Here is a 72,089-nt window from a genome sequence, read left to right as displayed (position 1 = left end):
AAGCAGTTTCTCCTCATCTCAGTCCTAAATGGCTTACCCCTCATCCGTAGACTGTGACCCCTGGTTCTGGACTTCCCCAACATTGGGAACATTCTTCCTGCATCAAACCTGTCTAAACCCATCAAAATTTTAAACGTTTCTATGAGATCCCCCCTCATTCTTCTGAACTCCAGTGAATACAAGTCCAGTTGATCCAGTCTTTCTTGATATGTCAGTCCCGCCATCCCGGGAATCAGAAAATATGCCGTTGACCACAGAGCCAAATGGTATAACGCCAAAAGTTTTAGCCAACGTCGCAGATGCAGATGCATATGGGCACGCTAATTTATGAAGGTGATGAAACCACACGTCTGCAGATTGCAGCGACCAAACTAATTGTAGTTACACATCTCCAACATTCAACTCGTAGAGATGTGAATATGTGTGAAAAATGAGACAGAGGTCTCTGCAAGCGCCCTCCTGTCGCAGATTGTCACATATTTGTTTCATAAATAATAGCAGATGTGATGTGTATATTTTTGAAAAACAGAGATACAAATGTTGTTTCTGTTTTAAGCTTCCCTGAGCAACTATTTGATATACCATAACACCCTATTCAGCAACACAGTGCATGCATCAGAGATAGAAACATAGAAACATAGAAAAATAGATTCAGGAATAGGACATTCGGCCTTCGAGCCTGCAGCGCCATTCAATGAGATCATGGCTGATCATTCACTCAATACCCCTTTCCTGCTTTCTCTCCATACTCCTTGATCTCCTTAGATGTAGGGGCCATATCTAACTCCCTCTTGAATATATCCAATGAACTGGCATCGAGAACTCTCTGCAGCAGGGAATTCCATAGGTTAACAACTCTCTGAATGAAAAAGTTTCTCCTCATCTCATTCCTAAATGGCCTACCCCTTATCCTAAGACTATGTCTCCTGCTTCTGGACTTCCCCAACATCGGGAACATTCTTCCCGCATCTAAGCTGTCCAGTCCCGTCAGAATCTTATATATTTCGATGAGATCCCCTCTCATCCTTCTAAACTCCCAGATGGCCCAGTTGATCCAGTCTCTCCTCATATGACAGTCCAGCCATCCCTGGAATCAGTCTGGTGAACCTTCACTGCACGCCCTCAATAGCAAGGACGTCCTTCCTCAGATTAGGAGACCAAACCTGAACACAATATTCCAGGTGAGGCCTCACTAAGGCCCTGTACAACTGCAATAAGACTTCCCTGCTCCTATACTCAAATCCCATAGCTACGAAGGCCAACATACAATTTGCCTCCTTCAACGCCTGCTGAACGTGCATGCCCACTTTCAGTAACGGATGAACCATGACACCCAGATCTCGTTGCACCTCCCCTTTTCCTAATCTTCCGCCATTCAGATAATATCCTGCCTTCGTGTTTTTGCCACAAAAATGGATAACCTCACATTTATCAACATTATACTGCATCTGCCATGCATTTGCCCACTCACCTAACCTGTACAAGTCACCCTGCAGTATCTTAGCATCCTCCTCACATTTCATACCACCACCCAGTTGAGTGTTATCCGCAAACTTGGAGATATTACACTCAATTCCTTCATCCAAATCGTTAATGTATATTGAAAAGATCTGGGGTCCCAGCACTGAGCCTTGCGGCACTACACTAGTGACTGCCTGGCAATTTGAAAAGGACCCGTTTATCCCGATTCTCTGCTGCTGTGTGCCAACCAGTTCTCTATCCACATCAGTACATTATCCCCAATACCATGCGCTGTGATTTTGCACACCCATCTCTTGTACGGGACCTTGTCAAAAGCCTTTTGAAAGTCAAAATACTCCACATCCACTGGTTCTCCCTTGTCCACTCTGCTAGTTACATCCTCAAAAAATCCCAGAAATTCATCAAGCATCATTTCTCTTTCATAAACCCAACTGACTTGGTCCGATCCTGTCTCTGCTTTCCAAATGCGCTGCTATTTTATCATTAATGATTGATTCCAACATTTTACATACTACTGATGTCAGGCTAACCGGTCTATAATTACCCGTTTTCTCTCTCCCTCCCTTTTTAAAAAGTGGTGTTACATTAGCTACCCTCCAGTCAATAGGAACTGATCCAGAGTCGAAAGTCTGTTGGAAAATGATCACCAATACAACCACTATTTCTAGGGCCACTTCCTTAAGTACTCTGGGATGCAGACTGTCAGGCCCCGGGGATTTATCGGCCTTCAATCCCATCAATTTCTCTAACACAACTTTCTGCATAAAAAGGATATCCTTCAGTTCCTCCTTCTCACTAGACCCACTGTCCCCTAGTACATTCGGAAGGTTATTTGTGTCTTCCTTCATGAAGACAGAACCAAAGTATTTGTTCAATTTGTCTGCCATTTCTTTGTTCCCCATTATCCCTTCACCTGAATCCGAATGCAAGGGACCTACGTTTTTCTTCACTAATCTTTTTCTCTTTACATATTTAAAGAAGCTTTTGCAATCAGTTTTTATGTTCCCTGCAAGCTTCCTCTCATACTCAACTTCCCCCTCTTAAGTAAACCCTTAGTCCTCTTCTATTGAATTCTATATTTCTCCCAGTCCTCAGGTTTGTTGCTTTTTCTAGTCAATTTATATGCCTCTTCCGTCGCTTTAACACCATCCTTAATTTCCCTTGTTAGCCATTTTTCAGCCACCTTCCCCGTTTTATTTTTACTCCAGACAGGGATGTACTATTGCTGAAGTTCATCCATGTGATCTATAAATGTTTGCCATCGCTTATCCACCGTCAATCATTTAAGTATGCTTTGACAGTCTATTCTAGCCAATTGACGCCTCACACTGTTGAAGTTACCTTTCCTTAAGTTCAGGACCCGAGTTTCCGAATTAACTGTGTCACTCTTCATCTTAATAAAGAATTATACAGTATTATGTTCATTCTTCCCAGAGGGGCCTGGCACAATAAGATTGTGAATTAGTCCCTTCTCATTACACATCACCCAGTCTAGGATGGCCAGCTCTCTCGATGCGCGCATTTACCTCACCAACGGTGCTGAGTGAGCAAGCACTATTCTACAGGTCGGGATGTAACGAGTACATATTTCGCAGATCGTCTGATGATGATTAGCAAAGAAATTCGAGATGCGACCGGCATGAATAATGCATAAATTGAATGGTCTGAATTGTGAAATACCTTCGTCATTTTGACAGAAAAATCGGCAGCATATTCCAGCCATGAGGAGTTGCATGTTCGTTTATCTCATGACATTGACCGAAGGTACATTTCTTACAATTTTATTCATTTATGCAGCAGTTAATTTATATCTTGTGGGAAAGAAACAGAACAATAGCTAACTGCATTTCTGTTGCAACTGATTTGAACAGTGGTGAGTTGGTATTCCATGTAACTCATGCATTACAGATGTTATATGGGATTTTTGCCGGTTCATATTTAAGTAAAGGGAGTTATATTTACAGATTGTAGTAATGCACAGTTAGTAACATGCTGTTTCATATTTATTGAGTAATCCAAGGGAGAATCAATAGAAGTATGATGCTAATTCTAATTCATTTTAATAGTTATGAATATTACATGTAAATTTCATTGGGCATTCACTTGCTTCTTCATGGATATATTTTCGGTTTTGAGATGAGTATGAAAGAAATACGTTATTAGTTCATAAAAACTGTATCAGATATAGAATCCAATAAACATTGCCATAGGTGTTGCGATTGAAATATGGTTTGTAATTGATTTCTATGTGAAAAGTTTTTCAATGATATTTCAATTTCTATTGAGATAGCGATTGTTAGTCAATGAACAAACACGTTGATGTTTATTCATGATATTGTAATGCATTTTGAATGGTTATTAAAAGGGTTCTCATGTTTTTTCTCTCTCACTCATTCGTTTTCAGTGCTCAGTGCTCTGTGGTGATGCCACACATTATGTCGGCAGTTTTCAAAGAATGTGCAGAGATGTCATGTACGTTTGGCTATATAACCCTCTTCAAAAACCTGAAGGGGTGGTGGATAAAAAGGGATTCTGGTCCTGGTGATCAGAATGATTCCATTATCTATGATTCGAATGATTCATACAGGCAGCATAATAATTATCGTGGCAGAGCTGAGTTCAAGGGCAACATGCAAAGGGACAGTGTTCACTCCTGATAAAAGATATCAGGAAGAGTGATGAAGGCATACATCGTTACATCATGAAAATCATGCGGGTCTGGAATTATAAGAACTATATTAAAATGGAGGACCTCAAAAGTAGTAATCTCAGGATTGCTACCAGTGCCTCGTGCTAATCAGAGTAGGAATCGCAGGATAGCTCAGATGAATACGTGGCTTGAGCAGTGGTGCAGCAGGGAGGGATTCAAATTCCTGGGACATTGGAACCGGTTCTGGTGGAGGTGGAACCAGTACAAAGTGGACGGTCTGCACCAGGGAAGCACCGGAACCAATGTCCCAGGGGGAGTGTTTGCGAGTGCTGTTTAGGGAGGAGTTAAACTAATGTAGCAGGGGGATGGGAACCAATGCAGGGAGACAGAGGGAAACAAAAAGGAGACAAAAGCAAAAGACAGAAAGAAGATGAGCAAAAGTGGAGGGCAGAGAAACCCAAGGCAAAAAACAAAAAGGGCCACTGAATGAAAAGGGACTGCAAGAGGGGTCAAAACTAAAAATCATGGATTAAAAACTGGTATTAAAACACTCTACCTGAACGCACGCAGCATTCGAAATAAAGTAAATGAGTTGACGGCACAAATCATTACAAATGGGTATGATTTGGTGGCCATTACAGAAACGTGGTTGCAGGGTGGCCAAGACTGGGAATTAAACATACAGGGATATCTGACGATTCAGAAAGATAGACAAAAAGGGAAAGGAGATGGGGTAGCTCTGTTAATAAAGGATGATATCAGGGCAGTTGTGAGAGACGATATTGGCTCTAATGAACAAAATGTTGAATCATTGTGGATGGAGATTAGAGATAGTAAGGGGAAAAAGTCACTGCTGGGCGTAGTTTATAGGCCCCCAAATAATAACTTCATGGTGGGGCGGGCAATAATCAAGGAAATAATGGAGGTATGTGAAAAAGGAACAGCAGTAATCATGGGGCATTTTAACCTACATATCGATTGGTCAACTCAAATTACACGGGGTAGCCTGGAGGAGGAATTCATAGAATGCATACGGGATTGTTTCTTAGAACAGTATGTTACAGAACCTACAAGAGAGCAGGCTATCTTAGATCTGGTCCTGTGTAATGAGACAGGAATAATAAACGATCTCCGAGTATAAGATCCTCTCGGAATGAGTGATCACAGTATGGTTGAATTTGTAATACAGATTGAGGGTGAGGAAGTAGCGTCTCAAACGAGCATACTATGCTTAAACAAAGGGGACTACAGTGGGATGAGGGAAGAGTTGGCTTAAGTAGACTGGAAATGCAGACTAAACGGTGGCACAATTGAGGAACAGTGGAGGACGTTTTAGGAGCTCTTTCATAGAGCTCAACAAAAATATATTCCAATGAAAAAGAAGGGCGGTAATAGAAGGGATTACCAGCCGTGGATAACCAGGGAAATAAAGGAGAGTATCAAATTAAAAACCAATGCGTATAAGCTGGCCAAGGTTAGTGGGAACCTAGAAGATTGGGAAATTTTAAACAACAGCAAAGAATGATTAAGAAAGCAATAAAGAAAGGAAAGATAGATTATGAAGGTAAACTTGCGCAAAACATAAAAACGGATAGTAAAAGCATTTACAGATATATAAAACAGAAAAGAGTGACTAAAGTAAATGTTGCTCCCTTAGAAGATGAGAAGGGGGATTTAATAATGGGAAATGCGGAAATGGCTGAGACCTTAAACAATTATTTTGCTTCAGTCTTCACAGTGGAAGACACAGAAACCATGCCAGAAATTGCTGGTCACGGGAATGTGGGAAGGGAGGACCTGGAGACAATCACTATCACTAGGGGAGTAGTGCTGGACAGGCTAATGGGACTCAAGATAGACAAGTCCCCTGGTCCTGATGAAATGTATCCCAGGGTATTAAAAGAGATGGCGGAAGTTATAGCAAATGCATTCATTATAATCTACCAAAATTCTCTGGACTCTGGGGAGGTACCAGCGGATTGGAAAGCAGCTAATGAAACGCCTCTGTTTAAAAAAAGGGGGCAGACAAAAGGCAGGTAAATATAGGCTGGTTAGTTTTACATCTGTAGTGGGGAAAATGCTTGAAACTATTATTAAGGAAGAAATAGCGGGACATCTAGATAGGAATAGTGCAATCAAGCAGACGCAACATGGATTCATGAAGGGGAAATCATATTTAACTAATTTACTGGAATTCTTTGAGGATATACCGAGCATGGTGGAAAGAGGTGTACCGATGGATGTGGTGTATTCAGATTTTCAAAAGGCATTCGATAAGGTGCCACACAAAAGGTTACTGCAGAAGATAAAGGTACGCGGGGTCAGTGGAAAGGTATTAGCATGGATAGAGTATTGGCTCGCTAACAGAAAGCAGAGAGTCGGGATAATTGGGTCCTTTTCGGGTTGGAAATCGGTGGTTAGTGGTGTGCCACAGGGATCGGTGCTGGGACCACAACTGTTTACAATATACATAGATGACCTGGAAGAGGGGACAGAGTGTAGTGTAACACAATTTGCAGATGATACAAAGATTAGTGGGAAAGTGGGTTGTGTCGAGGACACAGAGAGGCAGCAAAAATATTTAGGTATGTTAATCGAATGGGCTAAGGTTTGGAAGATGGAATACAATGTCGGAAAGTGTGAGGTCATACACCTTGGGAAAAAAGCCAAAAAAGGGAATACTATTTGAATTGGGAGAAATTACAACATGCTGCGGTGCAGAGGGACCTGAGGGTCCTTATGCATGAATCCCAAAAAGTTAGTTTGCAGGTGCAGCAGGTAATCAGGAAGGCGAATGGAATTTTGGCCTTCATTGCAAGAGGAATGGAGTACAAAAGCAGGGAGGTCCTTCTGCAAATGTATAGGGTATTGGTGAGGCCGCACCTGGAGTACTGCATGCAGTTTTGGTCGCCTTACTTAAGGAGGGATACACTGGCTTTGGAGGGGGTACAGAGACGATTCACTAGGTTGATTCCGGAGATGAGGGTGTTACCTTATGATGATAGATTGAGTAGACTGGGTCTTTACTCGTTGGAGTTGAGAAGGATGAGGGGTGATCTTATAGAAACATTTAAAATAATGAAAGGGATAGACAAGATCGAGGCAGAAAGGTTGTTTCCACTGGTTGGGGAGACTAGAACTAGGGGGCACAGCCTCAAAATAAGGGGGAGCCAATTTAAAACCGAGTTGAGAAGGAATCTCTTCTCCCAGATGGTTGTGAATCTGTGGAATTCTCTGCCCAAGGAAGCAGTTGAGGCTAGCTCATTGAATGTATTCAAGTTACAGATTGATAGATTTTTAACTAATAAGGGAATTAAGGGTTATGGGGAGCGGGCGGGTAAGTGGAGCTGAGTCCTCGGCCAGATCAGCCATGATCTTGTTGAATGGCGGAGCAGGCTCGAGGGACTAGATGGCCTACTCATGTTCCTGATTCTTATGTTCTTATGTTCTTATTATATTACACATCGGACTGACCGTTCTAAAATCTTTCTTTCTATTTCAGGTGAGTTTTCCCTTTGTTTTTTTATATTTTTATTCCAGTTGTTCAGTCTGAGTTCACCTATGTTGTACCTGACCGATCTCAAATTATAGTGAAACCTTATTGTGCAGGTTTACTGATTAGACACGCATTAGTTCATATCCTAAAGGCAGAAATATATAGAAATTACAGCAGTAAAACATGCCGTTCAGCCCAGAAATTCTGTGTTGCTTTTTATCCTTCACTTGAGCAACACTCTGAATGGCCTGTGTCGACTCAATCCTCATATCCCTTTATTGAAATTCCCTTCAACATCTTTATCACCCATTCTGAAATGTTCACACGAGGATAGATCTGCAACTTTTTGAAGGGACATAATATTGACGTTGCTGGTTATACCTCCAATAAACAAACCAACAGCTCATTATTTCAAATGAAATGGAAGGTAATGAAACTCGGGCGGCTGTTCGAATGGGTGCCTTCTCCCGAATGCCAGTTTTGACCAGGGCGGCAAGTTCGAGTCGTGCCTCAGTCTGCTTCTGTCTCATCTTTCCCATTGCTGGATAAATTAAGGCACATCAGTTAAATCATTCAAAAATCTGTTCCACACAAATAGGATCAGCCCCAATTTTTGAGACGTTATTGATATGTGTTCTTCCTTCTACCAGCTAGAATGCAGAAGAATTCGCCCTGGAGACATCCTATAGAATTGAGCCCAAAATCCGTCTTCTTAATCCAACTGTGTATTAATGGCTGTTCTCTTTGGAATCTTGACTTTTATGTTGAAAATCTCTTCCCATTAAACGCAGGACTCGATTGACTTTATCTGGCACGTTACAACTGGACTTTCTGCTTTCATTCTCTTCTGAGTGAACCTTTAACAACATGTTCTCGCTGTCTTCCACATCACGCAGCGTTTCACCGGTCAAGCTAAATCTATCATCTCGTTTGTTATTCAATGGCAGGGCAAGCTCGAGTGTCCGAGTGGTCTATTCCTGCTTCTAATTATTATGATTTTTCCTAAGTTATTATGTTCATATTGACAGACACTGAGTTGTATCGATCTCATAATTCCTCATTCTACTATCTCTCCATTATTCATTGCAACTGCTTTTCGTTCTCAGAGTTAATTACTGGGAGGCACACTTTCAACTTAGGAATAGATTTCAACGTGGCAATTTTGGACGAGCCAATCATTATACACGCCCAAGTTTCCTTTCTATGGCATGCAATGGAAAGTAAGATCAGCCGTGTTTGGATAATCGGTGGACAATCAGATACTGCCAGTTTTATACCATTTTCATCTGTTAACATTTACCCCACACATCGACTATTAAGCAGTGTCGGGTGATTGGGTCATCACTATCCAGCGTTATATCCAAATAATCCATGCAAACCATGAGGGAAGTTCTGGTCGCCTTATTTTAAAAAGAATATAGGGGCACTGGAGAGGATGCAAAGAAGATTTATATGGTGAGCTCTTAAAGGCGACTCACTGAATTGTCCCGTCTATCAGTTTTATTGGAATTTCTACTTCACTCTTAAATCCAAATTTCTTGATATTCGTTTTCCTATTATCCGCTGTGTTTACCGTCGGCAATGTTTTGCTGGTTACATCTCTGTTTACTTTTGTCTGAAGCGTTTTTGGACGTCGCAAAGTCTTGAAAGGCATGGTAATAATACAGCCTTTTTGCATGCCATCTTTATTTAAAGGTAGCATACCCCGCTTTCATTTAGAGCTAAATTGAGAGGTAGATTTTAGAGTTATGCAAAAGTGAGTTAAAATGTTGATTTATTTGTTGATTACAATTCCACGTCAACAACATGTTATTACATCTGAAGGATTGTTGAGCTTAAAAAATTAGGAACCTGCTGTGTTTCTTCAGCGCATGCCTGTGTTACTTCTTCATTAGCTGCTCATTCCTTTTCTTTGTACCATCATTTTGGAACTCTCGGAGTCTGCATTGTTCACAATCACACTTTGAATTGCTTGCGGAAAGCAAGGCATATAACAGAATTAATATTTGCGATACTTGTAGAGTTGACTTGATTCTAATTCCTGCGTGAGAAACGGGTCTATCAGTATCAGATCCATTAAACAAATGATGTAGGTGATAAAGCGATTAAAGATAAATTACTGAATGCCATGTATTGCCCGGCGAGGCAATTAACTACTTTATTACTCCAAGGCATGTTTCAGAATAGCGAACTCACTTGCAGTACGTAGGATGTGGAAAAAATACCTAAATGTGTTCATTTTTATTTATTTTTCAGATTGAATTAGTGCAGTTGAATTGATCGTTTTAATATTGAAATTTTAATATTGAATTTAAACTAGCACGCCTGTTTGCTACTGCTCATGTGTCAGATGTGAATAACTGGGTAGGACACTCACCTGAGTCAGAAGGTTGTGGGTTCAAGTATCACTTCTGGGACTTGAGCACATAAATCTATGCTGAAAATAAACCTATGCTATAAGGGCAGTACTGAAGGAGTGCGGCACTGTCGGAGATGCTATCCTTCAGATGAGAAGTTAAACCAAGGCCTCACTGGCTCTCTCAGGTGGACGGAAAAGGTACCATGGCACTATTTCTAAAAAGAGCAGGGGAGTTAGCCTCTGTATAGTGGTCAATACTTAGCACACAATCAACATAACAGGAACAGTTTATTGATCATCGCCACATTGCTCTTTGTGGGAGCTTGATGTGCGCAAATTGGTTGCTGTGTTTCCAACATTAAATAATGATAACACTCCAAAATTACTTCCTTAGCTTTAAAGCGTTTACAGATGTCCGATGGTCATGAAAAGCATTCTGGAGAAGTAATTCATTATGCTATTTTCCTTTAGAAAAGCCAGTGATTTTTAGTCATGGGGAGCTGACTTATGGACAAACTGCCCGATAAACCTGTTCCATCAACAACAACTGCCCAGATGGCAACCTGCAAGTGAAGTGGATTAACTACAATGTGCCACTCCCTCGCCTATGGAATACACACGATGGAGCATGAATTACCATTGAACGGTCAGTTTCTCGGGCACTATCATCCGTGATCATCTTCACTCCTTCATCAGCTTATCACGGAGCTATTCTGGAATGCAGAATTCTGATCGATGGCTTCAAAACCTCTTTTCCAGAAACTCTTACCTTGGAGGATAAATGTTAGTGCTTACTCTAAAGTTAATGGACATCAGCCATCGAGTTTGATTATTTGTCCTTCCATCACCAACAATTTAATCACAGTTTAGGACCATATCAAGAAACGTCTTGAGCAAAGATGTGCGTCCCTAAATCTATTTTATGAAGATTCAGAACCATAAACCAAGGCTGGGAGCTCCCAGGATTAGGTTAGTGAGACCGTTCACTTTTATTCTAATGTTGCCCAGTGATGTTTTGAAATTAGTCAATCTTAAATGGATATCAAAAGCCAAGCAAAATAAGTGTCCAAATCTGAACGCTGCTATGGTGGCAGATCCCAGCTCCAGTTGGACTTCAGAATTGGCCCAAATGAGGAATCAGTATTAATGTGCTTACGCCATCAGACAGACAAAAGTCTTAGAGGCAGATAACTGTTCGAAGAATGACAATTCTCTTGTAAATTTAAACTGCGAGGCAGTAAAAAATAGAGTTTGCAATTCAGATCCGAACTCTTATGCAAGTTAGTGCGATAGTTAAGATTTAAATGAAGCTTACTCGATATTCAAGTTTTGCATTAAAGACTGTTTCAGTTGGACTGGATAACCCAACCATCTATTCCTCCATAGTAGCGGTGGAAGGCAGCACAGTATTATTATATTGCATGGCCTGGACGAAACAACCGATCAGTTTAAGGTGGGTCAAACATGGTGAACAGATCAGCGCCACATCCAGTAGTGAAAAAAAGCAGTTATTCCACAACATTAGTTCGGAGGATGACGGTGAATATTGGTGCATGGCTGAAAATACCCTGACCACTGCAAACTGCTCCACACAGATTTCTGTGCAATGTAAGTATGTATGAATTTCACAATTAAATATTAGCTTTAGGTTCACGAACTCTAGTTTCAATTGCAAAGTTCTCTTGCCTGCATGCTGGAAGGCGCCCGTTTGAATGTGTTTCGGGTTGTGTCATGACTTCCTGCGGCAATAATGCCAAACAACTTCGATGGTTCCAATAATGGAAGTTAACCTGGCCATGGGGATCTGTATGTCTGTAATGGAAGATGGCGCAATGTGGCATAACTGCAGCAGGTCGCACATTGATGAGGTTACGGCAGGAGCACATTTACAGGTCCTTTAATATATATCTAGTTAATCATTGGTACAACTGCTGGTCTGAAATTAAAAAAATCTTCCATTTCTTAGAACTGACATGCAGCACATTGTCGATCAAAAATTCTTCCAACAATGTCTAAGAAAGGGAGGCAAACTAAACTCCACTATTTGTATTAATGTTGAGTTAAAAATATAATATTCAGAGACTCGGTGCTTTGAACTGTCGCCGTTTTGCCGGACATTTATAGAAAACAAAGCGCATCAGTTCAACACAAAGACAGATCTTTAACACAGCACATCTCGTGAAGTTTTAATTTAGTTCATTCACAGAAAGCAGGCGCACTGAAGAGGCTAGCATTCCAAGTTGCCCTTGAGAAGTTGGTGGTGAGCCGCGTATTCAAATGCAGCAGTCCGTGTGGTGAAGTTGCTCCGATGGTGCTGTTAAGGATCGAGTTCCAGGAATTTGAAATAGTGACGGGGAAAGAACTGTAATATACCTCCAAGTCTGGATGTTATGATTTTAAACGGGTGCATGGATGTGATGGTGTTCCCATGAGCCTACTGCTCATGTCCTTCCCGGTGTCAGAGGTCACGGGCTTGGAACGTGCTGTCGAAGCGGCCTTGAAGAGTTGCTGCAGTGCATTTTGTACATGCAGTCAGGGTGCACCGGTGTTGGAAGGAATGAGAGTTACGTTGCTGAATGGGCTACAAATCAAACGGTCTGCGTTGTCCAATATTATTGTGGCTTCACCAGATATTTTTCTGGTCAATGGTCACCACAGGATATTGGTTGGGGATTGGGCGATGATAATGCTATTGAAAATCAAGGGACGGTAGTTAGACTCTCTCTTGTTGGTGATAGTCATTGCATGGAATTTGTATGGAGTGAATGTTACTTGATGGTTATCAGCCCAAGCAGGAACGACATCCACGTCATGCTGTATGCGGCAAGGACTGCTTCATTATCTACGGGGTTGCAAGTGGAACTGAAAACTGTGCAATCTTCAGTAAAAGTCCCAAGTTCTGACGTTGTGATGGAGTGAAGGTCATTGATGAAGCAGCTGATGATCGTTGGGCCGAGGAACCTACACTAAGTTTCTCCTGCAGCGATATCCTAGGGCTGAGCTGATTGACCTCCAACTGTGACAACCAGCTTCCTGTTTATTTGGTATGTCTGCAGCCAGTGGAGAGTTTTACTCCTGATTGCCATTGACTTCATTTTTCTAGGAATCCTTGATGCCACACTCGGTCAAATGCTGCATTGTAGTCCATTGGTGTTGAAATTAATTTACCTTTTAAAGCACTAATCGACAAGACGCGTTTTTCGGTATATTAAACATAAATTACCACTCTGAGCTTCCTACACCAGAGGAACCCTCACAACATCTTTCAGGGGCAGTACGGTTGAACTGAATACAGCTTAGGTTTAATATTAAGTTGTACCCATCATCCTGATCTGCTATAATTTAAAACACAATAAACCATCAATTATTGTAAAATAGTCTGCTTCATATTATAAACTAATCAGCTTGCACAATTACGTTCAGTTCAATATTTGGACACTGCAACTGTTCGACATATTCTTTTCATTCGGAAGTCCCTCTTCTTTTTTAGATGAACCCACAATAGTAGGAGGCCCTACCTGCACCAGCTCTAAGAATTGGATGAATTGTACCTGCAGTGTCAGAGCCAACCCACCGGGAAACATCACATTCTTCCTCAATGGGAGAATCGACACTGGGAAAAGATCAGATGTTAAAGTCATCTCCTGGGTGGTGAATGGTCGCCTGATGCAGAACTCCGTGAGATTGACTCACCCGACTGGAACTGGAAAGCTGATCTCTTGTGTTGCAGCAAACCAGCACGGTGATTCTGTCGGCAAGCACCAGCTCCACTCTGAAGGTAAATGTTTAATCTACCTCTAATCAGAACATTTTAACGGAATTGATTCATGATTGTTCATTCACCAACTGAACGGTATTACTTACAGCAAATGCCACCTCCATTTTGCAAGTCCAAACTGAAGCTATCTCCAATTAGTGGGAGGAACACTTTCCATCTGCTGTCTGTCACCAACTGGAAAGTGCTGTCGGCATTATCGATTTTAACTTTCAGTCTTATGAACCTTGCTCGTTATATATTTTCACGATAAAATGAAACAATCTGAGCGCCAGAAGTAGCCAGTGAACTTGGAAAAATCCTTCTGAATCAAAATACACCCTTTAAAAGTCCGAATTACTCTCATCACATTATGGAAAACTGCAAGCTAACCTTATGCATGCATTTGCTCATTTCCAGCTTGTTCAGTCTTATTTTTCTATATAAAACCAATAGTTTATAATCTAAGCAAAATTTAACAGACTGTAGAGATTTTTAATGTTACACCGGTAACTGGTGATTTGGTTGGTCTGTGCTCCAATTAGATTATAGATAGACACATAGAAACATATAAACATAGAAAATAGGTGCAGGAGTCGGCCATTCGGCCCTTCGAGCTTGCACATCCGTTGAATGAGTTATGCCTACTCTTTTTCCGAGAATGGTTTGTCGTCATAACTTAATTTTCCATTGTGACATTTCCATCAGTGATTCCTAAATCGGTAGCATAGTGGTTATCTCACTGGGCTAGTAATCTAGGGACCTGGATTAAAAATACAGAGACGTCATTTCAAACACCGCCACTGCCTGCTGGGCAATTTAAATTCAGTTAATTAATTCAATCTGCATTAAAAATGTAGTATCTGTAACGGTGAAGCTGAAACTACTGGATTGACAGGACAAACTCAATTAGTTCACTGATGTCATTTATGGAAGGAAATCTGCTGTCCTTACACGGTCTGGCCTATATTTGACATCAGATCCACGGCATTGTGGTTGACTGTTAATTGCCCTCGGAAAAGGCTTAGCAAGCTATTCAGTTGTACAAACTGATACAACAAATCAGCATTGTGGGAGTACATTTACAACACAGACTGCAGTGTTTCAAGAATGCAGCTCACCACCATATTCTCAAGGGCAATTAGGGGATGTAGGGGATGGCCTTTCCAGCGACGCACAAATCACAGGAACTAATAAATTTTAAAAAACATTTCTAATAAATGCAATTTCGCTCGACAAGGATAAAATGATTTTGCTCATCAGGTTGAGAGAAGTGGAGCACTAAACTTTCCATTAGCATTGTGATCTGAACATAAATGCTTCCTCACACCTAAAATGCAACTTCAAGGATTGTTGTTTTAACCTAAATTTCCTAACGAACTGCAATGGTTATTCCTCCCAACATTTTAGAAATATTCTCCAGGAATATTGTCCTCCTAATACGAAGAGGTGCCACTGGGCTTGTTGCTCTAATTGCGGTCATGTTTGCGCTGACAAAAATAAAGGTGTTTGTGATTGAAAATGCATAGACGTGACCTCTAACGGTAAAAATGCATGAGACAGTCAATGTATCACAATCTTATGTAATTAAACTCTCATGAGAAGAGAGAGCATGTGCCTGAACTAGTATATAAAGGAGAAGGGTCAGTCATCCACTGAACAGTCAATCGCATCTCCCAGCATTAACTCCAGTGTAATATTATTGGCTGCCTGAATCAGGCTGTCTGTACATTCTTCCTGTTATATTATTGGCGACTATTTCCTTCTGTTTAAAGTAAATATTGTTTTGGAATTCTGATCTCTCCCGCATGAAGTGACATGGAATATTTTCATATCCCGTGTAATGTGGATAAAGTTGGCAGCAATGCTCAAATAATGGGCAGAGACTCCCTTTCAATTTACTTCAATTGACAAGCCTCCTTGTCATGTCAAGTCCACAGTAGCACACTCCAGCAGAATGATGTTATATACGAACACTTAATCTAGCCCAGCAAAACAGTAAAACAACAAGAAAATAGTAAATGTAACGTGATGCATAAGTTTACAGTAGCTGTTCAGTGGCTTAGCTCCAGGGGTAAAACATTATATTTCAACATTACATGTGACTTATGTGCTATAGTATGATACAAGCAAGTATTTTTGTTTTGCTTGATATCTAATTCTGACGGTGACAAGATAATTGGTCTGACTTGCTCTCTTTGAAAGCTCTAGACATACTCCCTGCTTTTAATATACAGGGTGATAATTACCTTCCGAAATGTCACTTAAGAATATGAACATAAGGGGTGGGAGAGAAGTAGCTCGTGTTTCCGTTCGAGCTTGTTCCGTCATTCAATGAGAGCATGGCTGATTTATCTTAGCATCAATTCCACTTGCATGCATGTGACCCCAAAACCTTAACTACCCCATAGTACAAAAATTATGTCTATCTCTGCCTTGACTATATTCAATGACGCAGCCACCAAAGCTCTCTGTGGTACAGAATTCCAATGATTCACGTCTAAGGGAATAAATTACTCCTGATCTCCGTCATAACTGGGCGACCCGCTATCCTGAAACTATGCCCCTGGTTCTAGATTTTCCAACGAGGGGAAACACGCTCTCAGCATTTATCCTGTCAAGCTCCCACATAATATTGTATGGTTCAATAAGTTCATCCTCTCATTCATCTAATCTCACATGAGCATAGGCCCAACCTGCTCCACCTTTACTCATAAGACAACGCTTTCATCTCAGGAATGAACTGATTGAACATTCTCTGTTCTGCCTCCAATGCATTTATAGATCTCCTTAAATAAGGAGATCAAATCTGTACACAGTACTTCAGTTTTGGTCTCAGCAACGCCCTGTACATTTGTAGCAGGACTTCTCTGCTGTGAACTCCATCCCCTTGCAATAAAGGCCAACATTACAATTGCCTTCCTAATTACTTTTCTAACCTGAAAGCTAAATTTCTGTGTTTCACATCCGAAGTTCCACAGATCGTTCTGTTTCGCAGCATTCTTAGTCTCTCTCCATTAAAAAAAATAATCTGCATTTCTATTCTTTCTACAAAAGTGGATAACCTCACTGTATCCCACATTATACTCCATCTGCCAAAGTTCTGCCCATATCCCGATCACGACTCTTTGCAGACTCTTTGTGTCCTCCTCACAACTTGCTTTCGCATTTATCCTTTTATCGTCAGCAAATTTACCTATGTTTCACTCGATGCCTTTATCCAAGTCATTAATGTCGATGACAGGCTGCAAGTAAATTCAAATAATAACAGTACAGTTTGCAATGTGCTGCCCATCAAACGTAGTCTTCAAAACTCACGCATGATATTTACTATTGAAATCAATGATGATGCTTTTCGGGAAGCTGTCGCCCCTCAGCAACAATCGTAACAAAAGGAGCCAGAATACTCTTGTGAGTGGTGCACCCTTTAAACAGTTCATGGACCATGATTTAATTCAATAAGCGAATTCCATGCTTAATAATATTAAAATGTTTCTTTTAGACTAAAAGCAGCATCTAAACTACGTTAATTAGTATTATTGATGAATTTCTGATTTCCAGCTCCAATGTGTGGAATTAGTCTAGCTCATAATAGTAACGGCTGTGTTTATACATTGAAACTCGAGCAATTGCTGTTTAACCAGGTGCTGAAATAATTAATAAACCTCCTATTGTCCGTTATTTACCACTCTTAATTGTCACCGAGACCAAGTAGCACCACACGGGTAATACGTGTCATAGATAAAGTAACATTTTCCCCTTTGAAATGTAGCCACATGGAAATTGAAATGATTTGTTTATCTGACCTGGCCTGTGCTAATCGGGAGAAGTAAGACACAAGTCTCTCCTGACCTGCTGACGACCTTCATCATACAGGTGCTCTTTGCTTTCATTAAACATTCCAGTTAATTGTACGGTGCCAGATTTGCATTTGTTGCTATTCAGCAAGAAACGCAGAGAAGCTGCATGTGTCTGTGAACTACACGATGATTTGGTGATTTACATTACGGTGCTGATGGCATTAAACACAAAGGCAAGTGATGCCAAGCTGGAGTCAAAATTGTCGGAAGTTTGTTGTGCTTTCAACCAATAGATGACTCATAACAGGCAATACCCAACAACTAAGTGGGTGTTTCAGAATCGTGTTCGTCTTTAACGGAGGATTAGCCTCCTCACGTCTCTCAGATTGCAACCTAGCTATATATGCAACATGCGGTGACATCTCAAACCTAATTCTATCTTCAAGAATGCGTTTCCAATGCCATCTTACCATCTACACTTTACGTGTCATGTGTTAAATATCCTACAAAATCACAAGGTGTCAGTGGCCAAAGAGTGAAAAACATGGCAGTTACACACGTTTATGTTTAACTTCCAAATTGTACCTTGCTGTCGATGAGGTCCACTTGTTTCTCACCTTTGGTGCAGGAAAGTGGAGTTGAGGTTGACGGTTAGCCATAGTGATATTAATGTGTTTCTATAGATCCCGGGAAGGCATCAGAAATGCTGGTTTTGATCACACAAAATGCATGCGCTGAAACATAGAAACATAGAAACATAGAAACATAGAAAATAGGTGCAGGAGCAGGCCATTCAGCCCTTCTAGCCTGCACCGCCATTCAATGAGTTCATGGCTGAACATGAAACTTCAGTACCCCCTTCCTGCTTTCTCGCCATAACCCTTGATCCCCCGAGTAGTAAGGACTTCATCTAACTCCCTTTTGAATATATTTAGTGAATTGGCCTCAACTACTTTCTGTGGTAGAGAATTCCACAGGTTCACCATTCTCTGGGTGAAGAAGTTTCTCCTCATCTCGGTCCTAAATGGCTTACCCCTTATCCTCAGACTGTGACCCCTGGTTCTGGACTTCCCCAACATTGGGAACATTCTTTCTGCATCTAACCTGTCTAAACCCGTCAGAATTTTAAACGTTTCTATGAGGTCCCCTCTCATTCTTCTGAACTCCAGTGAATACAAGCCCAGTTGATCCAATCTTTCTTGATAGGTCAGTCCCGCCATCCCGGGAATCAGTCTGGTGAACCTTCGCTGCACTCCCTCAATAGCAAGAACGTCCTTCCTCAAGTTAGGAGACCAAAACTGTACACAATACTCCAGGTGTGGCCTCACCAAGGCCCTGTACAACTGTAGCAACACCTCCCTGCCCCTGTATTCAAATCCCCTCGCTATGAAGGCCAACATGCCATTTGCTTTCTTAACCGCCTGCTGTACCTGCATGCCAACCTTCAATGACTGATGTACCATGACACCCAGGTCTCGTTGCACCTTCCCTTTTCCTAATCTGTCACCATTCAGATAATAGTCTGTCTCTCTGTTTTTACCACCAAAGTGGATAACCTCACATTTATCCACATTATACTTCATCTGCCATGCATTTGCCCACTCACCTAACCTATCCAAGTCACTCTGCAGCCTAATAGCATCCTCCTCGCAGCTCACACTGCCACCCAACTTAGTATCATCCGCAAATTTGGAGATACTGCATTTAATCCCCTCGTCTAAATCATTAATGTACAATGTAAACAGCTGGGGCCCCAGCACAGAACCTTGCGGCACTCTACTAGTCACTGCCTGCCATTCTGAAAAGTCCCCATTTACTCCTACTCTTTGCTTCCTGTCTGACAACCAGTTCTCAATCCACGTCAGCACACTACCCCCAATCCCATGTGCTTTAACTTTGCACATTAATCTCTTGTGTGGGACCTTGTCGAAAGCCTTCTGAAAGTCCAAATATACCACATCAACTGGTTCTCCTTTGTCCACTTTACTGGAAACATCCTCAAAAAATTCCAGAAGATTTGTCAAGCATGATTTCCCTTTCACAAATCCATGCTGACTTGGACCGATCATGTCACCATTTTCCAGATGCACTGCTATGACATCCTTAATAATTGATTCCATCATTTTACCCACTACCGATGTCAGGCTGACCGGTCTATAATTCCCTGTTTTCTCTCTCCCTCCTTTTTTAAAAAGTGGGGTTACATTGGCTACCCTCCACTCCATAGGAACTGATCCAGAGTCAATGGAATGTTGGAAAATGACTGTCAATGCATCCGCTATTTCCAAGGCCACGTCCTTAAGTACTCTAGGATGCAGTCCATCAGGCCCTGGGGATTTATCGGCCTTCAATCCCATCAATTTCCCCAACACAATTTCCCGACTAATAAAGATTTCCCTCAGTTCCCCCTCCTTACTAGACCCTCTGACCCCTTTTATATCCGGAAGGTTGTTTGTATCCTCCTTAGTGAATACCGAACCAAAGTACTTGTTCAATTGGTCTGCCATTTCTTTGTTCCCCGTTATGACTTCCCCTGATTCTGACTGCAGGGGACCTACGTTTGTCTTCACCAACCTTTTTCTCTTTACATACCTATAGAAACTTTTGCAATCCGCCTTAATGTTCCCTGCCAGCTTCTTCTTTACCGGTCTTTCAAGCTGGAGATTATTCTTGCGCTTAATAGAGGCAGATGCACAGCATAGTTTTACAGGCGTAAGAGTTTAAAAACATTTCAAAAAATGATTAAAAATAAAATTGGAAAAACAGATTTATGTTAAAACCCTGTCCACTCAGGTAATCTTAATTTAAACCATACCCCTAACTTTTTTTTAAACCGGCAAGTGTTTATTCTTTAAAAAACATTTATAACAACTTCAATTTCTATTAGTTTATTTATGTGAGGTGTATGTAAAATGTTTTATGTTGTGTTCCTGCGTTTTTGGGTTTTTCTCATTCATAGCAAAATGAGATTCGGAACTTACATATCTCCTGTTAATATGAATGAGAAAATACTTACCTCTGATTGGGTGTCCAGGCCCACGTGACTCCTGCATACGTCCCAACGTTAAGGCGCTGTGATGCACAGTCACGAGAGGCCTCCGGAAAGGGATCTCAAGCGGGTGCAGCAATTTAAAGTAAGTGCACATTTTCTGTCATTTCTACAGTGGCTTGCCCGCGGGAAGACCTCGGCAGGAATTTCTTGCTAATTGCACAGCAGCGCTTACATCTTATAATTCATTGGCCATGAAATTGGCCTCCTTAGTGCCTCCCATTATTGCCTGCTTTTGGCGCTAATGAGGTGCTCAGCATTACAGACAGGGTGCTGCAAGAAGAATGACTCTTGCCATATTCGGCAGGATGTATGCGATGAAGGTATGGTGAATCCTTCTGCCTGAGACCATGACGTGATTGCCATTTGCATCGCCCATGTAGCTTAGGGTGCACTATTGGACACAAAGACCAGCAGCTGCAGGAGGCCTTTATGAGCTGGGTGGGCAATTAGCGCATAAAGGCGAGGTGGCCGAGGTAAGTAAAATAAATTCGCAAATGCAGTTCTTAAATTTTTTTAACTGCTTTTCCATCATGATTGACCAGTCCAGTCCTCGGCTGGAGCGCATTTGGCTGGCCGGGTCGGATTGTGGCTGCCGCCGGGGACCAGGTAAGTTATTCCTTTGCAGAGCGTGCAGCGATCGTCCTTCAACACCTACCGTCCAGCGTGCTGCATCTTGTGCTTCATGAACAAACTGGAGCACTTGATTTAGTGCCCCACTTTTGCTCCTGGAGTGCAAATGGTAAATGTTTAAAACGTTACAAAGCATTAGCGCCTGATGTTACTGTTTTCAACTATTAATAGTGAGCGGCCCAAAAAGCTCTCGAGTTTCTCCCCCTTAGAACCATATAGCCGAGAAGGAAGTCATTGGGGCCACAGTGCCTGTAAAAGAGCGATCCAATTCGGCACACTGCAGTGCACTGCAGCTTTTCCCTTCGTCCTGATTAGATTTTTGTTTTCATGTTCGGATATATGTCGAATTTCCTTTTGAAAGGCACTATTAAATCTGCTTCAGCCATCCTTTCAGACAGTGCAGTCGAGATCATATCAAACACTGATATAAAACAAAATTATTCTTACCTCTCAATAGTTTTTACGCCCATATATCTTAAACCTGTGTCCTCTATGTACCAACCCCCTGCCTGTGGAAACAGTTTCTCCTTATTTATGGGAACAAAATCCTGCATAATTTTGAATGTCAATATCTCACCGCCCCTTATCATTCTTTATTCTAGTTAGAACCCTCCGCGATTCGATACGCTCTCTTTTTAAGTGAAGGCTCTCATCCCTGCTATAATGCCAGTGAATTTGGTCTGTACCCTCTCAGATGCTTTGACATCCTTCCCAAAGGTATGCAGAGTATTGGACACAATACTCCAGCCGAAGCACAACCACTGATTTAAAAAATATCCACGTAATTCCTTTCCTTTTATATCTGTAGCTACAGTAACAAAGCCCAGGTAGAAGTATTCTATTAAAACGCTTTTTGAGAATTTCTCAGCTCATAATGTGATCATTTGGCTCATTTTACCTGTGCCAGCTCTTAGAAAAAGGTATCCAATTTCGTCCCGAACTACATCCTGAAAGTGTTGTCCAGATATACCATTGCAACTTCTTTGTTTCTTGCTCGAACTCTAACAACACACGTCTCGTGAACTAGCTCCATTAGTAAACTTATCCTGGAAAAACAATTAGAATTGCTCAGGCTCAGACTGACCATTTACATGGCGTTAAGCTCTATTTCCACAATAGCTCCAAATCTGACACATACTCCTTCCGTTATAGAGGGGCGATCAGCATACAGACACTGGTCATAGAGCACCGCAATTGACTAAACCTGCTCAGCATGAAGAGATTGTTTATGCGACTGTCAATGTCTCAAACATCCGCAGCCATGAGAGATGTGTACAAAATCCGCATACCTCTGAATATGCACCAATACAACATAACTGAAAGTTAACAGGAGATAAATTGTCTGCGTGGATAATCTTGAAAATTAAACTGCCTCAACACACCTGATGTTAGGAAGTAAAACAGATATAAATAATGATTATGAGAAAGTAAATACTTCAGAAAATCAGTGATATATTTTTATTTATGTTACCAAACACGAGTTCATTGGGATAGAGTTGAGAGTGTGACTTTGTTATTCATGTAACTTTTCAAAATATTTCATTATTCGGTGAAAATAACTATTTTGTAAATCAATTCTAATATAGTCTTTGTCTGATAATCGACTGAAATGCATTTTCCCATAGTATGACCCGTCACACATAGGGAGCAGCTTGCCAAAAAAAAGTTTGCAATACTGCACCGGAAAAAAATTACTTAACTTCCTGTTGTAGCAATAAATCAAGTGCTAATTTAAAGAGATCCATAATTAGATCGATACAATAGTCAGTTGTCGGCCCTAAAATTGCAGTGTCTGTGATGGGACAATTCCAGATTTACACGTGCACTGAGGCATACACGAAATGCAGAAGGTTCACTAGGTTGATTCCAGAGATGAGGGGGTTGAATTATGAGTATAGGTTGAGTAGGTTGGCTCTATACTCGTTGGAATTCAAAAGAATGTGAGGGGAACTTATTGAAACATAAAAGATAATGAGGCGGCACGACAAGTGGATGCAGAGAGGATATTTCCACTCATAAGGGAAACTAAACCTAGGGAACATAGTCTTAGAATAAGGGGCCGCACATTTAAAACTGAGATGAGGAGAAAGCTATTCTCTCAGAGGGATGCAAATCTATGGAATTCTCCACCGCAGAGAGCTGTGGAGGCTGGGTCGGTGAATGTCTTTAAGACGCAAATAGACAGATTTTTGAGCGATAAGGGAGTAACGGGCTCTGGGGAGCAGGCAGTCTAGTGGAGCTGAGTCCATGATCAGATCAGCCTGATCTGAGTAGCCTGGAAATTCAGGCCTCCCCCGGTCCATATGATGTTTCTATGGATGCGGGAAGACATCGTAAAAGCCGATTTTTAGTGCACAATGCGCAAGCGCTGAAAAACAAATTTTCTGATCTGTCAAGCTGGAGCTTGACAAGTGAACTGCATCGCACGAGCAAGGAGATTTGCACAGGCAAGTTTGCGGTATTTTGTCAGCAAAAGTCCTCAACATTCTTGCGCCTGAAAAAGCAGGTGCGTAGATTAATTTTACAGGCGTAATTGTTTAAAAACATACGTAATAAAGAGAAATTAAAAAACACATTTTTTTATAATAAAAAAGCCCTGCCCACTAAGTTATATTTACAATGTAATCATAATTCAATAAGCCTTTTAAAACATGGAATTTTTTTTCTATAAGATATTTATAACTATAATTTTAATTATGTGAAGTCTGTTTTTACTTTTTATTAAATGTGATATGTGTGTTTATTTCTTTTCCCATTAACAGCAATAGTTGATACTGAGTTCTGATTGCTATTGCTGTAAAAGCTGTTGAATACAGTACCTGATTGGCTGAGCAGTCACACGTGACTGTATTTTCTGCGTGGGAAACCTCCAGACGTGAGCGTACTTCACAGTACGGAAAGACTAGGCCTCTCCAAAGGAATCACAGGCTCCTCCCGGACCACCAGCTTCATACGTAGAAATGTTTCCGGCCGGAACTAATTGCCAGCAGGAAGGCTCCGACCGCAATTTTGGTCCTATTGAATGGCTGAGCTGTCTCGAGGAGCCAAATGGCCTATTCCTGCTCCATTTTTTTTATGTTCTTATGTTTGTATGTACTTAACTTGTGGCCTGTCAACGTGCGCTTTAACAGGCCATCCATGTGGGCACTGAAAGCGCAATTGCTAGTACAGATTTTGGCTATTTGCCGATCCATTGTACAGCAATTACCCACAGAAAGCTCATGCTTGATGCAAACACGTATCGGGCCTGCTTGCGTCAGTGTGAAGGGAAGGCTTAAAGAAAGCATTTAAAAATCCAAAATTATGCTTATCCACTATATTAAAATAGTTTATGCAGATATAGGCCCGGATTACATCTTTAATGGTTTATGAAGTAATTATGAAAGCGGTGCGTTTTTATTGGCTCTTAATTTGTGGTCCGAGATGTACATCCGAAGTAAACCTGCAACCCTTGAGATAGTTATGAACTTTCCTCCAGACTCCCAAGCTGCGAAATGTTCGGGTCCTGGGCCTACACATGCATCATGGTTCCCAGGATTGCAGGCAGTTCAGAAGTGTCCCGAGGATCATGAGGCTCTCCCTTCCAAAGAGAATGGAACATTCCAATGCAATCAGTTCCGAACGGAATCCCCCAAGAATATACAGTGGAATCGCAAAATAAGTAAACAATTCTGCTAGACATAAATGTTAGGATTTCAAACTGAATTAAAATTCTCTCAAATGCACTGAAAACAATAAAAATATTTTTTTTCAAAAATGAATATAAGCATTTTAATCTGTGTCAATATTTGCGTGAACACATTTTTTCTGCTTCTGCATCATTTTTTACTGTTAATATATTTATTTAAGTTTGATATGAACTGTTACGCTGGTGAAAGAAGGCCCCCCGTTTGCATTTACCAGCCCAACTGTTTCGCAGGCAATTACTGGGCAGTAGTTGAGTGAATAGCCCATCTATGCACCAGCATTTCTCACTCGGTTCGGTCGATATGTCAAGGATCTACATGTAACGAGACAGGTTGACAGTTGTAGGTTTTCTCTCATGAGCAGTGCATATGGAAACCTGAAGCTTGCGGGTCCAGTCAGAAGGATTAGGATTGCATCAGTTGAAATCGATGAAAATTTATTCCGCTCCATTGTGTTTTGGTGGAGGGAAGGTAATTATGATTACAATTCAAGTTATGTTAATTATATAAGGTTTATATTTAGTGATTCTAATCCTTATCAATCGGGGATTCCCTTGCTGAATGATTGCAATGTAATTGTCCTTTGTCATTGTAGGAGTGGGCCTCGTGATCCCAGGCAAGCCTGTGTCCCTTTCTTCCATTGGCCATTAAGCTGTTCCCGGTCCTGAGCTCTGGACCGCAACTTTTCACAGCCTGGCCGATGGAGGTCATTCCGTAATTGATTCGCGGGTGGGAGTTGTACTCTGGAGGAATGACTCAGACCTCAACTTCCGGCCCATCATTTATTAGCACGTATTTTTGTATATAGGAAAAAATAAAATCGCAGGATAGATTAATCTCTTTTCTGCTCACCCATTACAACACACAAGTTTCTGATTGCGTTCATTTAAGATTTAATTGGTTCCACTCTGGCTGCGCTTACAAAGCTTGAAATGCACCGAGTTAAGAATGCATGACTCGGCCGAAGCGATACAAAATATGGAAATTTAAATGTCAACAAGCAGGACCAGTTGTGTTTTGTTATAACATTTTCATGCTGTTTCAAGATTCAATTTGCCCCAATCAGATTTCACCCATAGTATAGGCGACGGCCCCAGGTTGTAATTGCGAGGTTTTGAACTTCTCTTCTAAAGGCACTAACTTTATTCGGCAGGCAGCCACATATTGTAAAAGGTCATCCATTTCAAATAATATTTAATATGCTAAGAACCAGACTAGTGCATATCAATTAAACTATCAAATGGTCCAGTGTTTTATTTTATGTCTTTCTATTTTTGTTATTTCCTGCTGTCCTTTCATTCTTATTTGGTGTTGCATGGTGTGAAAAGGAGTCACCAATGCCTATATGTTGAAATTGTCACGAAAAGTTTCGAAAAAATGCGGCCCACACAGCTCACTTCCCATTGGTTCACAATCATTTCTGTTGGCCAAGATTGCTGATGATATCAGGATGGGTGAGAAACCAAATTGTGAGGAGGTCACACAAAATCTGCAAAGTGATACAGACAGGCTAAGTGAATTTGCAAATCATTGGCAGATGGAGTATAATGCAGAAAATGTGAGGTTATCCACTTTGGCAGAATTTTCCTTTTTTAAATTCTCATTAAAAGAAGAAACATTGCAAGATGCTGCAGTACAGAGGGATCTGGGGGTCCTTTTGCATGAAACACAAAAAGTTATAATGGAGGTGCAAAAAATCAGGAAGGTAAAGAGAATGTTAATCTTTATTGCAAGGGGGATAAAGTGTAGAAGCAGAGAGGACCTGCTGCAACTGCACAGGGTATTGGTAAGGTCACAGCTGGAGTACTGCATCCCGTATTTGTCTCGTATTTAAGGGAGGACATATTGCATTGAAGGCTGTTGAGAGAAGGTTCACTAGTTTGATTCCGTAGATGAGGTGTTTGCCTTATGAAGATAGGTTGAGAAGGTTGTGCCTATACTTATTGGAGTTCACAAGAATGAGAGCTGATCTTATGGAAACATATCAGATAATGAGGGGTCTAGACAAGGTGGATGCAGAGAGGATATTTACATTAATAATGGAAACTAATACCAGGGGAACATAGTCTCAGAATAAGGGTCCACAGATTTAATACTGAGATGAAGTGGAATTTCTTCTGTCAGAGCGTTGTAAATTTATGGAATTCTCTGCCCCAGCGAGCTGTTGAGGCTGGCTCATTGAATATATTTAAGGCGGAGATCGATAGATTCTTGTGCGATAAAGGAATATATGTTTATGGGGAGCGTGCAGGGAAGTGGAGCAGAGTCCAACAGGAGATCAGCATGATCTTATTAAATGGCTGAGGAGGGTCGAAGGGCCTGGTGGCCTACCCATGCTAGTATTACTTATGTTCTTATGTCCCTATATTAATCCACTCGATCCCTATTGTGTGTACCTGTCATTGCTGTTTCCTGCACTATTATATCTATTCCAACATCTGGAATTGAGGTAAAAGTTTAACCATGATCTCCTTAAATGGCAGAGCTGGCTCGAGGGGCCAAATGGAATATTCCTGCTCATAATTCATATATTCTTTCGTTCTTATGCAAGCAAATACGAGTGCATCCATATTAGACCTAAAAGGAGAGAACAGGATACTTTCTAAATGATGAGAAGCTAAAAATAGTGAATGACTGAAGAGATTTGGGGGTCCAGGTATATAGAAAATTAAAATATCATGAGCACGCCTAGCAAACAATCAAAATGCCTAATGTAATGCCAGCTTTTATATTAAGAGGATTAGAGTGCACAGTGATGGGGGTTATGCTGCAGTTGTACACAACCCTGGTTAGACAACACCTGGAGGGCTGTGAGCATCACTGGTCACCTGACTTTAGGAAGGAAACATTGGCCTTGGAGGGATTGCAGCGTAGATTTACCAGAATGATACCCGGACTCAAATGATTAAGTTATGAGGAATGTTTGCAAAAATTGCGGCTGTATTCTCCAAACTTTAAAATAAAGGGGTCATCTGATCGAATGATTCAAGATATTCATGGGAACTGACGTGTTAGATAGAGAAAAACTATTTCGACGATATGGCGATTCTAGGACTAGGGGGCATTGACTGAAAATTAGAACCTTCCTTCCAGGAGTAAATGTAGGAAACACATCTGCACGCAAAGTGCAGTTGAAATTTGCCACATTTTTTCTAGTAACGATAATTAATGTTAAATGAATTGTTAATTTTAAATAAGAGATTGACAGAGTTTTGTCAACTAAAGGTATTAACGGATATAGAAACATAGAAACATAGAAAATAGGTGCATGAGTAGGCCATTCGGCCCTTCTAGCCTGCACCGCCATTCAATGAGTTCATGGCTGAACATGCAACTTCAGTACCCCATTCCTGCTTTCTCACCATACCCCTTGATTCCCCTAGTAGTAAGGACTTCATCGAACTCCTTTTTGAATATATTTAGTGAATTGGCCTCAACAACTTTCTGTGGTAGAGAATTCCACAGGTTCACCACTCTCTGGGTGAAGAAATTCCTCCTCATCTCGGTCCTAAATGGCTTCCCCCTTATCCTTAGACTGTGTCCCCTGGTTCTGGACTTCCCCAACATTGGGAACATTCTTCCTGCATCTAACCTGTCTAACCCCGTCAGAATTTTAAACGTTTCTATGAGGTCCCCTCTCATTCTTCTGAACTCCAGAGAATACAAGCCCAGTTGATCCAGTCTTTCTTGATAGGTCAGTCCCGCCATCCCGGGAATCAGTCTGGTGAACCTTCGCTGCACTCCCTCAATAGCAAGAATGTCCTTCCTCAGGTTAGGAGACCAAAACTGTACACAATACTCCATGTGTGGCCTCACCAAGGCCCTGTACAATTGTAGCAACACCTCCCTGCCCTTGTACTCAAATCCCCTCGCTAGGAAGGCCAACATGCCATTTGCTTTCTTAACCGCCTGCTGTACCTGCATGCCAACCTTCAATGACTGATGTACCATGACACCCAGGTCTCTTTGCACCTGCCCTTTTCCTAATCTGTCACCATTCAGATAATAGTCTGTCTCTCTGTTTTTACCACCAAAGTGGATAACCTCACATTTATCCACATTATACTTCATCTGCCATGCATTTGCCCACTCACCTAACCTATCCAAGTCGCTCTGCAGCCTCATAGAATCCTCCTTGCAGCTCACACTGCCACCCAACTTAGTGTCATCCGCAAATTTGGAGATACTACATTTAATCCCCTCGTCTAAATCATTAATGTACAGTGTAAACATCTGGGGCCCCAGCGCAGAACCTTGCGGTACCCCACTAGTCACTGCCTGCCATTCTGAAAAGTCCCATTTACTCCTACTCTTTGCTTCCTGTCTGACAACCAGTTCTCAATCCATGTCAGCACACTACCCCCAATCCCATGTGCTTTAACTTTGCACATTAATCTCTTGTGTGGGACCTTGTCGAAAGCCTTCTGAAAGTCCAAATATACCACATCAACTGGTTCTCCCTTGTCCACTCTACTGGAAACATCCTCAACAAATTCCAGAAGATTTGTCAAGCATGATTTCCCTTTCACAAATCCATGCTGACTTGGACCTATCATATTACCTCTTTCCAAATGCACTGCTATGGCATCCTTAATAATTGATTCCATCATTTTACTCACTAACTATGGCAGGCTGACCGGTCTGTAATTCCCTGTTTTCTCTCTCCCTCCTTTTTTAAAAAGTGGGGTTACATTGGCTACCCTCCACTCCATAGGAACTGATCCAGAGTCAATGGAATGTTGGAAAATGACTGTCAATGCATCCACTATTTCCAAGGCCACCTCCTTAAGTACTCTGGGATGCAGTCCATCAGGCCCTGGGGATTTATCGGCCTTCAATCCCATCAATTTTCCCAACACAATTTTCCGACTAATAAGGATTTCCCTCAGTTCCTCCTCCTTACTAGACCCTCCGACCCCTTTTATATCCGGAAGGTTGTTTGTGTCCTCCTCAGTGAATACCGAACCAAAGTACTTGTTCAATTGGTCCGCCATTTCTTTGTTCCCCGTTATGACTTCCCCTGATTCTGACTGCAGGGGACCTACGTTTGTCTTTACTAACCTTTTTCTCTTTACATATCTATAGAAACTTTTGCAATCCGTCTTAATGTTCCCTGCAAGCTGCTTCTCGTACTCCATTTTCCCTGCCCGAATCAAACCCTTTGTCCTCCTCTGCTGAGTTCTAAATTTCTCCCAGTCCCCTGGTTCTCTGCTATTTCTGGCCAATTTGTATGCCACTCCCTTGGCTTTAATACTATCCCTGATTTCCCTTGATAGCCACGGTTGAGACTCCTTCCCTTTTTTATTTTTACGACAGACAGGAATGTACAATTGTTGTAGTTCATCCATGCGGTCTCTAAATGTCTGCCATTGCCCATCCACAGTCAACCCCTTCAGTATCATTCGCCAATCTATCCTAGCCAATTCACGCCTCATCCATTCAAAGTTACCCTTCTTTAAGTTCTGGACCATGGTCTCTGAATTAACTGTTTCATTCTCCATCCTAATGCAGAATTCCACCATATTATGGTCACTCTTCCCCAAGGGGCCTCGCACGAGATTGCTAATTAATCCTCTCTCATTACACAACACCCAGTCTAAGATGGCCTCCCCCCTAGTTGGTTCCTCGACATATTGGTCTAAAAAACCATCCAGTATGCACTCCAGGAAATCCTCCTCTACCGTATTGCTTCCAGTTTGGTTAACCCAATCTACGTGCATATTAAAGTCACCCATTATAACTGCTGCACCTTTATTGCACGCACCCCTAATTTCATGTTTGATGCCCTCCCCAACATCACTACTACTGTTTGGAGGTCTGTGCACAACTCCCAATAACGTTTTTTGTTCTTTGGTATTCTGCAGCTCTACCCATATAGATTCCACATCATCCAAGCTAATGTCCTTCCGAACTATTGCCTTAATTTGCTCCTTAACCAGCAATGCTACCCCACCTCCTTTTCCTTTTATTCTATCTTTCCTGAATGTTGAATACCCCTGGATGTTGAGTTCCCAGCCCTGATCATCCTGGAGCCACGTCTCCGTAATCCCAATCACATCATATTTGTTAACATCTATTTGCACTGTTAATTCATCCACTTTATTGCGGATACTCCTTGCATTTTCCAAAGGTGTTAGGTCGCAGATCATTGAACAATGGAACAGGCTCGAGGCGCTAAATTGAAGAATTCTCACAGATGTCAAAGCAGAAGTACTCATCTGATAATAACCTATGTTCCCATGTCATTTTTTCATTTGATGCAGCGGTTTCTTTTAGTGATACACTGCTCATCCAAAGGATGGTTGTGCCAGTTTTCTCAGATTGAATCAAAATAGAAATCACGGAATTGTCGTGAACTTGAACTATTACCCACTATTCTCCCTGTCAGCGCCATTGGAAATGTTAAGCCTTGCTCAATTAGGAGTAATTGAATTTTTAGCACCACACTATGTCATAAGTATTGCTGAATAAACTATTTTAATAAAGATAAATGTTAACTAAAGGTATATATACATATAATTATTTATTAATATTTATCTTTATTAAAATAAGTTGTTGAGCAATAATTCTGAGATATATATATATATAAATATAATGTTAATGACTGTGTTGTTTTATATGTTTCTCTCTTATACCCATCTGTATCTCCGAATCGATATTTCGCATTACATTCAATAATTTAAATGTGAATTCTTATCCATGCTTTTCACTACCTGCGTTGCTATCTGTGAAAATGTTTCAATCTGATTGTCTGGTGAGCCTATGTGCTGCCTACCCAGATGTCAAACGTCACAGCTTCCAAGTGGAAAGCGCGATATTTAAAATGACTTCGTAATAGTGGACGTCTGTGCTCGAGAGCCCTTACAATCAGTGAGCAGCTTTTTGTTAATGTCAACAGCAAGCACCGTTCCTTCGACGCTGACTGGAAATTCCAGAACATTGGCTTTTCAATGTGTTTTTTAGAATCCGTTCACGATTCTGACACCGTGATACTTGAACATTAGTTTGTAGCGATGATCAGAATGCCAATTCAAGGTTTGTATGTGTGATTTAATGGAAAACAGGTTTAAGTGAAGGCTAGCTGCACATCCGCAAGTTATTATCACGCAGTATTATTATTCTAAGGCAAGTGAAATATTCATGCCAAAATATCACACATTGCCCTTTTAAAACCATTCTTTATTTTACCTCATTATCACAGAGTACAGTATCAGTTCAAGGCTGGTAATTTTTCACATCTCATCAGGCAAACAAAACTCGGTTCACCAAAAAGAGGAACTCTGTTAGTCACACGAAACTGTGAGGTAATCGGTATTAATTTTAGTTACATACTAAACCCTGCTGCATGTTGGAAATGCAGAACTAACAATGAACCAGTGCGAAGTTTGCAGATTATTGTTAACCCATTAATCGTCTTAAAGTATGAGGGTGTAACACAATATTGTGGCTAACGTACACTCGGACTGCAAAATGAAATAGCGAATTGTTACCTCATCGACACATAACATTGCAAATTTACTCAGCGATATGCAATAGAAACTTTTCATGTTGATGGTTCTAAGAGCTGAATATCGAGAGATTGAGACGTGCCTTGCATTTTAAGATAGCGAATGGATACAAATATAAAAATGCTTCGGCTTTAATTCAGCAGTAAATTGACAGCAATTTGGAGAGAGGCCACAAAGGCATCAAATAATTAAAGGTCAAATTTGTGCTCCAGTACTGATGCATGAAGATTATCTCCAATTTATCTTCCCAGTGAAATCGAACTCTTGTCAAGTTCAGATCAGATAAAAGCCAAAAATATTCTTTAATGAGCCTATTCTAGCATTTATATGCAGAAAGCCCGACATGTAAGTATAGTTGAAACCTACTGCAGAACGTTGAATGAGTGACATTTACATTAATAGATACTCAACGTTTTTATTGAAGGGAATCTAATCAAGATGTTTTGTTTATATACAAAATGACAGATGCGTGCGTGAGTTACGGGGTGGTTTATATGTACAATAACATATATATTTAGGAGGAATTACAGGGTGGAATCTAATCAAGGAGTTGGTGGGTTTATATATAGAATAACAGATACCCGGGAGTCAGTGACAGGCTGGGATCTAATAGAGGGATTCGAGGATATATATATATATATATATATAGAATAACAGATACCCGGGAGTCAGTGACAGGCTGGGATCTAATTGGGGGATTCGAGGATATATATATATATATAGAATAACAGATACCCAGGAGTGAATTACAGTTTGGAATGTAATACAAAGATTCGTTGTGGTTTATATATTGAATAACGGATATGGGGAGCATGTTACAGGCTGGAATCTATTCGAGGTGATGATATGTGCTACGTCGGCAATATTGTTTGCCCAGAAGCTTTACAAGACGCTGAGATACAATCTCGCAATTTAAATGTTGGTAGATTTACAACCAATAGCACAATTAAAAAGAAAGACCGGGTACATGTGTAACCGAAAGCACAAGGAAGAAATGGGAGGTGTGTGTTGTATATTTTCGAAAAGACTTTACTGCAATGACGGACATGTTTGTGGTACGTTCTTGCAAAAGGTAGCGCAGAAAAAACATTTTGCTCCAGCTTGGAGCCCTCCCCACATTCCTCGCTATGAGAAAAAGAGGAAGAAGGAGTTGCTCACTGAACACATTGGCTTACTAGCAGGGGGAAATCTGGCGCACTTCTGCATTTCAAACACTGGTGACTCATCTGCTGCATAGAAGAATTTATTTGCGCAGCATAGGCAGGAGGCACCTTCAGTCCACAGTCCCTCGAGGCCGAGCTGACATTGCAGGGATTGCTGAACACCGGCCAGCCCAAAGTCCTTCCTCATCTTTCCAGTCCAGCTCCGTGACACCAGAATACTGGTGGCAAGAGACGCCAGTTAAAGTCTTGTTCTGGAACGCCATGAATTGCTTGGCATTTTGCTTTCTCATTGTGCTGCGGTTTACTGAGTGTAAGTTATATATTTTTGATTTGCTATCTCTACAAGGGTAGAAGTAATGATATTTCTGGTAGTTGCGGCGAGATTTAACATATGCAAAGTCTTGAGCTGGGGTGTTTAACCCGTCCCTGCATATTCTTCAGTAGATCATGGGGGCGGCCGTGTGTGGGAACCTGCTACAGACTCTTTGATACGCATGGGTCTCCGCCTGACATCCATTCCCAGGTTGGGTTAAACTAGCGCCTGGGCCATATATCCCCTGCTTTCCTGATTTATCTTTCACTGCTAGGTCACAGCGAACCGCACTTAAACTACGGCAGAGGAAACGGCGCTTGGAGATACGATCTTTGTAGAGGGTTCGATTGACACTACCAACATTTTTAAACGTCTTTTTTTCGAGCAGGTTCATTAATTTCTTTCAGCCAGCGTTACCCTCTGGGGACACATCCCCTCCCTCCCTCTCGGGTCTGCCAGTTAACTCCCCACCTACAGTCCTGAGCGCTTCTTCCTATTCCCCTTCAAAATATACTGCAATCGATACTCATTGGGCGAGAAAACAGCAAGAACGACCAGTTGTCGGGGGAGGGGCTGATTTCCACGATCCCTTGAGTGCCAATCTATGATTGACATAAATGCCCTGCATTTTATACGCATATGAATGCCCGAAAATGTAAATAAGGTGTCAAGCTCGGTAAAAGTTGTTCCCAAATATTACGGTCCATTATAAATCGGTGCATATATCCTGCAATAGGAGCCGAATCAATGAAGCAGTGCTTGTCAAAGTGAAGTGCAGCATGCTCAAGAAAACTTTGTAAACCTCCTACATAACGATAATCAGGGACATCTGCAAGATGATGTCCGCAGTATACATCAATGAGCTAGACTTGAATATAGCGGGTATGATTAGGATGTTTGCAGATGATACAAAAATAGGCTGTGTGGTTGAAAATGAAGAATAAAGCTGCGGACTGCAGCAAGATATCAATGGACTGGTCAGGTGGGCAGAATAGTGGCAAATTGAATTTAATCCAGAGATGTGTGAAATAATGAATTTGGGGAGGGCTAAAAAGAAAAGGGAATATACATTAAATGGGGCTACATTGAGAAGTGTAGAGGAACAAAGGGAGCTGGCAGTGCTCTACACATCCCTGAATGTGGCAGGCCAGGTGGATAAGTTGATTAAGAAGACATGCGGAATACTTGCCTTTGTTACCCGAGGCATATAATTTAATAGCTGTAGGATTATGCTTGGAATGTATAAAACACCAGTTAGGCCACAGCTGGAGTACTGAGTGCAATTCTAGGGGCATAATCTAAAAATTAGAGCCAGACTTTTCAGGAGTGAAATTAGGTATCACATCTGCACACAAAGCCTGAAAGAAGCTTTGAATTCTCTTCCGCAAATGTCAGTTGATACTGGATCAATTGTTAATTCTAAATCTGAGATGGACAGCTTTATGTTAACCAAAGGTATGAAAGGATATGTCCCAAATGCGGATATGTGGAGTTAGGTCCCAGGTGAGCCATGATGTAACTGAATGGAGTAACAGGCTCAAGTGGCTGCATGGTCTCTTGCTGTTCTCCTGTGGCTAATTGCTATTTCCCCGGATTGCAATTTATCTGCTGTATGTTCATGCTTGTGCATTCCACGCCCACGCCCTTCATAATCATAATGGCTGCAGCCACTCACCAGCGGCATTCTCTGTGAGACCGAACAGAGTGTTTTATCACCATTATCTGGCAAGACATTTGTGCAAACTTTGATTCAGTCGACTGCACTATCGCTTTGAATGTTAAAATGAAAGCGGTCCATTTTCAGATGGAGAGGGAGGGGTAGTGGAAGCACGCAGTGGCGAAAGAGCTAGTTGAAAATACCCTCCATGTCTGTGAAGCAACGTCAATATGGTTCTCCATGGCCCCACAATTGCGGCCCCTCCTGGTGTGTATGATTTGTGCACGCACCCATAGAGGCCTCACAAATGCTGGTTCTCCTTGCTTGGGACGCATGTACCGACAACTGGATTTTGTGATCTGTCCAAATATCTTTTAGCAGAATGCACGCATCCCTGGGAGAAGGACATTCGGGGAGTAGAGATTTGGGCTTTTTTCCCAAATCCTGCCCAGCCTATGTCCGCCGAACTCTTATGCCTGGTACAAGCAGGATTATAACTTACTTTTACCAGCGTAAGAATTTTAAAACTTAGAAGAAAATAATTTTTATCAATAATTGTTTTATTAAAAAACCTATCCACTAAGGTAATTTTATTTCTAACCATAAAAAACTATATTTCAAAATAATTCGGAAAAATATTTGTTGCTATAACATTCAATATCAATTAATTTTGAATATATAAGTTTTTTAAATTTATTCTTTTGTGTTTCTGTGTTTTAGGCGGCATTCTCAGTGATAGTGTTTGAGTGTTCTATGAACCCACCATTATTATCAATGAAAATATTGCATTGTGATTGGTGGCCCAGGCCCTCATGAACCTAGGTTGCACTCACGTTCCTGGCATGTGTGAGCCCATATGTTGCACTGCGCATCTACGCTTCATACCTCAATTCTATGTTCCTCCAGAATCAGCAGATAATTTCTGCAAAAAAAATTAGTCAGAGACTTCTGCCCACAGAACGCCTAAGACCGCAATTTTTGGGATTACATGACAGATCCTCTATAAATATAATTTGCTGGTAAAATTGCATTTAAAAATACATTGGCATGCTCCAAGAGGGGATGGATTGTTCTGCATTTAGTGTCATTTATAGGCAGGGTTTGCTGTATGTTTACTTTTAATATAAAGAACAGTGACGTAGAAATTCAACTTGTCCAGAGAAATGAAACTGGCAATGGGCTCGTCCGCCTATTAAAGAAAGCACATGCATTTTGTTTCTAATAGAATTCAAAACTAGTCAGTGTGAACAAGGGGCAGACGGTATCCAAGGACGCTTTTGTTCCAGAGTGCTAAGTTTGAAATACATCCTTCAACTGCATTAATGAATAAAGTTATTTTCAGCTGCTCTCAACGGGCAATGGTCAGTGCAGATGCCAAAACAACTGTCCGTGTTGATTGGTACGTGTGTGGTAATCCCATGTTATGCTGATCATCCATGGGTTGCACAGGATTGGATGTGGTTAAAGGGAGGGGCCGATCCCAAGGATGTAGGAGTCACCATCATCTACAATTCAAAAAGTCCAGCATCCATTGACCAGGCATATCGAGGTCGCAGTGGAATGATGTCAAACAAACATCCAACCGATTGCTCCTTCTGGATAACTAACATCAAGAATGAAGATCAGGGCGAATATTACATTTTTGCAACTGTCGCTGGAAAAACACATCCCTCTGAAGCGGTGTTCCTATCTGTTTTTGGTGAGTTTCAAGTTTTTCATTTACATTTGAAAAAATAAATCATCTTCAGGATGTGGGCATCACTGCCAAGGCTATTGACCCTAGTTAGTTATTATTAGGAACTCTTGGCGGGCCTTCTTCTTCAACTGCTCCAATGCTCTTATTAGCTGTTTGACACAACTTACTGTCTTGCTGATGCACATCAGATGGAAGTGATGATTCGAACTCGTTGGTTTGAGTCTGAAGCCACATGTAGCACGGACCGGGTAAGGAGGCCACATATCGCTCCTTGAAGGGGATCTATGAACCAGTAGTGTTTTTCCATAAACCAACAGCTTCGTGTTCCCCTTTACTGAAAGCAGCTTGGTGCACCGAAAGTCGCACTCCCACAGGCGCGTAGATGATGCGCACATGCATGGGGGACCCCACATGTTATGGCTGTAGACTTACGGATCACATATGTCTCAATCCCTAACTTGCGATTTTTTAAGATTGCATGCCTCTGAAACTTAAGGGCCTCAACAGCCAGCGAGTTGAGCTATTTGCCCAACTCTTGCCCAGCGAAAGTACTTCAAATTCTTAAGACTGATTAAAGCACAGAATATTTTTTAGCTGTAACTAAATTTTTAATATCCTACTAAATATGGTAAGTATATCTTTAACACCTGAAAAATATGTAAATTTATTTTTCAGTAAATAAAACTGTGTTTTCATTAATTAATTAATTTCCATTTTGATTAATTTGAAATATGTGTCGATGTTCTTAATTATTTCAAGTGTTTGTGTCTTTTATGTGTATTCCCATTCATACTTAGGTGATTCCATGTAATTAGATTCACCATAAGCATGAATGGGAATCCTCCTACTTTGATCATTTGGCCTAAATGATCACAGTGATGCGTACAAATACCATATGCTGCTCGGATACATGTACGTCTATTCAGGACTTCACGTTGGAGACGCAGGACCGCAAGTCTCTGAGACTCCAGAACCATCAGATAATTTGATACAAATTTTTGAAGTTGGAGGCTTTCGTTCGCAAATTCTTTGCCATTATTTCAAGACGTTGTTTTATGAATCTGAATTTAAATTCTCACACCACCATGGTGGGATTCACATTCTCTGGATTATTGAGCCAAGCCTCTGTATTTTCAGTTCAGTAACAGAGACACTACATTACCATACCCTTGTCAACTTGTTTGACCTGAAGGTGCTTTTATTCCAGAATTTAAAGCTCAGTTATATTGTGAGGCCGAGGGATAAGAACATGGGCCAAATTGCAAAATAACAGGAGAGGGACTTTCAGTCAAGTTATACAACTGCTGTGCATACGTAAAAACGTAATTTGAATAAGTGATCAATCCCAAATTACAGATTGCCCAATGCAAGGCTTCAGGGCACTTCAAATTCATGCAAATATCTGATTTCCCTTCACTTAATTTAAAGTGGAGCAGACACCATAATATTCTTCTACATATATTCACTAACATATATTCCATTGGGTGGGGTTCCACACTACAGACACATATTGATAGAATGTGCAATTTGTTTTAATACAAGATATTAAGATGTGACATCGAGCAGTTAGCTGGATTGGTGCTGCCGTCTGATGAAGGATATCAGTTTTGGGGGAATTGAACACTTTGAATTTCAGGCAATAAGTGTCGACAAAATAAGTTGCAGATAATTTTTTGCAGGGATGTGATGCAGAATAGCTGCCCACCCACTCTGACCCAGTGATGTGTTAATTCCAAGTCTGTGTACAATTGACCTGAATTTGCGGCCGATACAGCTGTGAATGACGTGCGTACGCACCCGTAGAAGCCCAGGAAGTTCCGGGTTCAGTTTTAGGAAGTGCATGCGCCTAAACACAAAACATGCAATCTGTTAAGAATCCTCTTGAAATATCTCGCATTTGCAAGTAAAGGAGCTCCACGGCCGGAGAGTTCGGCTATTTCTCTCCAGTAACTGCTTCTAATTTCATTCTAAAATAGGCAAAAGAGCCTATTTTAATACGATGGTAAGCCTCTGTCCCCTCGGTAAAACGAATCAAGGCGCTACATCATTACATTGCTTCCATTCTTCGTCGTTATATATGATTATTATTCAGTGAAAAGCAAAACTAACACGCATTGTACCTCCAATTTTTTAGAGAAGCCCAATATATCAGTGACAGAGGAAATCATTGCTGGACAAGCAGTGACAGCAACCTGTTCGCTCTTTCAAAGTTGTCCTGATGGAACAATTGATTTGAAGTGGAATAATAGCAGCAGTTTTAATGCTGAGGTTTCAGGCACTGAACTGAAAGCCATCGACACCGGTTTTGACAATCCGAAATGGAAAGGATCGCAGAAAGTTTCCTCTGTGCTAACATTCACAGCCTTCCATCAGCATGATGGTAAAAAGCTTGGCTGTGAGATTCTGATGCGAGGACATCCACAAGGGATTCAGGAACTGTTTACAATTGAAGTTCAGTGTAAGTTTTGGCTACCGGCTTAACTGAAATGGAAGGCATAAAATATTTCTGTTTGGAACTGTATGTGTCACAAAAGCAGGACTATGTATTCGATCCACTCCCTCTGCAGGCAGGAAAAATAAATAGGAACAATTTCGTCCATTGATATCAAATGCTGTGACAGGCACTATAATTCCCTGTGGCTCAAGTCAGTTTAGGCGACAGTTCGAATTCGACAACTCAAAATGAAACCAGTATCAGTGCAATGCCGATTGCAGTCAGCAGATTGCAATTATACGGCCAGCTGAGCTTTCCTGCCAGTCCATTAAGAACAATGTCAAAGGAGTCCTATGGGTGATTGTTTCGTTATAGGAGCATCAGTAGACCATACAGTCTCTGAAGCCTGCTCTGCCAATTAGCAAGTTCATGGCTTAACATTTACATTCACAACACTTCCACTTCGAATCCCGATATGAATTCATTATGCTAGTAGCCTTACCTCTCTCGACTGTAGTCTTGAGTGTACTCAACGACTGAGCAGCCACAGCCCTCTTGCGTACAGGATTCCAAAGATTACCAATACTCTGAGCGAAATAATTTAGGCTCACCTCAGCCTGAATGGCCGACACCTTATCCTGAGATCATGACACCTTCTTATAGAATCTCCAGCCAGGGGGAAACAATCTCTGTGCACCTAGCCTATCAATCCCTCTAAGAATATTATATATTTAAATGAGTTTGCCTCTCATTCTTTTAAACTACAGAAAACATATGTCCATTGTATTCAATCTTTCCTCATACGGCAGCCATCTCATCATAATAATTAATCTAGTGAACCTTCGTTGCACTAAGGCAAGTGTACCTTCCCAGGGTTAGGAGACCAAAAACTGCAACAAGTATTCAGGTGTGGTTTCTCCAAAGCACTATATAAATGCATTAAGAATGCCTTACTTATATACAGCAAGCCCCTTGCAATGAATGCTCACATAACGTTTGCCTTCCTAATTGCATACTGCAGCTGCAAGCTAAGCTCTGTGATGTATGAACAACAACAAACAAATCCCTCCGAATCTCAGCATTTAATAGTCTGTCCGTTTATATGCTACTTTTCCATCCTTCCTACCGAAATGGGTAATTTCACAGTTTAACATGTTCTTATTGCTGAACAACATGTCGGGAGCTAATGAAGAATTCCAAAGTTTGCATGTCAAGGCACAGCAGAGTACCTTGTCCATTAGCTTAGTCATATGTTAACAGTGTGGCGCAACACTCTCTACTATCACAGATCCACCAACAAAGCCTGTTGCCAAATCAGCTTCAAAGATAATATTGGGCAGATCCGCATTCGTGACCTGTTCAACACAGAGTAACCCAGAGTCCAGGCTTGAATGGGAAAGGGACGGGATCATTGTCAGCAACACGTCGGCGAAGAATGTTTTGACTGCAGAATTTTCCAATGTTACATTTAAGGATGAAGGGCAATATTTCTGTTATGCCACCAATAAGCACGGGACTTCGGTCTGCTCTATAAATATTACTGTGGAATGTGAGTACAAACATTTTCAATTCTTTGAAAACCGATTGCCTTTTTGTTTATAGATGTGAATGAAAATCAATATTGCTGTATCACAATGTCGTATTCTATCCCAATTTGTATATAAAGTGCATGGGGGAAAAGGGAGCATTTTATACGCCGCTCGCATTTGTTTTCCACTGCCGACAATGGATGAGAAATTTTAGTGGGTTGTCTATTTATTATAACCCCCAAGACCTTCCCCCAAAGGTCAACTTCACCCCCATAAGTTTTAATTAGCCCTCATTTTAAACTGAGTGGTACACTATAAAATGCTTTAAAACAGAAGCATGTCAACATAGTACCATCCTTACCTCTAAAGATAACTTTCAGGAATTGAACCCGCTCCAGGCAACATCAGCGATTAGAAACCAGCAGTCTGAATTCAGAACTGAAATTCAGCTGAATACCGAATTCCGGTGGGTATGCGTGCCCGCACTGTGTTGTGGATTTTTGGATGAACAGATAGCCCTCCAGCCCTGCATGACTAACCACGCTATTGTTTGGTCCACCGATGTATTCTGTCTCCACGTTGTGTTATTTCGCACTAGTACAGGTGCCAGGGTACTGAATCACTAAAACGGTATGGGCATGTATCCTCAGGCGCTAGTTCACGGAATGGGTTGAAAATTGATTGCAAAACAGAAAGCAGTGGTTGAGTGTTCTGAGATTTTTCACAGAGTGACAGATAATGCGACGTGAGTTCGCTACTTGATTCATTCTGAGGGCACTGCTGTTTCCCACATATGCAAATGATGAATCGGGGCCACATGGGGAAACCAGGCAAAACTATGGGCATTTCATTTTTCACCATAAACTGGAACAGAAATTGGGCAGGCTGCAAGTGTACTAACATTCATTGTCCGCTATTGACTTAGAAGAATCTCACCCACACGGCATGGTTATTTGCAGATGACACACACTTGAAATATACAGGTAATAATGTGCAGGACTGCACCAAAATGCATGAAGGCATAACCAGGCATTTCAGAGGGGGCAGATAAATTATGAATACATTTCATTATAGCGAAGTTTATTTTGGTAGGAGACCGGTTGGAACATAAGAAACTAAATGCAAAAGAGGGTAAACGATATTTGAGCATATAAGAACATAATAGCATAAATAATTGCAACAGGAGTCGTCAAGCTGGCCCCTCGAGCCTGCACCGCCATTAAATCAGATCATGGCTGAATCGATTTTTGACTTAACTCCACTTCCCTTCCCACTCTCCGTAACATTTGACTGCAGAAACTTTCAAATATTTAAGTATTTCCACCGAAAATATTTTCAATGGCCCTATCTCTATTGCTCTCTCGTGTAGAGAATTCGAAAGATTCACTTCCGTGGAGAGAAGAAATTCTTCCTCATTTCCGTTCAACTGGGCGCTCCCTTATTCTGAAACTATGCCCCCTAGTTCGAGATTACCCAAGTAGGGGAGACATCCTCTCTGACTCTCACACATCAAGCCTCCTCAGAATATTATAGGATTCAAATGTCACCTCTCAGACTTCTAAACTCAAATGAGTGTAGGCCCAACCTGCTCAGTGCTTCTTCTTTTGATAAACCCGCCATCTCAGGAATTTACCTCGTGAACCTACTCAGAACTGCCTTCAATTTAATTATATCACTCGTTAAATAAGCAGGCCAAACTGTACACAGTACTCCAGGTATGGCCTCAACAACGCCCTGTACAGTTGTAGCACGACTTCCCTACTTATATACTCCATCCGCCTTGCAATAAAGGCGAACATTCCATTTCCTTTCCCAATTACTTGCAGTACCTGCACGTTTACTGCTTGTGTTTTATGTACAAGCAACCTCAGACCCCTCTGCACCGCAGCATCTTAGAAGCTATCCCAATTTAAATCATAATTTGCCTTTTTATTTTTCCTACCAAGATGGATGAATTTACAATTTCCCACATTATACTCCATCTGCCAAATTTGTGCCACTCACTTGGCCTATCTATATCCATTTGCAGATTGTTGCATTCCCCGCAGTACTTGCTTTCCCAAGTATCTATGCATCATCCGCAACTTTAGTTCCATTACAAACGGTTCCTTCATCCAAATCGTTAATACAAATTGTAAATATTTGGCAGCTGGAATATAATGTGGGAAAATGTGATGTTATCTAATTGTGCAGAAAAAATAGAAAAGCATATTATAATTTAAATGGAGATAGATTGCAATGTGCTGCAGGGCAGAGTGATCTGTGCGTAATTGTGCATGAAACACAAAAAGTTAATACACTTTGTAAATATTTGGCAGATGGTATATAACGTGGGAAAATGTGATGTTATCTAATTTAGCAGAAAAAATAGACAAGCATATTATAATTTAAATGGCGAAAAATTGCAATCTCCTGCAGTACAGAGGAATCTGCACGACATTGTGCATTAAATAGAAACATTTAGTATGCGTGTAGAGCAACTAATCAGCGACGTAAATGGAATGTACGCCTTGTTTGCAAGAGGGATAGAGTATTAAAGGAGTACCCGACTCAACTGTACTGTTAATTAATCTGGCCACATCTAGAGTACTGCTTACAGTTGGGTCTGCATATTTATGGAAGGAGATAATTTCATTGGAAACTGTCCTGAGAAGATTCACGTTTCTAAAATTAGGAGGTTCACTTATGAAGATAAGTTGTCTAGCTTGGGCCGATACTAATTGGAGTTCAGCAGAATGAGAGGTGATCTTATTGAAACAGTTAAAATAATGAGGCGTCTCGACAAGATGAACGGATAGTTCCACATAGGTGAAACACAAACTAGGGGACATAGAATCAGAATAAGGGGTCGCCCATTTAAAACTGAGATGAGAAGGAATTTCTTCTCTCAATTGTTGTAAATCTGTGGAGTTCTCTGCCCCAGAGAGCTACGGAGGCTGAGTAGTTGAATACAATTTAGGCAGAGATAGAATGATATTTGAGCGATATGGGAATAAAAGATAATGGGCAGCGGGCAGCGAAGTGGAGCTGAGTCCATGATCAGTTCAGCAATAATCTTATTACATGGCGGAGCAGGCGCGTGGGGCCAAGTGGCCGACCCCTGCTCCTATTTCTTATGTTCTTATAAGCTATGCAGTGAGCACTTCCGATCTTCATGTCACAAAAACGATACTGAAATACTGAAGGCAAAGCACGAAAGATTTGCAAGGAGGTTACCAGCATTGAGATGGTGCAACTTTTTTGAAACGCTTACCAGACTGGCGAGGTTTTCCACGGGAAAGATAAGACCAATACAACATCTGGTACCAGCCTTTAAAATTATGTAGGGGCTGGATATGGTGTACATAGATAAAATGTGTTCGCTTATACAATAAGAGAATTGAAAACGTGGACCTTGCTGCCACGTCTAGTGGTGCCAGTTAAGAAAAAGCTTTCATCAGTAATATGAGGACGGGATGAGACGAGGTAACAAAATTTGAAGAGGCCAGTATGGAGAATAAAATGACGCATGGAATATTTGTTCTGAATGACCTGTTTCTGTCCTGTAAGCTCGATGTAATTGGCACAACAGATCAACAGTTTGAAAATAGCTAACACGAGCCAATGGAGACTAGATTATCAATGGAAGCCTAAAGCAGCAGAAATTTTATTTAGGCATGAATTTGAGCATCGAGTTTTATACCACAATTAAATGCCCAGATATAGAGCATTCTGATCTGTTATTATTATATAGGTAAACTTGTATTTACTCCATACAGCAACCAGAGGTCTCATTCCCTGGAATCCCAAGTGATCCCATAATCCCTTGGGAACACAGGTATTTAAGAAGGCCTCAATGGTTGGAGAGGCACTCGGGGGACCTGCAATAAAAGACTAAGGTTACACTGTACTTTGAGCTCACAGTATTCAACCTGACTCTTTCTCCAGACGTAACAGTTACAGGTTTAGCTGCTGCTCAGTGGGCCGCACTCTCTTATCTGACTCAGATGGTTGTGGGTTCAACTCCCACTCCAAGGACCTTAGCAGAAAAATCCAGGCTGACATTCCCAGTGCAGTGCTGAGTATGTGCTGCATTGTCAAAGGAGACGTCTTTCAGATGAGATGTTAAACCGAGGCTCTGTCTGCTAACTCAGGTGGATGTAAAATATCCCATAGCACTGATTTGAAGCAGGGGAGTTATTGCCGTTGCCTTGCCAATACGTATCCCATATTATCTGGCCAGTATCCTATTGATGTTTGTCGGAGCATTTTCTGCAAACTATTCCTGCCGTGTTTCATACATTACAACAGTGACAATACTCTAAAAATACTTCATTGGCTGTAAAAAGCTTTGGAACGTCCGTTGGCCGTGAAAGGCGCCAAAGAAATGCAATACTTTCTTTTTATTTTAGTTGGAATGTGTTTGGTGTTTGTAAAGGAAGATTATTAAATGAGGTGGGGTGTGGGGTAGTGCAACGGGATTAGTGTAGGAATATTACTCTAATCCCGTTACACGGTTGGAACAGCTTCCTAGAACATGCCAACAGAATAGACAAGGGATTCGAATGTGTTGCAATTTCTACTGTTATACGTAAATTTATACTGTTATTGGTTTAATTTGATTAAAATATTGGTTGAAATTTTTAAAAGTGGTCAAGTTTCCCCGCTCGGTTTGTGCAACTGTGGAAAGGACCGAATCTGAGTTGTACATCTTCATGCAAAGAAAATACAGTTTGGAAATTGAAAGGCAAATAATAGATATCAGATTGGTTGCTAATGGAAAAACATATCTGAGGACTGGTAAGTTAAAATTTGCAGGCACGATACGAGGTCTGTAATCAGTTGTTATTCTGATAACAGAGAAAGTTTCCTCGGATTCTGGGCTTCAGGAATGCAGGTACAGAGTATAAATTTATGGGTATTGTGATGAAATTGTATAGAACACTGTGTCGGCCCCAAATGCAGTATTGTGCCGAATTATGGGCATCACATTTTAGGAAGGATGTGCAGGCCTCGTAGGAGGTGCAGAAAAGATTTAAGAGAATGATTCCTGGTTAGAGGGAGTTCAGTTATGTTGATGGACTGGAGACGCTGATGTTGATATCCTTGGAGTAGGGAAGATTGAGAGGAGATTCGACAGATGTGTTAAACAACTTGAGGCCTGTGGACAGAGTAGATAGGGATACACTCTTGCCAATAGCAAAAGGTTAAACAACCAGTGGATACAGATTTATGGTGATTGGCAAAAGAACTAGAGGCAATAGAAGAAAGACATGTTTTTTACGATGGGCGTGGTTGAGTTCTGGAACGCACTGCCTGAAAATCTTATCATTCACAAGGGAGTTGAATAAGTATCTGAAGGAAAAAAACTGCACAGCTGCGTGGCAATTGCAGTAGTGTAGCATTTGCTGCGAGTCTGGATGGGCTCGACAGGCTGTAATGCCTTGTTCTTTCCTTTAAACATTCTATGGTTCTATGATTCCCGAGAAGGACAAGTTGTGTTTTCAGCCAATTTAAGAGGTGAGGACTGAAAATATGTGGCTTCTCTGAAAATAGCTGATACACAGTCAGCATGGGAATGGGATTAACAACTAAGAGAGAGGAACAGAGATGTATATGTGGACCACAATATTGCAGAATAGTATTGAGATAGAGCCTGTTCTGTACCAAATGTTACAGCTCAGAAGACAGTCAGAAGTGAGGAGGCAAGCCAGAAATGTAAACTCTGATCATTTTGAGACTATGCTAACATTAAATCGCCCCCAAAATCTTTGGGCAATTTTGCCCCAGGCGCAATCAGCAAAAGGCAATTGCGCCCCTTTAACGCTAACACGACGCAAAAAAGGGAGAATTGTTTAAATCTCTTTTAAGTTTGCACAAATCTGTTGAGTAGTAGTTTAATTACAATATTCTCCTCAGTCGATATATATTAAAGTATATCATTTGAAACCACTCAGGTCGGAATCACACGAAAGTTAATGTTGCAGGACTAGGAACCCTTTGTTCCGACCGCAAACATGGGAACACAATCTGATTTCATAAACTCTTCCTCTTTGCCAGATCCACCCACAAAACCACTGGTGAATTCATCACTGACTCTAATAGAGGGTAGTTCCATAGTGATATACTGCATCACACAGAGTAAACCAGAGTCTCGCTTACAATGGATAAAAGACGGTGTCCCCATTAACAGCTCTTATTCAAACAATGTGCTGATGAAGAACATTACTGACTTGCAGTATGAAGATGAAGGAGAGTACCAGTGTGATGCAAGAAACGAGCATGGTGCCGTGAGCAGCTGGATGAACATCACTGTCGAATGTGAGTCCAATAGTTTATCTTCATTATTTGAATACAAAGAAAGTGACAAATACATTACTTATCGTGACAACCATCAGTAAACTGTTATTATGTTAACGCCGTTGTTAAAATGTTGATGAAACAACATTATACCATCATCATATGCAGTCCATCGAAATCAAGGAAGACTTGCATCCCACTCTAAAAGTGAGTTCTCGGGTGACTGAACAGTCCATTATTGGGATTGCAGAAACTGTCACAGGTGTGACAGACAATTGTTGAAGGAAAGCATGGGTGGGGTGTCTCGTTTGCCGGACATTCCTCCTGCTGCCTGCAATTGTTTCCTTCATGCTCTCAGCGACGAGACTAGAGGTGGACGCTTCAATCATTGGTGCACTAATCCTGGATTTTATCTTTTAAAGTGAGCAGAATTTGGTTTAAAGTGCAAAATTAAGTAATTTCAATACTTCTATTTATTTCATAACAAAACTTTAGCATTCAGATGTAAAATGTATTGTTGTAATTAATTATGTAAGTGATGGAACGGTCTCAAACAAATTATATAGAGAGCGAGAAAGAGAGATCGAGAGAACGATTGACCAATCCATGTAAAGAATATTTGTATCCAGTGTTCAGCTCGTTTCATAGAGATCAGAACAATGACTGGCAACCGTATAGACAGGGAAGCTCAGTAGAGATTACCTACCTGCAAAAGTTTCAACAAGGCAGAGGCTCACAGAAAGACAAATTATCAAATTAAGACGCCAATGTATGATTAAGATCTAAATGGCACATCTGCTGTTTAGAGGAGAACAATATTCTAAAAATACATACCACGATGATCAAGGTGTTCATGCTATGCGGCTCTCGGCTCCCTTGCACACGAACAATAACTGTTCACGTGGTGCGACACGCTGGGTGCAGCTGAATGCAACGCTGTGGGACATTTGTTTGATTTAGAATACAGAGCTAAGTTGGAGGGCATTGAAATATAAGAGCAATTAATATTGCGTGTAACTTAGGCAATACAGAAAATTGTACAAAGCCATTTTAGTACAAAATAGTAATTGAAACTGCAGCACCAATGGATCAAAGTGCACAGCATTCGCAACGAAAACTTTCAGCTAAACATGAATAATGTACAAAATTAATTTTGAAGCCATTGCTGAATTTAATTGTCCCAATATTGCCTTTTGTAGTATTTCGTGAATTACAAATACAAAAATGTCTACAAATCTCGACTCTCTGATTTCCACCTGGGTCAAACAAGGTTGAAAGAACAATAATGGCAACAACTTTTATTTGCATAGAGCCTTTAACACAGTGAAACGTCCCATGGCTCTTTACGGGAGTGTTATGCAACAAATAAATTGACACTGAGCCACATAATGTGAATTTAAGGCATTGACCAAAGGTTTGGTCAAAGAGGTCAGTTTTAAGGAACGCTCTAAATAAGGAAAGATAGATTGAGGCGCAGAGACGTTTGGGGATTGAATTCAAAATCTTGAAGTCTAGGTAAGAGAAGGCACGGTTGCCAATCGTTGAGCGAATAAGACCAGGGATGCCCAAAAGAGCAGAATTCGAAGAGTACGGATAACTGTGAAGCTGAAGGAGACTAAAGAGATAGCGAGGGGCGAGGGATCTGTAATTCTTATGAAAATTTTGAAATCGAGGCATTGCTTAACCGGGAGCGAAATTGTGTCAGCCAGCACAGGGGTGAAGGGTGAACGGGACTTGTTGCGAGTTTGTGCCTGGGCAGACGATTTTGGGATCACATCAAGTTGATGTCGGGTAGAAATTGAGAGGCAGGCAAGGGTTCATTGAAATAGTCAAATCTAGAGGTAACAAATGCATAGATGTGGGCTTCAGGGGTGGATGAACTGAAATCAGGGCAGTGACAAGCGATCTTATGGAGGTAGAAATAGGCAGTATTCGATATGCTCTGGATATGTGTTCAATAGTTTATTTCAGCCTTAACTATGTCATCAACCTTGCAAAAAGTGTGGTTCAGCATCAGGCAGAATACGTTTTGCTTTTAATTAACTTTTGCGACTTACAAAGTACTGGATGACTGTGTTGAATTATAATAGGATATTTGGTGTTTACCAAAGTTATAACAGTCCTAAATCTGCGTTTGTTTCAGATGCCCCACGGAAACCAATTGTCAACACTTCTATAGTAGTCTTAGAAGGAAGCTCGTCCTTAATATATTGCACGGCCCGTGGAAGCCCACTAGTCACTTTAAGATGGATTAGAAATGGGATTGGAATCAGCACATCTTCCACCAGTGAACTGAAAAAGATATTTCATAACATTAGTTCTGAAGAAGCCGGACAATATTACTGCATGGCTGAAAATTATTTGGGCACTGCAAGCAGCTCCACACAGATTACTGTAGAATGTAAGTAGGGCAACGACGGTTGGATAGCTGGGTTAGTGTATTGATGCTTCATGTTACCGTCCCTGCAGTGGAGTAAATAATAATTACAGGCACTCGGTGGAGTGTGCTTGTCTTCCCAGAGCTGTGTCTAAATCAGCAGTGTTTGACTTTGTCAATGCTAGCCAACCGGTAATTTGATACACTGCACTATCAACTGAAACCCGATAGTATAGCACAGTGTTTCTAAGCTATATGCCTCTTCCCTACATGTATAACTTACCATTATTACTAATCTGTGTGAGTAATTTACACTGGTTTAATGTTATTGGTATTATCTCGCATTGATCAGGTAACGCCCTTCATGCCATTACTTGCCTTAGTCTCAAGAATTAATAACATTAATTTTACCTTATTCTCAGATGCATTCTGTGTCTGCTTTTGTTTAAAGTACATTGTATTTATACAGGGCCTTTAAGGTAGGAATACATCCAAAGATATTACACACATTGTTATTACACATAATAATTGACTTCGAGACACATAAGGAGAAATTGGGGCAGATGACCAAAAGCTTGGTCAAATAAATATATTTTAAGGAGTGTGTTAAAGGACTAGTGAGAGTTAGAGAGGGGGACAGGTTCAGGGAGGGAGTTCCAAAGTTTGGGGCCTATGCAACGGAATATACGGCCACCAATGTTTGAGCGAATATATAAAGGATGCCCAACAGGGCAGAATTAAAGGCATGCAAACATATCGTTGGGTTGCGGAGCTGGAGGAGATTACAGAGATTGCGAGGAGCGGGGCCATGGAGGGATTTAAAAAACAGCTGAGAATTTTGAAATCGAGGCGTTGCTTAACCGGTAGTCAATGTCGTTCAGCGTTCAAAGTGATGATAGATCAACGGGACATGGTGCGAGTTAGCACATGGTCAGCCGAGTTTTGGATGATATAATTTTACTTGTGAATCTTTGGAATTCTCTGCCCCAGAGGGATACGGATGCTTTGAAGATATTCAAGGCTGAGTGTATAGATTTTTGGAGTTATGCGGACTGAAGAGATATAGAGGTCGCAGGGACAAAGGGGAGTGGGGTTGGGTGGTTAGTGTAATACAGTTCGATAATGACCCATAATCTTATTGAATGGCAGAGCATGCTCCAGGGGCTATATGGCCTACTCCTGCTCTTATTTCTTATGTTCTTCTGCTTTTTACATAAGGTAGAGTGTGGGAGGCCAGCCAAGAGTCAAGTAATCAATGAACATTTACCATTCAATAAACCTGTTGCTTGTTAAATTTAAGAAAGAGTTTTACATTTAACTTTTTTATAGATCCACCGAGGGTAGTGGAAGCACCTCACTGCGCCAGGTCTCAAAACCACATAATTTGTGTGTGTACAGTCATGGCCAATCCACCAGTGGAACATATCACATGGAGGCTGGATGGCAACAACATCACGGGGAACAGTTCAGATGTTGGCCTCGCTTATTCAGCAATGGATGGCAGCTTAATGAGAAGCACACTCACACTGAACGATGAGTTAGGGCATGAACATAATGTTTCATGTGTTGGCAAAAACAAGCACGGTCAAACCATCTCCACATTTCACCTCTATCTACCAGGTAACGTCTGCTTGTATTTTGCGGAGCATAACTAGAAAAGGTTAGATTTCAGAACCGCACTTCTCATTGGCAACTGCCTTCCTATTACATTAAAAATTAATCAGCTAGCGGGATGATTTTGGACTAATGTAGAATGCGCCCTATCAGCCTGGTCAGCTGCTGAAAGCCTCTCTCGATTTTCATTGACTTAAATGAAGTCTAACTTTAATCAGCAAAAATACAATCCGGGCATTCGACAGTCAAGGCTCCACCAGGATATCAGGCATTCAGAAAATCCACGCTGGGATGGGATAGGCAATGCCCAAATTGATTGCCATTTTTTAAGTTAATTCTTGGGTTACAGGGGTCGCTGCGAAGACTGGCATTTACTGCTAATCCCTTGTTGGCCTTGAGAAGCATGTGGTGGTTCTGCTTCTTCTTGAACAAATGCAATGATTTGTGTAGCAAATGCTGGATTTTGAGCATAGACCATAATTGTGAACTATATCCAAGTCAGGATGGTTTGTGAATTTGACGGGAACTTGATGTTCCCATGCACCACTTGCCCTTTTACCTTTAGGTGGTGGAGATCTCGGGTTTTGGAGCTGCTTTTGTAATACATGGTATGCAGCAATATTATAATTATAAGATGCGAACAAGGGAAATGTGAAATAATATTGCAATATCGTATACAACTTGCTAACAGTTTAATATTTATGTTTATTTTTGACTCAACTTAAAGTTGCTCTAACAATAGAAAACCCTAGCTATGTTTACCAAATCTGTTCATATTTTTCTTACAACACATACTAATGCCATTTTCTAATATTTAGGATGGGCGTTTTGGAAACTGTTAGGAATCGGAGCAGCAGTCATGATTTTCTTTGTTCTGGTTACTACCTTTGTGGCATTCAAGTTCAAGAAGCAAGTATTGTTCCACTACTGTTATACTTACCCCTAATAATCTAACCCGATGTCTGTTAGGTAAATTCGGTTGGAGCATCTCTGGTTGTGATGGACAATAGGAGATCAAATTTCTCAAGTTAATATTACCTTCAGCATCTGTAAATGAATGTGTTGCATGTTTACTGAATGGAAGTTGTTTGCTCGTATCAAAAATCCATGCTCTGATGCATTACATTAAGAATGTCACCAAAATATCCGGATAGGAGAATATTTGAATAAAATAGTACTTTGGGGATATGATATGTCTGACCAAACAGTAACGGAAGTAAAATCAGAGTCTGCAATTACTTTTTAAAAGGATATTTATTCTAAATGTAACATAATGGTGAAAGGGAACGGGTAAAAAGTGAGGGATTGGAAATAATTAAACAAATAATCCAGAGAGCTAGTATAGGCATGATGGGACATATATCGTTTTACTGATTCTCACTGTCGAACAATCCATCCTATATCAGGACTAGCGATGCAAATATTGTTAAATTTCCATGTGGAACTCTGGACATGACCCAATCCTCTCAGTATGCTATCATCAGTTTGTAGATTCAAGGCCAATTTCAGGATTTAATTATATAAGTTAGTCCGAAAGTTCACTCTCCTAGTGAGGGAGTGCTGCTTTGGCAACAGTGCTATCTTTCCCTGGATAAGAGAAACCAACATCTGCTTGTTCAAGCTGAGGTTATAATTACAATCAGGAACGTTAAGGTTGATATTCTGGGAGGATGAGTGCAGCAGCAGAACTTCGTGTAGAATGCTAAAAATGCCAGCAATCCTAATCGGTAAACAAAAGAATGACCGTGGTTTATATAGCGCATTTAACGAATACTGGACATCTCAAAGCGTTTTACAGCCAATGAAGAACTTTTGGAGTATAGTCGCTGTTGAAATGTAGGAGATGTGTCAGACAATTTGCACACAGCAAGCTCCCACGACATCAACGTGATAACGACCAGATATTCTCTTTTTCGTTATGTTGATTGAGGGATAAATATTGGCCTGGACAACGGGAATAACTCCCCTGCAGTTCTATGAAAAATGTCATGGGATCTTTTCCGTGCACTTGAGAGAGCAGATGGGGCCCGGAATTAAATCTCACTAGAAAGGCGGCACCTCCAACAGTGCAGCACTCCCTCAGGTTTGCACTGGAGTGTCAGCCTAGATATTTTGGTGCTCCAGTCCCTGGAGTGGAATTTGATCACACAACCTTGTGAGTGAGTGGGGAGAGACAGTTGCCCACTCAGGCACAGCTGACTGTTTATTATTTATATTATATTCATTCACGTGGTCTTAGCAGTCTTATCCCTGAAAGCATAATTCTAACTTAGTAATAATTTATTAAATGTAAGCCGTGGCTCAGTGGGTTGCAATCTTGTCTCTGAGTCAGAAGATTCTGGGTTCGTGTCCCACTCCAGAGACTTGAGAACAATAATCTAGGCTGACACTCCAGTGCTCGACTGATGCAGTGTTGCACTGTCAACGGTGCCGTATTTTGGATGAGACATTAAAGCAAATCCCTGTCTGGTTTCTCAGTGGGGCATAAAATATCCCAAGGCCACTATATCGGAGAAGGGCAGCGGTGTTCTCCCCGGTGTCCTTGGGCAGATATTTACCCGTCAATCAACGTTACATAAACAGATTATCTAGTTATTTTCAGCTACTCTTTATGGGAGCTTGCTATGCGCCAATTGGCTGCTGCGTTTCCAAGTTGAAACAGTGACGACGCTCCTAAAGTACTTCGTTAGCTATATCATCATCAGAGGCAATCTCCCGAATCGAGGAACACTTGCTTACACCCAAAAAGTTCACAGGTGTTTCAATGGAGGGCATAAAATTCCAGGTCCTGACCTCGATGTTGAAGGGTGGATAATGCCTGTAAGTAGACTTTCTTAAAGTGTGGTGGTCATGCGCATCAGCCACCACGTGGGCTTGACAGAGCTAGAATTTGTTCCAGTGGCAAGCATTAACCAAGTCGAGTGGAAACAAGCTCTGCTGCACGGACCTAGTGCACACACATATCACAGTGAGGGCTGGAACGTGCTGCCCCGCCTTCACCCCAATATCGCTGCTCCATCGCTCCCATCTCGCCGCTACTTCGCCCCGATCTCACCGGTCCTTTGGCCCGACCTCGCTGGTCCTGCTGTACCTGCCCACGCTCCAATCAGCTACATTGTTCTTGGTGTCGTCCAAACAAGGCTCTCTCTTCACTGCAGTCGCTCTCCTGCTCCAGCACGTGCTGCTCCCCGGAGTGTTACGCCGCCACGCAGCTCCTTTTGCTCTCCAGCTATTAAGTGCCTGGTCCTGAAGGGCACAATATATATATGAAATGTTTCTCTCTTTATTTACCGAAGGATATTACGTTATGATACAAGGTAAAATACAGTGCATATAACGCTCTTTCACTCCTCTGCTGTCAGTTCTTATGGTTGATTGCTTAATCAGCATTAACAATGAGAACAAAACTGCGGCACTAAGCATGTTTAAGTCAGCAGCTCGAAAATTATCCTGTTTAAATATTAGTGCAGGAAAGTTTAACAAGTTGGCTTGAAATTTCTCCCCCTTCCTTGCTGTGTTGTTTTCGAATGATTTAGGCGCTCTTGACAATAACAGGAAGTTATCTGTGTGGCAGGTCAAAAATCCTAATAGCGAATAGGTATTCTTATTGTGCAAAGGAAAATCGAGCGGCGTGCAAATGTGCTCTGATTCAGTATCGCTCACTTTGAGCTTATACAACGAGAAACGCATAGCTCTGATTTATCAATTTTGGAAGATTTAACATGGCTCTCATTTAGCAACGAATTTGGCAAGTACAGAATTAATTTCCACTCCAAATGATGACCATAAGAAATCATCTTTCCCCTTGAGATTTTATAAAAAATTGCAATTTGTACATTTCGAAGGTGTGTTATTCTGTAGCCAATCTCTTGAATTCTTGACATATAAACAAGTGTGTTTTTGTTTACCTTTTTATTTCTCAGCAGGAAACGGAAGAATGGCTCTCTGCGAGCTAGGTTGGCTGCAAAGGTAACTGCTTACTGGATCTTCATAGAATACAGACAGTGGTCACTCCTGTGTCCTAAAATATTATATGTATATAGCGCCCTTCACATCTTAAGGTTGTACCTACGTGCCATGCAAAGCATGAATTCATTAGATTTTCCCAACTGCCACGTGCGTTATATCAGACAGAACAGATTTGGTCTGAGGGTAAAGACGTTGCCTGGTTTCAGATGGTCGCAAGATTCAATCTCAGGACTGTACCAGGCTGGCAGTGGCCCCACTGTGCCAGTCTGGCAGTGGCCCCACTAGATATATATCCTCGGCACAGTTGGCCTAAATGGCAGCCAAAATTCCCGTTGCCAATCACCGTCGACTTAGTCCTGCAAGGATGGGCAATGTGCCCAAGTTGTGGAGGGTTAAGCACAGGAGCAGGCGCCACCCTGATCCTGTGATTAACCAGCTACTGGCAAACCTAGCGCTTGTGATAGCAGTGTCCACTGGATTACAGAGACCAACCGACAACAAAAGAAGTGCGCACTATCCAGAATTAAATTTCTTCCGTGGGCAGTAGCGAAAATGAGCAATAACACCGACCACCAGTTTTATAGTTTGCTATTAAGTTCCATTGCAATCAATGGCATTTATTATCAGATGGGGTTTGTTATTGGTGGTCGATCCGATAGCGCCCATTTTGCACCTGCGGCAAAAATAAGTTTATTCTCCTACTTTTATTGAACAGGAAGGAAGCAGTGGGAAACAACATTGAACAGTCACTTTAGCTTCAAATATCTACATAACTATTGCGTGCTGAGAGTGCATCAAGGGATAGAAATTAATTGGAACAATGCACCACCTAAAGGCCGCAACCCGAAACAACACTTGGAAGAGCCAAAATAACTATATTTACATGTTGCTATAACATGTCTAGAAATTGCGGTGGGAGGCGTATCTCCGGAGTACGCATCCTACTCACGAAACAATTCTGAAAGTAACTGCTGCATCATGGGCTGCGATAAGTTGTGGTCGCAGGCCTCGAGGTGGAGGGCAGCACAATGGCCCACTGATCCAAGGGACGTGGGCGTTTCAGAACTGTAACTGGGATCACTTGGTCCTGATCCTCCAATGAAAAAAGAGAGTTCAATTTCAATGATTTATGAAGAGAATCACTTTATGAAATCCATTGGAATCACCAAATCGAATCATTATACAATGTTACCAAATTGCAAATTTATTCACAAGATCTTTCATTGCACCAACCTCAACAAAAATGTAATGTTTTAATAACAATTTTAATCATTAAGATTGGAATCTGTGGCAATATTTGAATAAATAAGTCAATGTAGTGTATGTGCATAATTTAGGACAAATCACGTTTAACTTAAGGGTTAGATTTCCCATTACGATGATGTACTCAAGCCCTATGCCTAGACTTTGGTGAGCAATTGCTGGCCAGTCGCTTGGAAAATCGCACATATCAGTGCCGTTGATTTGTTTTTTGGACCTGCTTTTTTTTCGGTATCTGTATGATGTGTTATTTGTGTCTGTAGCAGGTGTTGTATTTGCACATGTAACACGTTTAGCGTCTGTATCTGCACCACGTGAACTATGTACATATCTACCACGTGTTGTTTCTGTGCTTCATACATTTTCTTTTTTATCTGTAACACGTGTTGTTTCTGTATATGTACCACGTGTTCTTTGTGTATCTATACCACGTGTAGTTTTTGCACATTTAACAAGTGTTTCTTCTGTATCTGTTGCACGTGTCCTTTGTATATCATAACAAATGTTCTTTGTGCATCTATTCAACGTGTTCTTACTGTATCGGTACCAGGTGTGCTTTTTGTATCTAGACCATCGCTGCTTTGTGTGTCTGTATCAAGTGTTCTTTGTGTATCCATTCAATGCTTCTTTTGTGCAATGTACCACGTGTTATTTGTGTATCTGCACCACATGTTCCTTATTTATCTGCACCACCTGCTGCTTGTGTGCCTGCACCAAGTGTTCTTTGTGCAGCTGGAGCAGGTGGTAATTTTGTATAAGTCCCACCTGTTTTTTAATGATTCTCTGTACCAAGCATTGATTTCTATCGCTGCCACTTGTTCTTTTTGCGTCTGTACCATGTGTTGTTCAAGTATCTGTACCACATGTTCTTTCTGTATCTTCACCACTTGTTCTTTGTTTACCTGTACCGCGTCTTCGTTGTGTATTTATACCAGGTTTTCTTTTTGCATCTGTGCTACGTGTTATTTATGTGTTAGTACCACGTGGCATTTCGATATATTTACCACGTGTTATTTGTGCATTTTACCACGTGTTTTTCTGCATATTTACCATGTGTTCTTTTAATATATGTACCGTGTGTTCTTTGAGTATCTGGTCCATGTGTTCTTTGTGTAAATGTACCAGGTTTTGTTTCTGTAACTGTATCATATGTTCTTTGTTTATCTATTCCACGTGTGCTTCTTTATCTGCAACAGCTTTATTTTTTTATTTTTACCATGTGCTCCTTATGCTTCTGTACCACGTGTGATTTGTGTATGTGTACCAAGTGCTCTTTGTCTATCTGTATCAAGTGTTATTTGTCTATCTGTACCACGTATGCTTTGTGTACCTGTACCAGATGCTTTTTTTGTCTGCCTGTGCTGCCTTTGCTTTGTGTGTCTGAACCGTGTTATTTTTCTATCTGTACCAAATGAGCTTTATGTATCTGTACCAGGTGTGCTTTGTATATCTATACTAAGTATTCTTTTGAAATCTGTACCACGTGTTCTTTGTCTATCTCTACCACGTGTGCTTTGTATATCTGTACCAAGTATTCTTTGTGTACCAATTCACCATGTCCTTTGTGCAATGTACCACGTGTTATTTTTGTATCTGCAGCATTTCTTATTTATGCTACTGCACCATAATTTCTTTGTGCATCTTTTAAATATGTACACGTTCCACGTCCCCTTTTGGATCTGTACCACGTGTTCTTTGCACATCTATAGCAGGTGTTTTTTGTATATCTGAAATACGGGTTTTGTTATTATCTTTACCACTTGTTGTCTGTGTAGCTGTACCAGCTGATTATTTCTGTGTCTGTACCACGTGTCATTTTTGCATCTGTATCAGGTGTTGTTGGAGTACTTGTACCACGTGTGCTTTGTCTATTCATTGCACGTGCTGTTTCTGTATCGTACTACGTGTTCTTTGTGCATCTGTACCACGTGTTATTTTTGCAACTGTATCAGGAGTTGTTGGAGTATCTGTACCAAGTGTTATTTCTGTACTTATTCCCAATGTTGTTACTGTGTATGTGCCACGTGTTCTTTGTGTATCTATACCACGTGCTTTTTCTGCGTCTGCTCTTAGTGATGTTTGTGCATCTCTAACATGTCTTGTTGGAGTACCTGTACCACGAGTTCTTTGTGAATCTGTACAATATGTTGTTCTAGTACCTGTACCAAGTGTTCTATGTGTACCAGCACGACGTGCTCTTTGTGTATCTGTACCACATGTTATTTTCTATTTGTACCACATGTTCTTTATGCATTTGTACCAAGTGTTATTTCTCTATCTGTGCCAGGTGTACTTTGTGTAACTGTTTCGTGCATTGTTTCTGTCACAGAGTGAATATCCAGACAGTGACGGCAGGGATGTGATATCGACGGAACAGAACGAAGAAATCATATACACCACTCTGCAATTTGCTACAGATCCTCAAAGAGTCAGATGTGTATATAGTCAAGAGATGAGTGAATATGCAGATATTCAGTTCAGCTGAAAAGGATCAAAACTTGCAGAGTTGTGTCAGAATCCCACCATTTCAGTTTAACAGAGAGGAGCTATGATGTTTTCTAAATCAAGACATTGGCTCGCTGTTGTTGATTGCAGTATTTGCCAAAATATGCTTCACTTCTACCTGCAACGCTCGCTGGGGTCCGATTCCTCAAAACTCACGCTTGAGCTGCTATTTTGCAGATGCCTCCCTTCACCAGGAGGTTTGTCGAGAGTCCCAATACCACAGAGTTTGCTTCTGTCCTCACTGGTTGTCGTAAATGTTATTTGCAGTTCACTGGACAGCGATAATAAGAAAAACTATTGAAGAATTGAACCTCTGTACTCGAGACTCCAAGATGACTTGGAATTCCTCAGCAAAGATTGATCAGTGCGCGAAATTATTCCTTTTGGAGCTGCATTGCTCCACTGCATCTGTTCATACATAGAAACATTGGAAATTGGTGCAGGGTTTGGCAATTTGCTTCTTGGTGACTGCACCACTATTCAATACGATCATGGCTGATCATGCACCTCAGTACCCCTTTCCTGCTTTCTCTCCATACCCCTCGATCCTTTTAGCAGTCAGAGCCGCATCTAGCTCCGCCTTGAATATATCTCACGAACTGGCAACATCAACTGTCTTCGGTAGAGAATTCCACTGCTGAACAACTCTCTGACTGAAGAAGTTTCTCCTCATCACGTTCATAATGGCTTACCCTTTATCCTTAGTCTGTGACCCATGGTTCTGGACTTCCCCAATATAGGAATCATTCTTCCGGCATCTAACTTGTCCTGTCCCGTCAGAATTTTATATGTTTCTATGCGATCGCCTCTCATTCTTCTAAACTCCAGTGAATATAGGCCCAGTCGATTCAATCTCATTCCATATGTCTGTCCTGCAATCACGTGAGTCAGTCCGGTGAACCTTCGCTGCACCCGCTCAATAGCAAGAACGCCCTTCATCAGATTAGGAGACCAAAACTGAACACAATATTCCAGGTGAGGCCTCACCAAGGCCCTGTATAACTGCATTAAGATCTCGCACCAATTATACACAAATCCCATAGCAATGAAGACCAACATGCCACTTGCCTTTTTCAACACCTGCTGTCCCTGCATGTCAAATTTCATTGATTGATGTACCATGACACCCAGGTCTCGTTGCATCTCCCCTTTTAATAATCTGTCACCATTCAGATAATAATCAGCCTTCCTGTTTTTGCCACCAAAGTGGATAACCTCACATTTATCCAATTATACTGCATCTGCCATCCATTTGCCCACTTACCTAACCAGCCCAAATCACTCTGCAACCTCTTACCAACGTCCTCAAAGATCACACCGCCACCCAGCTTAATGTCATCTGCAAACTTGGAGATATTACACTCAATTCCTTCATCTAAATCATTAATGTATATTGGAAATAGCTGGGCTACCAGCACTCAACCTTGCGGCACCCCACCTAATCATTGCCTGCCATTCTGAGAAGGACCCATTTATCCCTATGCTCTGCTTCCAGTCTGCCAACCAGTTCTCTATCCACGTCAATACATTACCTCTAATAACATGTGCTTTAATTTTGCACACTAATCTGTTGTGTGGGACCTCGTCAAACCCTTTTTGAAAGTCAAAATATACCACATCCACCGCTTCTCCCTTGTCCACTCTATTAGTTACAACCTCCAAAAATTGTAGAAGATTTGTCAAGCATGATTTCCTTTCATAAAACCATGCTGACTTGGACCATTCCTGTCACTGCTTTCCATATGCGCTGCTATTTCATCATTAATAAGTGATTCCAACATTTTCCCCACTACTGATGTCAGGCTAATGATTCCCTATTTTCTTTCTATCTGAATTTTTAAGAAGTGCTTTTACATGAGCTAACCTCCGGTCATAGGAACTGATCCAGAGTCAATAGACTGTTGGAAAATGATCACCATTGCATCCACTATTTCTAGGGCCATTTCCTTAATTTCTCTGGGATGCAGACGATCAGGCCCTGGGAACTTCTCTGTCTTCAATCCCATCAATTTCCCTAACACAATATCCTGACTAATAAGCATTTCCTTCAGTTCCGCCTTCTCGCTAGACCCTCGGTCCCCTAGTATTTCTGGATGGTTATATGTGTCTTCCTTCTTGAAGGCAGAACCACAGTATTTATTCAATTCGTTTGCCATTTCATTGTTCCCCATTATAAACTCACCTGATTCTGACTGCAAGGGACCTACGTTTGTCTTTACTAATCATTTTTCTTCACATATCTTCAGAAGTTTTTGCAGTCTGTTTTTATGTTCCCACCAAGCTTCCTCTCATATTCTATTCGCCCCTTCAAAGTAAACCCATTGAGAGTGATTGTGCAATGAAGCGAGCTACCGCCACCAGATAACCTAAAGCTAATGTGTTAACTAAGGTGTAAGCAACCGTGCAGGAATGAATCGGAATGAATGGAAAACCCTGCACTGTGTTCTCCGTGATGCTACATCTTCGAGTGTCCAACCGAGATATACAGTGAAAGGGCAATCTGATACACACTTCACAGCCTCCTCATCTTATTAGATATGCTTTATAGTTATGAAAGATTTGAACCAACCGCTGCAGTACAGGTCCATGCTGCGGCCAGTTAACACAATAAAATACTTGCAACCGCCTTTGTGTTGAATTTTGTCTGTGATTAAATCACTCTCAGTTGTTTAGAAATTTATATGCAAAGCATGAATAGACTATTAAACAGAAGAGACAATTGTATTGTTTAAGAGCTTTTACACTAACGATGATTAGTAAACATTTATTGAGCAATTCTGCAGGTCCACTTACAGGTTATGTTACAGGACTGGTCATCCCGAGGTCTGGTTTAATGATAAGTACAAATGAGTTCAACAATCCCACAGTGCAACAAGGAAATTGATTACATTTCTCTGGAATAAACAAATACTATCAGTAAAGGTAATGATTAAACTATCGGATGGTCGTAGAATCCCATTTGGTTTACGAATGTCCTTTCGGGAAGGAAATCTGCTGGACTACCCGGGTTAACCTACATGCGATTCCAGACCAACAACAGTGTGGCTGACTCTGCACTGCCCTCTGAAATTGCATGGCAAGTCCCTCAGTTAAGGACCATTAGAGGAAGGCAATAAACGCTGTCCTTGTCAATGACGCCCACTTCCGGTGAACGAATCATATTGCAGCGGCTCAAGAAGAATAATCACGACCAACATCGCAAGGGAAACTAGGGATCGGAAATACATTACGGCTTTGCTAGCAACACCCACAGCAGCGAGCAATTCAAACATCTCTTTACATTTCCCCATGGCCAATTTTCAAATTGAACATCATGTTTCTTGCTGAAATGTAATTCCGCTGGTAGCTCTCACAATTACTCATTCCTGACGTGCAACCCTCAAAGCGAATGTATGCAAAGGAATAGTCAGGAGTGTGGGGAATGAATTCTTCTTTCAGTGCTTGGCCTAGCTTAGCTAGTCGGTAGACAAAATAACTACTGCATTAGTCCTTTTTTTATTCAGAGTGTTGGACAATCTACAATCTCATTTTGAAGTGCAGTTTGTTGTAATTGATCAGATTCCTTCTGCAAGCAGAGTACGTGCTCAATCCAACAGCGGCACACACTGGCAGAGGGGCAGCATTACATAACCTATCCGGCATTGTTTCATCAGACACGTCGGAGACCAACAGAGGAAAACATTCGGTATCGTGTGTAGACAAACTCCTAATTTAACTCATCTACCTCAAAATAGTCTGTTGAAATCTGCCCAGATGCGTCGAATGAAGCAGATGGTTCTGTAGAATGTGTTCTGCATGAAGCAATGCACTTGCTACCTTTGTACATTAGATGGCGTGTCCGCTGATCTGGTCGCTTTCCACACAACCTCTCCAGGTTAGCAATAGCAACAAAGTTCAATTCAACCACTTTGGAGACAAAGCACACGAATGTTCCGTTATCTAAGATGAACCTGGATTGGAAATGGTAGTAAAGCTTGTAAAGTTCCTCTAGGAATTGATGTCCCTAGCCTGACATCAGTAATGGGGAAACTGTTGGAATCAATTATAAATGATGTAACAGCAGCGCATTTGGAAAGCAGTGACAGGATCAGTCCAACTCAGGATGGATTTAGGAAAGGGAAAACTTGCTTGAAAATTTTTTTAGAATTTTTTGAGGATGTAACCAGTAGAATGGACAATGGAGAACCAGTGGACGTGGTGTATTTCGACTTTCAAAAGGGTTTTGCCAACGTCCCAGACAATACATTAGTGCGCAAAAGTAAAGCACAAGATATTGGGGGTAATACATTGACGTGGATAGAGAACTGGTTGTCAGACAATCAGCAGAGAGTCGGGATAAACGTGTCCATCTTAGAATGGCAGGCAGTGACTAGAGGGGTGCCACAGGGCTCAGTGCTGGGACCCCAGCTATTTACAATATATATCAATTACTTAGATGAAGGAATTGATTGTAACATCTCCAAGTTTGCAGATGAAACTAAGCCGACGGGCGGTGTAAGCTGTGAGGAGGATGTTAAGAGGCTGTAGGGTGACTTGAACAGATTAGATGAGTGGGCAAATGCATGGCAGGTGCAGTATAATGTGGATAACTGTGAGGTTATTCACTTTGGTGGCAAAAACATGAAGGCAAAATATTATCTGTATGGCGGGAGATTCGGAAAAGTGGAGATGCAACGAGACCTGGGTGGCACGGTACATCAGTCATTAAAAGTTGGCATGCAGGTACAGCAGGCAAATGGCATGTTGGCCTTCATAGCTGGGATATTTGACTTTATGAACAGGGACGACTTAATGCAGTTGTACAGGGCCTTGGTAAGGCCTCACCTAGAATATTGTGTTCAATTTTGGTCTCCTAATTTGAAAAGGACATTCTTGCTATTGAGGGATTACAGCAATGATTGACCACACTGATTCCAGGGATGGCGGGACTGACATATGAGGAGAGACTGGATCAATTGGGCCTGAATTAATTGGAGTTTAGAAGAATGAGAGGGGATCTCATAGAAACATGTAAAAGTCCGACGGGACTGGGCAGGTTAGATGCAGGAAGAATGTTCCCGATGTTGGGGAAGTAGAGGACCAGGGCTCACAATCTAAGGATAAGGGGGAAATAATTTAGGACCGAGATGAGGAGAAACTTCTTCATGCAGCGAACTGTTAACTTCTGCACTTCTATACCGCAGAGTTGTTGATGCCAGTTCGATAGATATATTCAAGTAGGAGTTCGATATGGCCCTGATGGCTAAAGGGATCAAGGGATATGGAGAGAAAGCAGGAAATGGGCACTGAGGTGAATGATCAATCATGATATTATTGAATGGTGTTGCAAGCTCGAAGGGTGGAATGGCCTACTCCTGCACCTATTCTCTATGTTTCTATGTTTCTATGTTCCCATTAGCAACATAATCTGGGTGTAATAGGTTTAATTATAATAAAGGATGAAGATGTACCAACGCAACTCTTTGCTACAATTCATGAAAATTACCGGGCTCTGGCTTGAATGACAGTGTCATTTTGTAGAAATCAACCTGCTATTTTAAAGTAATTATGACATTGATATCTGTTACACTTTGCTGACTTTCAGGAAACTGTAATTACATGCCTCTCCGACACCATTTTTTTTTTCGTATGCATAGAAGCCTGCAATAATACAGCTTAGACGAAAGCCATTCAGCCCATTTTGCCTGTGCCGACTCTGAAAAAGCTATGCACTGAGCTCCACTCACCCCTGTCCTTTGCCCATAGCCCTGCAATTACAACCTTTTAATATATGTGTCAATTTTCCTATTGGTAGATACTATTGAAGCTGCTTCCAGTATCATATCAGCGAGCGCTTTCCAGATTATTAAAATTATCCATCCATTCATTGCAATATCTTCCCAAATTTACTTTACGGTATTTTTAAGTGGTATAACAGTGATTTCCCGTGCATTTCTACTTTCCACCATCCCATATAGCTGAACAGTAGTTACAGTTACTTAGGTAACTGCAGAGTAATTCACACTACCTCCTATTCTCCTCACCGCTCTACTTATCTATCTTCCTTCTAAACCATGTTATAATCGTAGCATTGATGATACTCTCTATAAAACTTTAAAACTTATTACCTGTCTTTAATTTCTGCAACGCAATAAATTCATGGTCGAACAGCCGACCTCATGATGATCAAAACTGAATGTGTATGACTGATCAAGAGGCAGAAATAACCAATGATACATTATTATAGCACAGTATATTCGTAGTTCATCCATTAGCTTCTCATTAATTGAAATAGTCCCTGAAACAATCCAGATTGCCGGAAGTATCCTCTGGTTTATTTCTTTAAGTGACAGTTAAATTATAATTGTAATAATTATATTGAAGTACTAACATGCTTTATATATGAGTTGCCTATTGATGTGCTTGTTCCGAGGCATTTTCGAACCTGATTTTCAGGAGCAGCAACAAATACAATAATTTTTTCTGGTGTTTTATTGCAAGTTTTGTTTTTTGGTACCTCGTCCCTGGTTGTGAAGTTTCATGTTGTGAAACAATACATTTCGGCAGCTTAAAAGACAGAGACAATGGTAGAAATGGTTTATAAAAATTTTCACAGAAGAGTGTAAATGCATCATATAATCATAGAATAGTTACAGCATAGAAAGTGGCCATTTGGCACATCGAGCACATACCGGCTCTCTGCAAGAGCAATTCAGCTAGTCCCACTCCCTCCGCCCTTTCCACATAGCCTGCAATTGTTTTTCCTTCAGAAATTGTTTATCCAATTTCATTTTGAAAGCAGCGATTGAGTCTGCCTCCACCATACTTTCAGGCAGTCTATTCCAGATCCTAACCACTTGATGCATCAAAAAAATATCCTAATGTCGCCTTTGGTCCAATCACTTCAAAATAGTGTCCTCTGGTTCTCCACCGTTCTGCCAATGGAACCACTTTCTCCCTATCCACCCTGTCCCCTCCCATAATGATTTTCAACCCCTCTATCAAATCTCCTCTCAATCCTCCCTGCTCTCAGGAGAACAACCCGAGATTCTTCAGTCTCTCCGCATAACTGAAACCGTAATTTCTGGATCCATTCCGATAAATATTTTTTGCACCCTGTCTAATGCCCTGATTCTTCCAAAGTGCGGTGCCCAGAATTGGATGCAATGCTCCTTTTGAGGCCGAACCATTGATTAATACACGTTTGTCATAACCTCCTTGCTTTTGTAGTTTATGATTCTAATTATGAATCCCCGATTCGCTTATACATTATCAACTGCTTCCTCAAACGGCCCTGCCATTTTCAAAGAATTGTGCAGATGTCGCCCCAGTGTTCTCTGTTCATGCACCCCTTTTAGAATTGCAACCTTTAGTTTATATTGCCTCTCCTCTTTCTTCCTCCCAAAATGGAAAATGTTCTACTTCTCTGCGTAAGTATCATATGCCATGTCTCTGCCGATTTCACCAATCTGTGCATCATAGAATCATAGAAACAGAAAATAAGTGCAGGAGCATGCCTTTCGTTGCTTCACATCTGCACCACCATTCAATATGATCATGGCTAATCATGCAAATTCAGTATCCTACTGCTGCCTTCTCTCCTTATCCCCTGATTCCTTTAGCCGTAAGGGCCACATCAACTTCCTTTTGAATACATCCAACGAACTGGATTCAGCAACTTTCTGCGGTAGATAATTCCATCGGTTCACAATTCTTTGGGTGAAAAGGTTTCTCCTGATATCGGTCCTATGTGGCTTACCCCTTATCCTTAGACTGTGACACCTGGTTGTGGACTTCCTCAACATTGGAAGCCTTCTTCCTGCATCTAACCTGTCCAATCCCTTCAGAATTTTACATGCTTCTATGAGACCCCCACTCATTCTTCTAAATTCCAGTGAATATAAGCCTAGTTAATCCAGTCTTTCTTAATATTTCAGACCTGCCATCCAAAGAAACAATCTGGCGAACCTTTGCTGCACTCGCTCATTAGCAAGAATGTCCTTTCTCAGATTAGGAGACCAAAACTGCACACAATGCTCAAGGTGTGGTCTCATCAAGACCCTGTACAACTGCAGCAAGACCTGCCTGCTACCAGACTCAAATCCTCTCGCTCTGAAGTGAACATGCTAATTGTTTTATTTACTGCCTCCTGTACCGACATGCCTACTTTAATAACTGATCTGCCAGGACACCAGGTGTCCTTTGACCTCGCCTTTTAATAATCTGTAACCATTCAGATAATAATCTGCCTTCCTGTTTTTGCCACCAAAGTGGATAACCTCACACTTATCCACATTATACTGCATCTGCCATGCATTTTCCCACTCACCTAACCTGTCCGAGTCACCCTGCAGCCTCTTAGCATCCTCCTCAAAGCTCACACTGCCACCCAGCTTAGTGTTATCCGCAAACTTGGAGATAATGCATTCAATTCCTTCATCTAAATCATTAATATATATATAGCAAAATAGCTGGGGTCGCAGCACTGAACCTTGCGGTACGCCACTAGTCACAGCCTGCCATTCTGAAAAGGACCCGTTTAGTCCCACTCTTTGCTTACTGTCTGCCAACCAGATCTCCTCTTGAAGTCAACGGCCATTGTTGAAAATTCACATTGTTGAAAAAGTCACACTCCCTACTGAATAGGAATGATCTCAAGCTGTGAAAGTAAATCTAAAATTTGCACTGATTTTCTGAACAATCTCCTTTTTCATGGTCCATGTTGCAATGCAATGGTGTTTATTGTACTTCGCAAGATGTGTTAATATGTTTTCAGTTTCAAGCCCATCCGCTCTCACAGAATAACTCCTGTTAACGTTCAGTTATGTTTCCATGGTGTTTATTAGAATGTCTCTGCATTTTGGAGGTATTGTTCATGTTTGTGGAAGTTTGAGACATTGTCAGTCTTGTACACAATCTCTTCATGCTGAGCTGGTTTATTCAGTTGAAGGGAACTCTGCCCATCGTCTGTGTACTGAACACCACTCTGTAATGGAAGGAATTCGTATTAGATGTGGAGAGATTGCAGGTATGGGGCTGAAAGTAAAGAGAACTTTGTGTCTGCACCACAGTAAATCTATGTATTTTACCTCTGTTAAGTTTTCTAATGGCACTGGTCCCTGAGATGAGATTCAGAATATGGTTGCAAGAAAATAATAACTTTCAATTACACTTCTGGATGACTCGTATAGCGGGGGTGTGGGACTGAATTGGATCGCTCTTTCAAATAACTAGCTCAAAAACGATGGGCCGAGTGGCCTCCTTGTCTGCTGTAAAATTCAATATCACAAAAGCTGTTAAAAACAACCTGGGCTTTATAAATAAAGGTCTAAAATACGAAAGCGATGAAGTAACGCTAAACGTTTCTAAATTCCTGGTTAGGTATTGGGCCGAAATTTGCGCTCGGAGGCTTATCTCCATGTACAGCTCTGACACATAACAAACTATCTGGCGGCTCCTTATCTTTGGACTATTCTAGTCCTTGGCCACCAGGTGTATGCCAGTGTAAAGATCCACGGATCCCAGTAGCACAGGGGGTTCGGAACTGTACCTGTGGTGACGTTGCTCAGACCAACAGATTAGATTCGAAAATTCCTCCTATCATTATGGAGATTCTATTGAACAAATCAATCCACATAAGCTTATGAGAAAGCACTAATTAAAATAATAATTAACAGTATTCTAATAAAAATAAATATTAGTATGTTTAAAATCAACTCCAACTCATTTTGCTTCAAATTTATAATAAAAAATAGATTCTCTGTATAATAATGAAAACATTTAATCTGGACCAAAATTTACCTGAAATCATTTCAAAGGCCTTTTTATATTTTAATCATTTTCAAAATTTTAATTTATCATTTATTGTAACACTTACACTGGTAAAATGCAAGCCATATGTATGCTTTTACCAGGTGTCAGAGATCCTTGCTTAGGAAAGACACATTCCTGATCACTTGCTGCACTTGCAAACAAACCTTTTGCCTTTCATGCACAAGTATCCCCAGGTCACTGTATTGCGGCACTTTGCAATGTTTCTCCATTTAAATGATAACTTGCTCTTTGTTTTTTTCTAACAAAGTGCATGACCTGACACTTTCCAACATTACGACTCATCTGCCAAATATTTGCCGGCTCACTTAGCCTGTCCATTTCCATTTGCAGATTTTTTGTGTCCTCCTCACACATTGCTTTTCCTCCCATCTCTGTATGGTCAGCAAACTTGGCTTCATTACACTCAGTCATTTTTTCCACTTCGTAAATGTAGATTGTAAATAGTTGGGGTCCCAGCGCTGATCCCTGTGGCAGCCCACTAGTCGCAGGTTGCCAAACAGAGGAAGTACCATTTATCCCGACTCCCTGTTCCCTGTTCCATGCCACCCCTCGAATACTGCGTGCAGTTTTGGTTGCCATGTTTAAGAAAAGATTTACTTGCTTTGGAGCCAGAGCAGAGAAGGTTCGCTGGGTTGATTCCAGGGATGAGGGGATTGAATTATGAGGAAAGCTTGCGTAGGTTGGGCCGCTACTCATTGGAATTCAGAAGAAAGAGAGGTGATCTTTTCGAAATATATAAGATTATGAGGGGGCTTGACCAAGTGGATGCAGGGAGGATGTTTCCACTGATGGGGAGAGAGGAGAACTCGAGGTCATGATCATAGAATAAAGGGCTACCCATTTAAAACAGAGATGAGGTGAAATATCTTCTCCCAGATGGTTGTAAATTTGTTGATTTTGATGCCTCACAGAGCTGTGGATAATGTGACATTGAATACATTTGATACAGAAATAGACAGTTTCTTAAACAATAAGGGGATACGAGGTTATGGGGAGCGGGCGGGGAATTGGATTGAGTCCATGATCAGATCAGCCACGATCTTATTGAATGATGGAGCAGGCTCGAGGTGCCGTATGGCCTACGCCTGTTCCTATTTCTTATGTCCTGTTGAATTTACCAATATCTCGCAAAGATTCCAGGTACCTTTCCCCTGCAGAGGAGAAGAATCCCTTTCTGGGCCTTTAAAATGAGTTTAAAGGGCCAGACGAAGCGTGCGGGGGATAATGGAGATCCCCCCCTTCCCCCCCAGTGTTTGGACTCATAGGAAAGGGAATTCAAAATGGACCTAAATTACAGAAGCTTGAGATCCCCTAAACATCTATGGGAAGGAGCATATCAATTTTCACATTCTACAACATTTTCGCTGCGAAAAAGAGTTACCAAATACAGGAGGTGGAGCCAACGTCTGAATCAAATTCGTGTTAAGGACCCCAGGCTATTCACCCCCTAAGAGATAATCGAATTACCCAATCAAGCACAATGGAAATCATGGTCAGAAAAACTGGACAATCCTAAAACAATGCAAAACCAGTGATAGCACATTCTCACACCCTAATCGAGTTACTGCTGACAAAGGAGACATTTGATGGACAGAACAGTTTAAACCGAGCCCAAGAGATTTGATGGGAGTTAATGGAGCCTTTTGTTGGGATATATCTATCCCCCAGTTTTACAAGGAGAGACTAGCAGAACACAGAAACTAGAAGAACACAGGAGAGAAGCAGAACACAGACAAGCAGAACACAGAACGAAGCAGAACACAGACTTGAAAGGAACACAGACAGACACAAGCAGCCGGAGTGAAAAAATGGAGTCGTTAAGGAACTTACAAGAAATCGTCAAGGACCGACTGAGCACGAGGCCCACGAAATGGAAGGTTGTCAGCAACCAACCCGGGCTACCACCACCAGCGAAACGACCAACCAAAACCAACTCAGCAAAAACCGAAGAATCGACATTTATTTCCACTCTTCAATCTACTTCTGAACGGCCAACGGGTGAGAAATTACCTAAAGGGACTAACTAAAACCAACGAAAGTGGGTACTTATCCCATACATCCGAAACGCAACTTACCACTTCAACGGACGCACCCCAACCGAAGACTACGCAGTCCGAATTCCTCTCCTCCGTCCAGGGTACGGCTTGTCTAGAAGGCCAAGTGCAGAGAACCCCGAAACCATGATTCACCGGCAACTGTCTAAAGGGATTGGTGAGTATAGCCCCTGAACCCTCAGAGCTATAACTTAGCTAGTTAGGGGAATTGGGAGTGGGAAGAATGGGATAACTTGTGTAAATGTACCTGCATTCGCCTCTTTACCCCATTTAGAGTTTAAGCTGTATTCTTTTGCCCACAGGCTGTAATTCGACATTTTATTCAATGTGTTTTAACCCTCAGTGTGTATTGGTCTGCGTGTGTAATTAAAGGTGTGCCTTTTACTTCTTTTTAAACACAATAAAGCCATACCTGCTTTCTACCTTGACACCGATTGTCTGTCCAAGTCTGTCACAGTCTCTTCATAATTCCAGTGTCTAGAACCAAGGGGTGTGGGAGCGATTCGGAACCGCTCAGATAAGGTCAGAAGGGAAAGCTGACCCCCTGCATACCACCCCTTACACATGGCGACCCAGATGGGACACTGATACAAGGGACGTGATAAGAGAGAGACTGGTTTCAGGAAACGAAGCAAAATGGAAGAGGTGATTTCCTTGTATGTGTTTAAGAGGGTAAATGTGGTTAAGTAGTGGGTACTCGATCTATTGTATGCTCAGCGTCCGGAAGATGCTGCAGCTCAATGGACCAAGAGCAAGGACCATAAAAAGTCGATAGAGAAGTCAATTTGGCTAATTTGCCTTCAGCGACAGATACGTTTTCTAGATGAGGACAATGAGAAATTAAAGGGAGTATTGAGACAGGCAGAAGAGAGGTCCATCGCAAGGGCCACAGTCGGGGAAAGGCTGTAGACAGAGGTGGGACAGTTAAAGGAAAGTAGAGAGCTCACTAAAGAAAGGCACAAAACCCAATTGGACCTTTTACAGTGTCAGATTATTGAAGCCAAGAATA

At 41.3% G+C, this 72,089-nt stretch overlaps 1 protein-coding gene across 1 annotated transcript; it reads left to right on the top strand.

Annotated features, from left to right (window-relative positions):
• The first annotated feature begins 24,646 nt into the window (after nt 1-24,646).
• LOC139240308 (myelin-associated glycoprotein-like) lies at nt 24,647-59,193 on the top strand. The gene is made up of 9 exons (XM_070868768.1): nt 24,647-24,884; nt 36,893-37,249; nt 39,381-39,704; nt 40,969-41,229; nt 47,249-47,509; nt 49,632-49,889; nt 51,195-51,485; nt 52,298-52,392; nt 59,038-59,193. The coding sequence occupies exons 1-9, from the start codon at nt 24,647-24,649 to the stop codon at nt 59,191-59,193; spliced, it is 2,241 nt and encodes a 746-aa protein (XP_070724869.1).
• Nucleotides 59,194-72,089: the final 12,896 nt, after the last annotated feature.

Source organism: Pristiophorus japonicus, chromosome 31 (assembly GCF_044704955.1).
Source record: "Pristiophorus japonicus isolate sPriJap1 chromosome 31, sPriJap1.hap1, whole genome shotgun sequence".
Classification (NCBI taxonomy): domain Eukaryota; kingdom Metazoa; phylum Chordata; class Chondrichthyes; family Pristiophoridae; genus Pristiophorus; species Pristiophorus japonicus.
Note: the sequence above shows the minus strand (reverse complement) of the source record. Positions and strands in the feature narration are given on the sequence as shown.

Bases quoted from the DNA above. Each gene is read 5' to 3' on its own strand.
- LOC139240308 (XM_070868768.1), top strand. From the start codon at position 24,647: ATGTACATCCGAAGTAAACCTGCAACCCTTGAGATAGTTATGAACTTT. The intron at 49,890-51,194 runs GTAAGTAGGGCA...ACTTTTTTATAG, and splicing joins CACACAGATTACTGTAGAAT to ATCCACCGAGGGTAGTGGAA. The intron at 52,393-59,037 runs GTATTGTTCCAC...TTTCTGTCACAG, and splicing joins CATTCAAGTTCAAGAAGCAA to AGTGAATATCCAGACAGTGA.